The following is a 65,114-nucleotide window of genomic DNA, read 5'->3' on the forward strand; positions in this document are numbered from 1 at the left end:
TCCCTTGGTTAATCCTCTGCCTGTAGTGCCAGCATCCCATATGGGCGCCAGGTTCTAGTCCCGGTTGCTCCTCTTCCAGTCCAGCTCTCTGCTGTGGCCCGGGAGTGCAGTGGAGGATGGCCCAAGTGCTTGGGCCCCTGCACCCGCATGGGAGACCAGGAGGAAGCACCTGGCTCCTGGCCTCGGATCGGCTCAGCGCCGGCCGTGGTGGCCATTTGGGGAGTGAACCAATGGAAGGAAGACCTTTCTCTCTGTCTCTCTCTCTCACTGTCTATAACTCTTCCTGTCAAAAAAAAGAAAAATTTAAAAAGTTGTCTCCTTGGAAGCACCTTTTGATGCTGCCTATACTTTAGCTGTGCCTGTATGCTTTTTACATTTTAAAAAAAAATTATTGATTTGAGAGGTAGAGTTACAGACAGAGAGAGGGAGAGATAGAGAGAAAAATCATCCATCTGCTGGTTCACTCTCCAAATGGCCACAATGGCGAGTTGCGCTGATCCAAAGCCAGGAGCCAGGAGCCAGGAGCCAGGAGCTTCTTCCAGGTTCTCCCATGGGGGTATAAGAACCCAAGCACTTGGGCCATCTTCTGCTGCTTTCACAGGCCACAGCAGAGAGCTGGATTAGAAGAGGAACGGCTGGGACATGAACTGGCACCCATACAGGATGCTGGCACCACAGGCAGAGGCTTGGCCCACTGTGTCACTGTGCTGGCCTCAGCTGTGCCTATTTGTAACAAAGCTGCCCAGGAGAGAAGAATGGAGACAGAGCAGGGACAAGCTGGTCTTCCAAACTATAAACAGGGGCTGTGAGGGTCACCCACTGTGGCTTTCGAATTGCTTTTCTCCAGGTGGGCTTTTGGCCTATTGGATGCATGCCACATTGAAGTGCCAGAGTTCAAGTCTCAGCTTTGCTCCAAATTCCTGCTTCCTGCTGATGCACACCCTAGGTGACAGCAGTTAATACCTCAAATTGGGTCCCTGCCACGCATGTGGGAGACCCTGACAGAGTTCCTGGCTCCTGACTTTGGCCTGGCCCAGTCTCAGCTGTTGCAGGCAACTGGAAAAAGAACCAACAGATAGCAGTTATCTCTTTCTCCCTTTTCAAATACATAGAAATAAATACATATTTAAAAAAAAGATTGCGTTTTCTGCCCCCCTGGATTTTATCGTAAGGGTCTGGAACCCTTTGGTTTTCACTAGAGCAGCTCCATTGTTAGCTGCTTCATGCTCTGGCTATCTGGGTAGGACTTGGATTGAACATAGTTTCACGGCTCTAAAAGGTCTGGAAATCCCTGAGGATGGAACAATCCCCTGGTATCTGGTTCCTTAATTACTAAGTCCTCCTCGTGACTGATTTACACAGGTCTGACATCTCTGGAGGGAAAGGTAGACAGGTGGATATGTAGTGCCTGTCCATGGCCATCTCTGAGACTGGCAGCTGTCCTCGCCTACAGCAGGAGCGACTCCTAAGGGAGGCAGACACATTAGGGAGGGTTGGGACATTCTCTCCAGCCAGATAGGCCAACCGAAAAAATGTTTAAGGGTAAATGGAAATAAGATAAATCTGTGAGAGCCCTTCCAGCAAGTATAAAGTATTTGGGTATCCATTTCTTCCCTTGTCTTCAACATTCCTTAATTTAGTCACACAGCATTCCCCTGTGGTTCTCATGCTACTTTTCATCTGCCTGCCTAAGCCCTGTGAAAATGCTTAAGACTCAAGGCCAGGGGCGCGTATGTGTGTGTGTGTCTCAGACTCAGGACCAGGTATGTATGTGTGTGTGTATGTGTGTGTGTGTGTGTGTCTCAGACTCAGGACCAGGTATGTATGTGTGTGTGTGTCTCAGACTCAGGACCAGGTGTCAGGACCAGGTATGTGTGTGTGTGTGTGTGTGTGTGTGTCTAAGACTCAGGACCAGGTGTGTATATGTGTGTATGTGTGTGTGTGTCTCTAAGACTCAGGACCAGGTGTGTATAAGTGTGTGTGTGTGTGTGTGTGTCTCAGACTCAGGACCAGGTGTGTATAAGTGTGTGTATGTGTGTGTGTGTCTAAGACTCAGAACCAGGTGTGTATATGTGTATGTGTATGTGTGTGTGTGTGTGTATCTCTGATTCAACCAGGCCAGTTGGCTGCTACTCTGGATACATTTCTCAGCAGGGCTTCTGAGGATCACAGAACCAATGATCTGCTCCCAACGTGCACTCTGACTCATAACATAAATCACACTCAGGCCACCCTCAGATTTACCAGCTCCCAGGAGGCAGGGGAGTGCAGTGGTCAGCGGTGAGCTGAGTGGGGGGGTGGGGGGGAAGAGGCAAGGACAGGCCGGTGGAGCCAGATGGACAGGGCTGGGCTCCCTTCCCGGTTCCATCACTTCCAAGCGCTGGGACTTCAGAGGACTTCCTAGGTGGACTTGTCCGTCCCAGGCCTGTGAAGCCATCTGTGAAATGGGAATAAGAGTAGCTAAGAACAGGGCCTATTGGTGAAGCTGTTGTTCCGAGCATGAAGTGCTGGCTTGTGGCGAGTTCCATCAACTTCAGCTATATTTAGCTACAGAAGCGCCTACCAGCCCCTGCGGGCCCTGCTGCCTCAGCCCAGTCCTAATTCCACTCTTGCTCCAGTGAGAGCGCCTGGCTGCTGTCGCTGCAAGTGCAGATGCCCACAGTTAAACAGGAGGATTAGCAGCCAGCCTTGCTGGAGACAATCAGAAGTTACAAGGTTCCTGGGGGAGAGTGGCACTTCATTTAGACTTTATTCCTGGCGTAACTTAAAATTGAAAAGGCTGCCTGAAGCATCTTGTGATCAGAACAAATATTCTTCATTCATTCACAACATATTTACTGGGCACATCTTAAAAATAATAGGCAGCACCGCGTAAAGGCTCTATGCATGCACGCTATGCCGAGTACTTTGCATCCGCTCATCACAGTGCTGCAAGGGAGGTACTGTTTTACTTTGCCTCTTGCAGCGAGGCTCAGAAAGGTAAGGGGATGTGCCTCAGATCACACACTGAGTGAAATTCCACTTGTCTACCAGCCCAGCTTCCCACACATCTCTCTTGTCCAGTGGACTTAGCCCCCAGACGCACCCAAAGAGGGTACCTATGCTCTCCCCCTCTTCTTCACCACCTCCGCTTTCACTGGCCGAGTCTCACCTTTCTCCCTCGTTCACAGACCACTCCTCCGGCTTCTGTTGACACACTGGAGGCAGCCGGGAAACAATGCTGGGGTGAGCATTGCTATTTAGCCACATCAAATCCAGGCTTCAGTTCAAACTTTGCACAGCAAACGCCTTTAATCTCTGCCGCAACATTCAGACAGAAGGTGTAAAGAGAGCCGTCCTTGTTGTCAAGCGATACAGATGTAATTGTGATAAAAATGGTGTGCACCTGCCCTAGGTATTTCTTTTTATTTTGGTAGCTATTTGGGACTGTTTCAAGAAGATATACCTTTTCTTACAGAGAGAGAGAGAGAGAAGTCCTTTGTTTATTATAATTAGCAGTATTTTGTCAACTGAATAATAACACAAGCCCAAAGTACAGATGGTGTGATTATACTGTATTCAAGAGGTCTCTAAAAATATTCGCAGTGATAACAAGTTAAATCTGCACCCCTCTTCACCCCACCATCACATACACAGCAAGAACACAGGATGCCTTGTTTGGTGATTCAGCGACACGACCCCCATTCAAACTCACTGAGTCACATAACCAGCACCACATGCCATGCTTGGAAATTTATCTCAGTAAAAAAAAAAAAAAAAAAAATCCAGAGAACAAATCTTGTGGTTTAAAAGCATTTTTTAGCACAGAGGGCCAGACAGGAAGCCCAGAGGGGTCCCTTGAACACATGTCATCCAGGCTGTTAGTCTCCCGAGGGCTCAGCAATCCAGCAGGAGCTGTGAGTACCTTGATTCCCAGTGACCCCACGCAGCGGCAGATGCTGCCCTCTTCCTTGGTTCAAAGAGCTCAAGTTCATCCCAGCCCTCCCCCAAGAGGCCCAGCTGTCTCGGCCAGGAAACCCTGTGCCTCTGCCCGGGGTTTAACCATTGCAGATCAGAAGCCCCATCCCTGAGAGGCTCCATCCAGACCACAGACCAGACCTGCTCCAGCAGGCATTGAGGTCAACGGACAGCAGGCACAGTGGGAGCTGCCCCTCAGGGGCTGAGGTGTGGCTCCATCCTTGACTGGATTTCACACTTCCAGTCTGTTCTGGAACCTCCCCCAAACCTAAGTTTCATCATCGATAAGAAGGTGGCAGTAGTACTTACTTAGAAGGACAATTATTATATAAAATATACAAACGTAGTTGCTCATTTAATTCTTGGTTTGGATCTACTTTTGTGAATTTTCTCTTTTTTGTCCACTGGAATTAAAAATTGAAGTGGCTGGTTAGCCACTTTGGCAACAGGCACAATTCTGAAAACTGTAAAGTCAAAAAAAAAGAAAAAGAAAAAGAAAGAAATGCTACATATAAGGACTTAGGATTCAGCTTGCCTATGAGTAGTGAAGGGAACCCCACTGATGAGAAGAGGATGTTGGGCCTGTGGTTCACCTTCTCCTTGGGGCCTTGGCTGCCAGCATCACTGTTCTCAAAGGCCTGTGCTTCCCCCTTGTAGCAGCCCACACATGTTCCATTGTGACAAAGCAGACATCTGACCACAACACTTTTATATGAATTTTTGGAAGACTTTTGACCCCTTGAGATTAAGAGATTAAAAAAACCAGTCCCAAAGGGACAAATAACCTAGCATCTAAAAGGAAACCTGTTGAAGTGAAATGTACACTATGAGAAACAGTGACTTGATCAGCCCTTGCCCTGAGTGTTGATGAACAACTTAATATGTTATCCCTTTTAGTACTTTTTTTTTTGTTCTACTTAATACTATTGGTTGAATTCTGTAATTAATACATAATTATTCTTAAGTGTTGAAACAACTGAAAAGTGATCCCTGTTAAATATAAGAGTGGGAATAAGAGAAGGAAGAGATGTACAATTTGGGACATGCTCAAGCTGACTTACCTCAAACAGTAGAGTTAGAAACATACCAGGGGATTCCAATTCAATCCCATCAAGGTGGCATGTACCAATGCCATCTCACTAGTCCAAGTGATCAATTTCTGTTCACAATTGATCATAATGATATGACTAAGAGTCAAAAGGATCACATAAACAAGACTAGTGTCTGCAAATACTAACTGATAGAATAGAAAAGGGAGAGAATGATCCAACATGGGAAGCAGGATACACAGCAGACTCATAGAATGGCAGATGTCCTAAACAGCACTCTGACCTCAGAATCAGCCCTTAAGGCATTTGGATCCAGCTGAAAAGCCCATGAGAGTATTTCAGGCATGGAAAGCCAAGACACTCTGGCAAAAAAAAAAAAAAAAGACCTAAATGAAAGATCTCTGCGAGTGAGGTAGATCCCAGTGGAAAAAACAGGCCATCAAAGAAGGAGGTACCTTTCTCTGAAGGGAGGAGAGAACTTCCACTTTGACTATGACCTTATCTAAATATGATCAGAGTTGGCAAACTCAAAAGGCCTCCATAGCCTTGACAACTCATGACAAGAGCCTAGGGTGATTACTGACGCCATAAACAAGAATATCAATTTGTTAAGTCAACAACAGGAGTCACTGTGCACTTACTCCCTATGTAGGATCTCTGTCCTTAATGTGCTGTACATTGTGATTTAATGCTATAACTAGTACTCAAACAGTAGTTTACACTTTGTATTTCTGTGTGGGTGCAAACTGTTGAAATATTTACTTAATATGTACTAAACTGATCTTCTGTATATAAAGATAATTGAAAATGAATCTTGATGTGAATGGAAGGGGAGAGGGAGCAGGAGAGGGGAAAGTTGCAGATGGGAGGGAAGTTATGGGGGGGGGAACCATTGTAATCCATAAGCTGTACTTTGGAAATTTATATTCATTAAATAAAAGTTAAATAAAAGATATTTAAAAATATAAATATGCAGAAAATAAGTAAATAGACCTTCTGATTTGCACAATGTAGTTTCTCTGTTTTTTTTTTTTTTTAATTTGACAGGTAGAGTTATAGACAGAGAGACAGAGAGAAAGGTCTTCCTTCTGTTGGTTCACCCCCCAAATGGCTGCTATGGCCGGCACTGCACTAATCCGAAGCCAGGAGCCAGGTGCTTCCTCCTGGCCTCCCATGCGGGTGCAGGGCCCAAGCACTTGGGCCATCCTCCACTGCCTTCCCAGGCCACAGCAGAGAGCTGGACTGGAAGAGGAGCAACCAGGACTAGAACCCGGCGCCCATATGGGATGCTGGCACTGCAGGCAGAGGATTAACCAAGTGAGCCACGGCGCCAGCCCCAGTTTCTCTGTTTTTAATAAATGCCTCCCTGTAGGGAGGCCTCCCCACATATGGTGGAGATCATGTTGCAGTATTGCCTTCCTAGAGGGCTCTCCTGAATCTCTACACAGGACACAGGACATGGCCAATCTATAGCCATGCTGCAGTCTCCTACTTGGGCTCATGGCAGGCATCACTAATCAACCATCACTAATCAACACACTTTTTTCTTACTGAGTGAGGACTCAGTTTCAGCACTCAGGTATCAACTACCAGTCAGAGGTAAAGAGCTTGTCATTCACTTTAGAATTCTCAGTCATTATTTTAAAAGCTGAATGTCAGAACTCACCTTTGCATGCCTAAGGCACATCCTCTGAGTTCTTGGTGTCATAGCTTAAGACCACTTAATTGCCAAGTGAGTGATCTGCCAGGAACAAATTTTGTCAGTGGAGCCAACCTGCCCAAGAGGTGCCCTTCTTCACTCACCAACTCAAAACCACACACTTATGTGAGAATCAGTAAGAAAAGGGTTCTTGCAGGATCCTCCTCTTGCACTTTCCACATAACCTCCAGATCCAAAATCAGCACCAGGGGCTGCCCAGTATGAGCTAAAGATGGACATCATCATGTTGTCACAACCATATCCTATTATCACCTTCACTGGGACAAAGGCAAGTGCAAGCTACAAGCTGCTTAAAAGCATTGTTTGTACTCCATCCTATATCTCTTCAAAGTTCCATAAACAAGGAGGAAAAAAATGTCTCCCCTATAACTAGGTAAGCACCCATCTAAGAAAACGAAAATTCAGGTTGTTGGAGAGCAGTCACGCCAGAGCCCAGACTGAAAGCAGGAAATGTGAAAACGTTCTTTTCTTATTTGTCCCCTTACTGCTTCCAGGGAGGAGAGTGCCTGATATTCATGTCACTAATTTCCACAACTCCATGAGGTATATACTCTTGATGCGCATTTTACAGATGATTGACTTTTTAAAGATTTTCCCAAAGTCACAGGGCTAGTGTGTTGCTGAGGAAGGACTTGAAATAGAGACTAGACCTTTGAGTTCCAGGCTCTTCCTACACCATGCCAGCTCTGGTGTCAAACCCTACCAAGCCACAAGCAAGCCCAGTAGTGGCCAGGACCAGTTCCTCTTGCTATTGTCCTTGGCCTTAGGAGGTACAGAGGAAAGTCTGAGCACCCAAGAAGAACTTCAGTAATGTTGTTCACACAATAAAGTGTTATGCAGTAGTTCACAGAAATAGTGATGACTGAAAGCTGGAATCTCCCAGTAGCTCAAGACTTTGACTTACTGCCTCAGCAGTCATTAGCTTAATGCAGGGAGACGGGCAAATGAGAGCAATGGCTTAAGACTGCTCCTCCAGACCAAAGATCTTAACCACAACCGATCCATCAGCAAGTACTGGCAGGTGGCCTGTGAAACAAATCTCGAATTGGCCCATTTTCTTCTACTCCCACTGCCATCACCCTCATCCCAGCCACCATCTATCTTTTCAGAAACCTGCACTAACTCATGTACTGTCATCTACTCTATTCCAAACTCTTGTCCACACAACCATCAAGCATCCTCCTTGACAGCCACTGATGACTTCTAATTGTTCTGGCTTACAGGTTTCTGCCTGATTTGGTCCCCACCTGCTATTCTCATGACTCATTTATTTACTCCTCTATCTGTCTTGTGTCTGTCCAAGAAGAAAGTTCATTGCTGGAAGGGATGTTTTGCACACTTCTCGCATACCCTAAACACTCAAAAATATTGGTTGATTATACAAATGAATGTTTTCTGTGACATGTAGACTAATATATATTCTTGCCTAAAGCAGGGTTCTAGATTTCTTGGTTTGAGGGACTAAAGACATGGAATGATCTAGAAACCAGACCTGGGCTTTAGTCCTTACATTGGTACTTCATTCACAGCATGAGTTTAGAAAACCCTGAGCCTCCATCTGCCTGTCTGTCAGTGTTGCACATCTGGTAGACCAATTTGATGACCCTACCCAAATCTGAATTGAATGACTACACAATTTGCTAGGCACTGTCCCGGGTACCAGAGAGGCCAAAATGAGTAAGACACAACGCTTATCAAGAAGAAAGGCACAGACTCTCTGGGAATAGGGTGAAGCATGTAAACAAGTAATAAGTATAATTATCTTGCTGTGTGCTCTAACAGAAAACCAATCAAATATAATGTAACAAAAAATGGAGCAAGCAGTCAACTCCATCTGATGATTAGGGGTAAATTTTATTCTCGAGCTGAGTTTTTTGTTTTATTTTAATATTATTTGAAAGGCAGAGAGACCATTCATCCTGAGGCTCACTCCCAAATGTGGGCAGCAGCCAGGGCTGGACCAGGAGAGGAGGACTTCCCTTGAAAGGATGGTCAGGCTAGCAGTGGGACACATGCAAAAGCAGGGTGCATCCTGTCTTGGGAAGAGAAAGTGGTTCAACATGGTTTGGTAGAATACCAAGGGGTCACAGATGGACAATGAGGTTGGACAGGTTGACCCAGGCTAAGGAGCTTGCACCTTATCCTGTAGAAAGGTTTTAGTGGAGGCATGATCTAAACACGTTTGTGTTTTAGGAAGATTATTCTGACAGCAGCCAGGAGATGGATTAGGAGAAAAACACAAGAGAAATGGGGACTGTGGAGAGCACGCTGTGGTAGTAATCTAGGCGAGTGGAGTACCCTGAAGTGTCACAGACAGGCAAGAAGCAGGTAGAATAGGCATGGCCACGTCTCTACCTGCTAGGGAGAGGTGGAAGTCCCAGGCTCGGGTGACTGATAGGTTGGCACACGCCACTTTTATATAGGAGGAGCAGCCAGTTTAATAAGAAATAGACAAAGATCTTTCTGAACCTGTGAGTCCATGCCAATGAAATGTACAATGGCAGGATACTGCTGCTAGTGCTCTTATTGTTTTAGGACGGCTGCAGTAGCTGGGACTTCCTAACCAAGTCACTTCCCACTCCCGCATCCTCTCAGACATGGGAAAAGCCAGTTATGATGGCTTCTTTCCTCAAGGGGGTGTAGTGAGGCTTGGTTTAGCTATTTAAAGTGCTGTGCCACCGTCAGATGAAAGGAGCTCTGTTAGGTAGAAACATAAGGAGATCATGCACAAAGCAATGTTGAAAAGGCCGCCTGAAGGGTAGCAGACAGGCTTGCAGGGGCTTCGTTCTGGCTTCATAATTAGATTTAAAGATCCAGAGATGAAAAACAAAAGATACAGGCAACAGAAGATATGGATTAGTTCTCTCTCCAGATGGATTAACATTTGGATTGTTTTTCCCAGATGTGACCAGCCAGGATTAAAAACCTACCATATTCCTCCCACAGGGGGACACTCACATGGAGGCCGCGGAGACTCATGGGGACCCTAAAGAGACAGCTGTCACCTTATGAGTTCCCCATGGGGATCTCACTCTGCAGAGGTGCAGAGCTGGAACCAGGCAGGCTCCGGGCGGGAGATGTAGTCCCTCTCCAGCCAAGGCAGCCACCTCTGTCCCTCCACCCACACAGGGCCCTCAGGGACTATACGTCACACACCCAAGCCCAGAAGCCTAGAAAAAAATAGAAAGACGTTGGCTTGGTCCTAAAGCACCAGATGGCTCCCTTCCAGATAAGACTTTCTAAGTGTCCACAGAATCCTTTCTTTCTTCCTGGCTAACCTTTGAGGCAGCCTTTCCTCCAACTGCACCTGGCTCCTACCAGCTGCTCTTCCCCAGGGGCTCTGTGAAAATGAGTCAGACTTTGTAGATTCTGGAAAAACAATTTCTGCCCCAGGATACAAGTCTCTGGAAGAAACAGCAGCATCCTCTGCCTATATGACGTGGCTCCTTCACACTCACTATCCCCCCCCTCTCCCCTCCAGCATCCTCCCTAGCACTCAAATCTTACCTATCCTTCAAGGAAAAGTAGCTGACAAACCATACTGCTCCCCCTCCAATAAAGCCTTCTCATATTTCCCAGAGTTTTCACTCTATTTCCTTGTTCTCCTGTTGCCTTGTATTTGTTATAACCTTGAGTTAAGTCTACTTGCATTATAGTTGCTGTGGGTCTGCTTCTCTCCCACTCTTGATTTTCAGCCCTTGGAGAGTAGAGCTCTGTTGGACTCAGCCAGTAGCCTCCAGGGCCTGCCACATGGAAGCTGTTCAGTCAATGTTTGTTGAATTCATTAGAATAGGTGAGTAAAGGAACAGGTTGCACTGCTGCCGTGAGAACACACAGGTGTACCAAATGCAAGTCTGTTTCTATGAGCTGCCTGGATTTCATAACCCACTGTTATTGCAGGGGGACTTAGGGATGTCTGCCAGGAGCCATGGTTATAGGTTAGAGCATCCACTGGCCAAACCTACCAGGAGTTCACAGGGGAAACTTTGTGCCTCCAGGAAGAGTCCTGGCTCAAACATGGTTTAGTTGATCCTGGCTTTGGAGCCCTGTAATAACAGGCAAATCTCTTACCCTATCTAATTCTCAATTTCTTCATCTGTATAGGGATGATATGACTATCATTTCAACTCTTTAAAAAACTTGTAATGATAGGAATGACAGATGATGGTGCTTCACAAGATTTGCAGGAAAATAGAATTAAAAGATAAATTTATTTTGGTGCAAATAATTTTGCAAGTGATGCATAATACATGGTTTCCGTGAACTTTCTGAAGTACCCTTTTTGTGAAATCTGCAGTATGAGTAGGCACTTTACACAGTGCCTGGCACTAATTAGGTATGTGATCAATTCTTTGAATTGAAGGAGAATATTAACTAAGAGAAGGCACAGCATGGAGATGGGGAATGCTAAGCCTTTGAACAAGATTGGGCTTTTTATAAGATATATTTATTTATTTACTTGAAAGGCAGAGTTACAGAGAAGTAGAGGAACAGAAAGAGAGGGAGAGAGAGAGACAGAGAGAGAGGGGTCTTCCATCTGCTGGTTTACTCCCCAGATGGCCACAATGGCCAGAGCTGCACTGATCCAAAGCAAGGAGCCAGGAGCTTCTTCCATGTGGGTACAGGGGCCTAAGGACTTGGGCTATCTTCTACTGCTTTCCCATGCCACAGCAGAGAGCCAGATGAGAAGCGGGGCAGCCAGGACTCCAACCGGTGCCCATATGGGATGCCAGCACTGCAGGCAGTGGCTTTACCTGCTACGACACAGTGCCGGCCCCAAGATTGTTTCCTGTGACTCAGATTAGTGAAACTGTTTGGGTGTCAGTGCATTTGTCATCTGGGATAGTGAGCCCGAATTCTGACCCTAACTCCACCAGCACCAGAGAATACGCTGAATGAGTTTTCTGAGCCTTGATTACACTGGGTCAAAATCATTGTTTCCCCTATCTCTACAAGGTTACTCTGAATACCAAACCACACAAAGTGGTGATTCTCTTACGAAACGAGACATGCAGCTCAGCCCTGCACCCAGTCCCTAGAAAGCAAGCCATTAGAAGAATGTGGTCACTTGTGCTATTATCCTCCTTCCCCTCTAGACTCTAAGCTCCTGGGAGACAGGAACTGTGTCAGTTTGGCTTCTAACTCTGTACTCACATAGTTAACAAAGAACCCCTGACAGGTAGAGGGCCTTAAATAAAAAAGAAGGAAATCTGTTTGTAAACTATGAAGCAGGGAAGCTGTAATGATCAGTAATGTTTATTTCATTCTAAAATCATTCTAGTCTGATGTCCAGTCAGATGCTGTGACCAGTTCAAATCAGGAAGAATTTCAGCAGTTCTATTTGTGGTGTATTGAATCATGAATAAAAACCAATCACGATTTTTGTTTTCTTTCTCAATCCTGTTTTCACTATGAAATAACTAGGAGCTGAGAAAAATTCTTTGCTCCTGTTTTTAATGTTAACCAACACACTTATGATCTTGAAGGTATATTAATAATTAGGATTCTTGTTTGATATTTAACTTGGACACATAGTTTTCCACTTGGGATTTTGCAGATTTTCTTGGCCATAGCACTGATAGAGAACAATCTGAATCCATGACCACTCGGAGTTCTGTCTGAACCAGGGCCACACCTCTGATCCTGCCCAAACCTGTGGTTCTAGAAATAGGAAAGAAGAGGGACATGACCATTTTTAATGTGCCAGTCCCTGTACAGGAATTCTTTTGCATTTGTGTAGCAGTAATTCACTCTGCCCACCAAGTGAATGGTTCAGGTTCTTCTCCTGGGAACACTTCCCTTCCCTCGTGAAGCTTGGTTCAGCCTTCTGACTTGCTTAGGCAACAAAATGGGAACAGGTGCACCTCACTTTGGGGGTAAAGTTGACAGAACTAGTGTGCTATTTTACACCCTCACCTTTCTTCCTTCCTTCCTTCCTTCCTTCCTTCCTTCCTTCCTTCCTTTCTTTCTTTCTTCTTTCTTCTTTCTTCTTTCTTTCTCTCTCCTTCCTTCCTTCCTTCCTTCTTTCCTTCCTTTATTTTTAAAGACCTATTTATTTATTTGAAAGCCAGAGTTACACACAGAGAGAGAAGGAGAGTCAGAGAGACAGAGAGAGAGGTCTTCCATCTGATGGTTCACTCCCCAGTTGGCTGCAATGGCCAGAGCTGTGCCAATTCGAAGCCAGGAGCCAGGAGCTTCCTCCAGGTCTCCCATGTGGGTGCAGGAGTCCAAGAACCCAGGTCATCCTCCACTGCTTTCCCAGGCCATAGCAGAGAATCAGATTGGAAATGGAGCAGCTGGGACCTGAACCGGTGCCCATATGGGATGCCAGCACTGCAGGCGGTGGCCCCACCCACTATGCCACAGCACCGGCCCCTACACCCTCATTTTCATCCTGTATGGCAGTGTGCCACATGGTGTGGTCTCCTTCAACCTGGGACCCAGAATTAGGAGGATCTGGAACTGAATCTCCCCGCTGGTTCCCCATAAATGTGTGGCATCAGCAAGACATAAACCTCGGGTTTATGGCACTGAAACTTGATTTCATGTGATACCACAACATAGCCTGGCCTGACCTGCCTGATGCCATTTATTAGTTCATTTAATTCTCATTTTTAAAAAATCCACAAGCGAGTGTTGGGAGGCCGTTCTTCAAGGGTCTCATGCATTCTGTGCGGTGTTCAAGTGAGGCACTAGCTGCCTTTTTTTCTGAATATCTTCTCAAGGACACTTGCACAGTCAAGGGCCTGCAAAAGAAGAGGCATTGTCTCCCTCCAGAGGAAGGGGGAGGCAGGCTTACTGCCCACGTTAAAGCAGGATACCTGAGCTTGCTTCAACACGACTCAATGTGTGAGCAAGCATCCATCTGAGCCGTTTGCAAGGGAAACATATATAAAGATGGTGATGCGCTTGTTTTTCTGTGCCCTAGGTCATGAAGGCCATGTATCTGAGCCCAAACATCCAATGCCTCCTGCCGGATTTTGAAACTGCAGCAGACTGGCCTGTTATCTCTCAAGCGGGTAGCATTTCGGACTTCTCATGGTTCCTGACAGTGGGTGTTAGCATCACTGCTTTACAGTGGATGAAACTGAGCCTCAGAGAGAAGGAGTTGCCCAAGGGTGCACCACTAGTAACTGGTAGAACCCATTTTTCCCAATCTTTCTCATTGCTTGCCATGGAAAAAAAATTAAAATGCCATTTATTCATTCTGATATTCCTGAATTCATTCATTCATTTACTCAATTAATGTCTACTAAAGACCTTTTTACTGTAAGCACCATGTGAGGGTGCAGTTTTCCAGCATGCTTTAAAAATTAGCATTGAATTCTCCCAACATCACCAATTTTGACATCTAAAATAAGCCACTTGTGATTATCATAATCTTATCAAATACAATACCTATTTTCAATCACCTTTGCCCAAGAAGCAGATGACCCGGATAGAGTAGGAGGAGTCAGGTATCATACAATGTAACATTGAGAGTACATTTTGCCTGTTGTTGGAGAGAGAGGTTTGGGGTCTCTGGAGGAAGCATAGAAGATAAAGAGTGTTTGGATCCCATAAATTACTTACTGCACATCAAGTGCACTCATATCTACACAGAGCTTCTCCCAGGTCTGCAATAGATGAGGAGGAACCAGGCGCTTAGCACAACTAAGCTGTAATACATGGACTCACCTCCTCTTAGTGTAGAAGCATTTGGTTCCAGGAAAACTGAGCCAGGGTGTCACATCCACTACAAGAGACTCTAACAGAAGACACAAAGAAATTAATTGTCCTGGCAATTTTAGCCATCAGGACCTCTTTATAGGAAGGTCAGTATTTATGTAAACAAGATATGACCCAAAAGAAAAACCAACCGTGCTTGAGACAGTGCTCCAGACAATAACTGAACATGAACACAGTGATGAGAATTACAAAGGCAGCTTCTCTTGGGGACAGCATTGTGGTGTGGTTAAGTTAAGCTCCATAACAGAGCTCCAGCTCCAGTCCCAGCTACTCAGCTTCCAATACAGCTTCTTACTACTGTGCCTGGGAAAGCAGCAGAAGACAGCCCAAGTGCTTGGGGCCCTCCCACCTATGTGGAAGACCAGGATGGAGTTCCTGGCTCCTGGATCAGCCTGGCCCAGACCCAACTATTACAGCCATTTGAGAGGTAAACAAAAGGAAAGAAGATCTCCTTCCCTCCCTCTTTCTCTCTCTGTCACTCTGCCTTTCAAATAAATAAACAATCTGTTTTCTAAAGCCAGATTCTCTTATTTCCTTTCCTCTGTTAGATATGTATTGCACAAGGGCATGAGGCTTATTTTGGTGAAAAATGCTTTTATATAGAGAACTTTTGAATGCTTCCACACCCTCCCACAACCCAAAAAAAAAAGTCTCAGGCCCTGACCATGATAAAGAAATCAAATAAAGGGGACACTACGTTGACATGAACACTAAGACAATAATCCAACTGAACTTTCTTTACTATCAATTTTGACATCCATTTGTCTATACCAAATCAATAGATTAAATTTTCTCCCTTAGTTTTCAACCAAATTGGAGTCAAATTAACCTCACTTTAAAGTGCAAGCAAACAAGATAGACAGGACTAGTGTTTGCTCTGCAACATAAAAGCATCATCCACCCAGCTGCACTGACTCAAGAGGCAACACCTGATGATAAATAGGCCGCAGGACACAGTGGCCAATTAGCTCTCCCACAAAAGCCTTACACAGAGAGGCTCCTGCCAAGTCTGACTTTTAACTGTACCCAACTCTCAAATCGACCTTAGGTCCCCTTAACTGGCCAGACTAGAGCACACACCAGCAGTCAAGGGGGCCAAGTTGTCCAAATCCATCAGTGAGTGTCTCTATGCCCTGATTTGCCAATGCTCATGCTGACAGTGGTCAGAGAACACAGAAGCCTGGGTTTTGGAACAGCACAAACCTTATTTACTGAGTAAGCAAAGATCGGATCCTTGTGTAGAATAAATGATACAAAAAATAGGTAATGAGGTCTCCCATGCATCACTGCTGAGATTATTTAGTCTAACTCTAAAGCAAGATGGTTTCTTCCAAATGATGAGGTCGGGTTTAGCATTGATGTGTCTCAAAAACCAATTATGCCTCCAGCTCTATCCTCAATTTAAGAGGATTTGTTAAAATAAGGCTTTCTTTCATCAGAGCTGAGGTTAAGGGGAGTGAGTGCAAGGGCCCTGTAACCAGACACCCTGGAACAGAAAGAGCTCTAGAACCTAGTGGGTGTGAGTACATTCAAGTCACAGGGTCTGAGTTGATGGGCCCACGGTGGTTATTTCTTCCCTTCTATCCCTGGGAAGCCCATCATGCACAGCTTGAAGTTTGCTGAATCTTCAGCCATTCGAGTGACCCAAGTGTGGGGAGCAATCCGGACTAGACTGAGTTACTGGAATTAAGACTTATTCTATGCATCTGCTCTCCCACAGTATGGCGCTGGGAGAGAAGTAAACAGCTTTTACACAGCTGCCTCCAGTTCAACCAATAAACTGTAGGACTTGCTCCTGATTGGAGAGCAGCGTACTCGGCGTGTGGGCAGCCGAGTTAGGATTGGCGGAGGAGGACTATAAAGGAGGAGAGAGACGGCATGCACCAGGAACATCTAAGGGGAACATCTGAGGGAACACCTGTGCAGCCCCCGAGACGAGCCGGCCGGCGGTGTGCCGCTCCCCTGCGGAAGTGAGGAATGTGGCCAGGGGGAACTGCCCTTCCACGGAGGTGGAAGGGATAGTAGCCAACCCGGGAAGAACCAGCAGCAAACCCGGGGAGGGCCGAGCAGACGAAAGAACAGCGCAGGGTCCTGTGTCGTTCCTCCACGAAGAGGGGGAGCGACATAATGGTGCCGTGACTCGGATAGGAAACCTAGCTCGGATAGGAAACCTAGGACGGATAGGAAATCTAGGTCGGATAGGAAACTTAGGAGGGAAGAAACGGGAAGAACTGGGAAAATACCGGAGAGAGAGACTAGCAAACAGCCTAGGGAAAAACCGGAAGAAAAGGGTGCCGGAAGAAGCTATTGAAAGCCTAGGCATAGACTCAGATACGGACTACGGACTACGGGGGGAAGCTGGGAGAAATCTCTAAGGTCGAAAGCGAAAGTGAAAGCTAGAACAAGCAGACTCGGACGCGGACTGTGGGGAGAGGCCAGGAGAAATGAGGGAGGAGTATTGTTGGAAGAAAGCTTGGGGAAACATACCGGGTAGAGAAAAATGTTAGGAAAATTGAAGCCGCCGAGAAGCAAGCCTCGGGGCGGGCGCCGGAAAGCCGCAGGGATAAGAGAAACAGAAGTTTAGAAGTAAAAGAGAAATAGGAATGCTGGAAGATAGAAGTAAAATGGGAGAAATAGGAATGCCCGGAGATAGAGAAATAGAGAAATAGAAAGGCCTCCCCTCAACATGGCAATGAGAAAGCTTGGATTCGGTCTGCCTGATTAAGTGAGGCGATGAGCACCTGTGGGCGGCTAGCAGCTTATGCACCGCAGGTCACCGAAGACAGGCACGAATTAACATCAGTAAGGCCTCCCCACAACACAGCAATTAGGAGGCTTGGATTCAGTCTGCCTGATTAAGGCGGTAAGCACCAGCAAGCAGCTCGACCAGAGTATGAGCTGCAGGTCACCGAAGATAGGCACGAACCAACACTAAAAAGTCTCCCCCACAATATGGCAATGAGAAGGCTTGGATTCGGTTTGCCTGATTGTTAGGGCTTGTAAGCCCCTGCAGGCAGAGCAGAGCATGCGCTGCGGGGCACCGAACACAGGCACGCATCAGCGCCTAAAAACCTCCTCACAACATGGCGAAGAGAGGACCCAGATTCGGTTTGCCTGATTGATAGGACTTGTAAGAACCTGTGGCAACTCTAGCAAGTAGAGCAGAGTGTGTGCTACGGGGCACCGAAGACAGGCGCGTATCAACGCCAAAAATAAAAAGAAAGGGGGATCTGTGGGGAGCAATCCGGACTAGACTGAGTTACTGGAATTAAGACTTATTCTATGCATCTGCTCTCCCACAGTATGGCGCTGGGAGAGAAGTAAACAGCTTTTACACAGCTGCCTCCAGTTCAACCAATAAACTGTAGGACTTGCTCCTGATTGGAGAGCAGCGTACTCGGCGTGTGGGCAGCCAAGTTAGGATTGGCGGAGGAGGACTATAAAGGAGGAGAGAGACGGCATGCACCAGGAACATCTAAGGGGAACATCTGAGGGAACACCTGTGCAGCCCCCAAGACGAGCCGGCCGGCGGTGTGCCGCTCCCCTGCGGAAGTGAGGAATGTGGCCAGGGGGAACTGCCCTTCCACGGAGGTGGAAGGGATAGTAGCCAACCCGGGAAGAACCAGCAGCAAACCCGGGGAGGGCCGAGCAGACGAAAGAACAGCGCAGGGTCCTGTGTCGTTCCTCCACGAAGAGGGGGAGCGACACCCAAGCACAGATCAATTCCATTGGAGAGGGCCCCTGGGTTCTTCTGTAGGCCTGGATGACAAAACTCCCAGGATCAGACTTCTGATCCTGATGAGTTCTTGCCCTTATGTCCATTTCCAGGATCCACAGTACTAGGATTTGGACCAGGTAAGGCTTTGGAGGAACTAAAAGTGAACCAGCCTCTGGGCTCCTGCTTTAGGAGAACAGTAGAGGCTGCTACTGGGGAGAACTGGCCTGACACAGGCTGCTTCTCTTCTTTGTTCTCTTCTCCATTCTGCAGCTTTAGTTCGTAGAGTGGTTCTGTCACTCAAAGGTACTTGGTCTGCTCAGTGGTAAGGCTCCGGTGGGGTGTGTAGCCAGCATCTCTCAATTCTGCCTGTTGCTCAAAATGCTGAATGCTTCTGTAGGTCTGTTTTGTGATCAGAGAATTTGTGATGACATGAGTAGCTTTAGCCTTCACCACCAGCGCCTTGTCCATATTGTCAGTGAATGTTGACAGGGTCATGACAGGGTAAGGACACACTGGCATCTCCTTTGTCCACCTTGACAGAGCATTGATACTGGCAGTCTGGAATCACTGGTTTCTAGGAGATGCTGCCCACATCCAGCGTAGTCAAGGATGCAGGTCCCTGAGAGCATCATCATAGCTGAATGCCTGGCAGCACATTCCAATGGGCAGGGACATCTTGTCTGCAAGCCCACTAGGTTCAAGAGCAGGCACTCCTGGATGTCCTGAAGCCATTCAAAGCCTGGGATCCAGGTGCTTTCTCTATATAAAATTCCAAGCTGGGTCTCTGCCACCATGGTGAGATGATGTGACCGCTATCCTGACAGATAGATGTCAGTGAGGACCATTGTCCCACTGCTGCCAATTAGCAAATCTTTCCAGGAAACTCACACAGAGGTTCTTTTCTCCCACTACTGTGAGGACACTGGCAGCCCAAATTCAAGCACTAAAGAGGTTTCAAGGATCCTGGTCTCCTAAGAGATCCAAGCTATGGTGAGATCTGTAGCAACACCATAAGTCCCCAGCACTGGTCAGGGTAGACTGGCTCCACTCTGCTCTCAATTCATCCTTTTCTAATGGGACACAGTGGAAAGGACTTGTGTCAACAGTTTTGGGTTCAACTCTTTACTGCAATGCTAATGCACTACTTCAGGGATTTTGGTGCAGTTTTTTTTAACCTCTCTGAGTTGTGTTTTCTCATTCATAAAGTAGGATAATAATAGCTAATTTATAAATTTTGTCAAGATGAATAAATGAGAGCCCTCTGTAAAGCACAGAGTCTGGCACACAGTAGGCTTTCAATAAACAGCAGCAACTCACATGATTACCATCGTCATTTTGCTTTGGCCAGGTAGACAGGACATCCCTTTAAACAAAAAGAAAATTAGACATTAGGTACAGAGTCACTGGCAGGAAGCCAAAGGGGGAAGATAAAGCGTTATAATTGCCTCTCCAGGGAAAAGCAATAAATCTGGGCAGCCGTGCCGCTCCCACTCTTTGGCAGCAGGAGAGAAGGGCTGCATCAGAGGACACTGTCTTGGAACATGTGAGCGTCCACCATGTACAAAGCCCTCAGTGGGCAATGCAATGATACAGAGATGGGACAGGCATGGTCCTGCCCCCCAAGAATTTAGTATCTACTGAGACTGGGACAAAGGGAGAACTAGATCACTAAAGCAATCATTCTAACATGAAGCGAACTGATCAAAGGGAAGGATATGCACGTGGGTGAGTTTTCATTCTCATAACAGGTGCTAAGACAGGCTTCATATAGGATACTCAGGATGGGTACTGATAGATGACATTTCAGTAGAGAGCTATTGGGAGAGGTGGCGAAATTAAGGCAAAGGACAAGTAATATGAGTCTGACAAGGACTGGGTCCATTCAGAGAACAGTGAGCAATGCTTGGCTGGAAAGTGTGATAGGGTAACCAGGAAACCAAGTCTACCCGATGGGTGGCCTTGAGAGTGCTTAATCTGCTCATCATTGAAGAATGGCAGCCTCAGGACTGTATGTAAGGAAGATTAATTTAGCATCTGTGTGTAGTACAGGTTGAAGGAAGAAGAGACTGGCAGCAGGGAGACCAATTAGGTAAGTGTGCAACACTGGAAACATGAAGAATGGATGCCTAAACTCAGGGGAGTTGTCATGAGAACAGAAAGGATCATTTCAGGAAAGGAAAAGATTCTAGATCCAAGCAAGAGAAGCTTGAGGAGAAGCTTAGCAACGTTAAAGCCATGTAGCAAGCATTCCCTGGACTGGGACCACACAGGGTATCATAAGCATCCTTGGGATGTGAGTACTGCCCCTACATTGTGGAGGGAGACATAATGCTAACTGTCCAGGATCAAACCAGTCAAGAATTGAGGGTGAACTTAATCAGCATTCTAGCACAGAAGAGCTAAAATCCATATAACAATAGCCAAGCAAAGGCCTCATGGGCTGGACGGTACTGAGAGGTTTTATAAAGAAGCCTGATAGGGAATGCCATTCTACTTGGCAGAAGATGCTGGACTGGATCAGCTGAGATCTAGAGGTCATGTTCGAGTTCAGGAAGTCTCCGGTCTAGGGCTTCCTTGGGAGGAGGTTCCATAGGATCCCTGAATCAGGATCATTTTCAACTGTTCTGGATGCAGCCCAGAAGGAGGAGGAGGAAATTGGCTTTGTATTGATTAAGGGTGTTAATTAGCAATTTGATGGCCCCTTTCACTAAAACAGTCCAGTGGGAAACCTTGGCTGGTGTAGCTTCGGAGAATGAGCTGTGCAAAGTAAAGCGTTGTTCTTTTGCAAAGCAGCTTGGTAGTATGGATCAAGATTTTGACAAATGTTTATGTTTCGACTCAATAATTTATTTCCAAGAGCCTCTCTCAAGAAAATGACCAAAAGTGCAGACCAATATTTTTATGCCATGAAGTTTTTATAAAGGCAGAAACAAAAAAGAAAAATGGGGGAAACAAATCAAATTACAGCAATAGGAAGATGGTTAAATAAACTATGCTATCTAGACATTAATAATCACCATTGTTCAAAGAGGTAAAACTTAGATTTGATGGCACTGGATTTTTCAGCTTTTGCCAGTGGCACAACTCCTACTCCCCAAACTGTGTTCTTGACAAATAAGATAATTTGTTCACAAAAGGCTGTTAAATGAAAAAATTAACCAATTAAATTGTGCATATACTAGGATAATGTGATATAATATGTGTATACAATTCTATCTTCTCTTGGTGTGTCCACAACACAAAGGGTAGCAGTGTCCAAAGGAAGGAACTGAGGCAAATTTCATTTCTTTTGTATTTTTATGAAGTTGAAACTTTTCTATGATAAGTATGCATTAACAATAGTCATAACAACAGACATTTATTAAAGACTTACCATGTGTGAGGCTAGGTACTAATATGTAAATACACACACACACACACAAACACACACGAAAAATAGAAACAAAAGATAAGTTTATTTAGGTGCAAAATAAGTGTGAAACCTGTGCATAGGTTTTTATACTATGCATTTTCCATGCACTTTTTGGAGACCTTTCATATATCACCACACTTCATATATCACCACACAACTACAAAATAGGCACATTTATCATACCCACTTTACAGCTGAGGAAGCCGAGGCTCAGAGGGGTGGTTTGTTCAAAGGCACATGGTTAGGAAAGGATGGAAGCCAAACTTGGAGTCAAACCAACATGACCTAGCCTCTGCTTGGTCACTGCCCTAACTCTACCCTATGACCAGTGAATACCCACAAAGGGGCTTCAGAAAGTTGGGGGTGGGGGGAATGCCCATCTTTTAATTCTATTGCCAACAAACTTTTTGAAGCCCCTCATGTGTGTAATGCTTTTAATTTTAAAATGTCCTTCTTTTCCTTTCGCATCTCACTTTATAAGGGAGTATAGGGTGTTTAACAGAAGTCTGACCTTTGGGAATCAGACTCTGGTTTTCTGCCAAGTCATTCACCTTTTATGCCAATGTCACCACTATACCGATGGTGGGAACTTCTTTGCAGTGGGAGGTACACAGATTATAAAAGGTCAAAGAAAACCACTTTCCATTATTAGCAATTAGCTAACTAAGTAAATTAAATTATGTTAATTAGTTAACTCTAGACTCATCATTAGAGTTAATATGTAGATTAAGAACAAATAAGAATGGGCTTTTTTTACTTAGGAATAAAAGGAAATGAGAAAGATCTGCCCATTGTTCCCCGAGGGGAGTTTGCTCCTTTCATAGACAATGAAGGGGAAGCACCAGGATGCTCACTTGGGCTCTGGATCCAGCCCAGGCCTGAGTCAGCTGTGTGGGGACCTTGAATGAACCACCTACCATCTCAGGGTCTCCATTCCCTTATCCAAGAACAAACAGGTCAGGCTAAATGATATTTCTAGTGCTGAGGATCCCTACTTCTACAGGTCTATGACAAAACCGGTGTCGAAGATAAACTTGCATCAGACACAGTACACTACCGGGCACAGGAATTCAGCCATGTGGCCTTTCTTTGTCTATTTTTTTCTCCTCTAGAAAGCAGAACCCTTGACCTTCTCTCCAGCTGGAAGCCCCGCCTTTACCAAAGCAGCCAAAATGGGAGTGGTGCTTCAAAGAAAATGCCGGATGAGGGAGGGAAGAGAATAGGGTGCTTTAGGGGTTGCCAGATCAATTCCTACCCATGCTTCCCCTCTGGAACTTCGAAATGCACCACCTCCTGATCCCTTTTTTATTTTATTTATTTATTTTTTACTTTTCCTTCTTAATCAGTACATGAGACTAAGAGTTTATAAGCCTAAGGGTCACTAAGCTCATTTATAAATGAGAAAAGAAGCTAATCTCTGTGCCTGTAGCATGATCCTCCCACCCCCCCCCCACTCCCAACAATGCACACACAGGGCTGGCAGCACCTGGCTTGCTTCTCCTCCACACCAATTGATATTCTGCTCACGGCACAGCACACAGGAGAGTCAAGGCCAAACAGAGACGATGCACAATCAGAACAGGCCAAAAGCTGACCATTTTCTGGGGGAACAGATCCTGTTACCATCTTATTGTTTGGAGATCACAAGACACAAGAAGAACAGGCCCTCAACAATGTCTTTGAAAGACACTCATGCTAACTTACTCCAGGATCTCCCTGCAGGAACCTGAAAGAACCAAAATATAACTCCAAGCTGTATTGGCCCCTAGTAAACAAACACCCACTCTGCTCCTTACCCTACTGTATTCCTTCTTTCAGCAGCGATAATAAGCACACATCTAGCGAGCCAGGGACCAGGCACATGCTGGATCCTGTAGTATATCTGAGGTTGGAAGAGCTGTGTCAGACCCAGAGGCTGCCCAGACCATCAGGAACATGAAAACTGAAACTAAATAAAAGACTGTCTGGGCATGCGCCGTTGGCCAGAAAGAGCTCATTTTTCTCTCCTGCAAGCCTCCTTCTGCTCCACTTAAAGGTTCTTAAACACTGGAGCTGGAAGACAGGATGAAGAGACCAGCATCTAGTGACCAACCCTAGGGGTCAGATATGGTGCTTAAAATGGGGACATATTTAATTAACAAATCCACACAACTACCACACTTTACCAATAAGGGACCCAAGACAGAGAGTTGAAGGAACCTAAGGTAATACAGTAAACTGTGGAGTTGAGAGGATTTGAACTCAAGTTTAATTACCCCCAAACCAGATCTGTTTCCAATAGGCTGTACCGTCACTTCACACCCATATGCTTTGTGCCTTGTGGTGTGTGTGTGTGTGTGTATCCAAACTCCCTGGGATGTGAGAGGTCAATCCAGCACAACAAACTGCCCAGGCTCATGTGTCACCCACCTTTTCCTACTTCAAGGGTCCTTCTGGCGACCAGCATTGTGGCACAGTGGGTTAAGCCACCACTTGTAAGGCTGACATCCCATATTAGAGTACCTGTGCAAGTTCTGGCTGCTCCACTTCTAATCCAGCTTCCTGCTAAGGCACCTGGGAAGACAGTAGAGGATGACTCAAATACTTGGATCCCTGACATCCACGTAGGAGGCCCAGATGAAGTTTGTGGCTCATGGCTTCAGCCTGGTACAGCCCTGGTCATTGCAGTCATTTGGAGAGTGAACAAGCAGATAGAAGATTCTCTCTCTCTCTCTCTCTCTGTAATTCTGGCTTTCAAATAACTAAAATAAATATTTTTTTTTAATTAGTCCTTCTCTAGGGAGGGAGCCAGGACAGGTTATCAACCTTTGCTGTTGAAGCTGGAAGCAGGTGCAACTATGTCCTCCCCTACTTCAAGCATTTCCACCGAGGCTGCCCCAACCACATAGCCACATCTTCAGCATATTGTGCTCAGGGCAGTTCTATCAGGGCCACTAGGCCATCAACAGACTAGCCCACCATGCCACCTTACCTACCCTTCTCCCTGTTGCCACGACTGTAGCTCTAGTGCTAAGCAGTGATCACAACCAGCGTCAAGGCCCAAGGAAGCACCAGGTATCCAGGAACCATGTGCTCCGCGTCCATCTGCATTTCGGGGTGCCGTTTGCTTTCTTTTAGGCTTGCTTTGGCTTTTTTCCAGTTGACTCATGCTTCTGCTTGGCGCTAAATTGCTATGTGAAGGTGGAAGCATGTGTGTCCTCACAGCTTCCCCAAAACAAGATCATAAAGAGAGAAATAGACACAGGAGAGAGAAGCAAGAGGCCAAAACATGACCTTTCCTACAAGGTGCCTTCCAAGAGAGTGACTAAGTGATTTATTCATCAAACTGAAGCTCTTCTAAAAGTGAGAGGGAGCCCACTATTAAGAACCACACCAGGACAACAAGCATCAGCTGAGCCAGGCAGGCATGATCTCTTCTCACCAGACAGAATGCAGGTCTCAGCAAGTAGGGTCCATACCACTGCTCTTTCCTGGGTAGCTCTTTGCTGGTAGTAGGAGGTAGTGCTGATTGTTCTTATGGTTTTAAAAAATACCTCTGAAAAACAAGAAGGGAAAAAAGGAAGAGTTTTTCGCAGGAGAGGGAATAGAGGGTGGGAGCCCAGCAGAAGCAGGAACCTGTATCTCTCCAGCCTGGGTCTCTCCCTCTCCTATCCCTTGTACTGTCTAGATGTCTCTCATCTCTGACTAGCTCCCCACATTCCTGAAAGTCTTCCTCCTTCCCATTATTCAAACTATTCAGGCACTATTGAAAAACAAATAGTTCAAATTCTCTTTGTCAAAGACATTTGCATGTTAACTGTGAACAAATCCCTAAGGCAAAGGCGTGGCTCTCTGCAGCTTGGAAATAGGGTACCAGGTAGGCTGCAGCCTGCTCCGTGCTCTAAGGAGGCCCCTGCCTAATGAAAAGCCCCACCCCCATTCCTTGCTTTGTCAGAGGGTTTGCAGGGCATAACCTGGCCCTCATGCATATTGAATCCCTAGGATTAACTGGCACTAAGCTTTGTCGTCGAGACCAGGTTAATGAGAGACAGAGACCCAAGCTAGGGACATGTGCTGTGCCACATCGGCCTCCTCACCTGCATAGGAGGGCACCCAGGGGTGCTCTCCTCCTCTGTGGGGCTTGTGGATGCAGATGTCCACTCCAGATCCCCAATCTCCTGTTCACAGAATTGCAGTTTCTCTCTCTACAGGCGTTGATGATAGTCACGTGGAACCCGAGGTCGCAGCCACACAAGAGCTGAGTAGCGCCGAGAAAGCTAGCAGGGTACTTCTTAATTGGGTGCACTGAATCCAGAGCCTACTAATGGCCATTTAAATATCAACCCCATTAGCTGTCTCGCTGTAGAACTAGCTACCAGATGTGTAACAAACATATTTACTGGTCGGTATGCAGGCAGTTGTACCTTCTCTGGGCTCATGCCCCATTCATTCAAACAGCTGTGTCTCCATCTGCTTCAATGAGAAAACCACAAAGCAGCCTCAGGTCACGCAGTCTGTTTGTGTGTGATGTGTGTGTGTACACGCAGGTGCACACACACACAACACACACACAGGATGCCTAGGACAGGCTCAGGAGGGACTGCAATGTTGAGGTCAGAGGGCTGCAGCCATCCGATTGTTATTAAACACAACATTTAGAAATAACAACCATCTTATTGCTACCAGAGTACTGTACTGTATTTTTCTGCTGGGAGAAGCAAAGCTCTCTGAATGTTTTATTCAGCAGGAACTAGAACACTGTTGTTATAAACTTTCTTTCCCAAACTAATTCCCTGAGCTTATGCTGCCAGAATCTCTCCTCTCCAGGGCAGTTCTGCCTTCGTTCACTGACTTCTCGGATCCTGCTAGGAAATCCGCCACCCGCATGCCAGCAAGCGGCAGATCAGCTCAGTGGGGCTGGAACTCACTGCGGTGCAGCCCCGCCTGGGACAGCTCTGAGAAAACAGTTGTACTGTGTGGTTTTGTGGGAAAGGAACACACACTTACCAGGACTTATCAGGATTCTCCCTGGGTGGAGACTGGCAGTGGGATGGGCCCCACCTGCCCTGACATCTCAGGATTCCAGATAAAGCGTCACGTCCTCAAAGCAGCAGTCTGTAAGTCTATGGGAAAAGTTATCTGCCAGAATTTCAGAGATGATGAACAGGAGAGAAACAAAGGACATGGGTTACCCCCAATTCTGGATGCTTCTGTGTGGCTCCACAACTAGAAGGGATTCTTACCCAGAGGCAAAAAAAGAGCAAGGGTATCCAAGCCTGTCCTAGGACACTGCTGATGCCCCTGGGAGTGACTCACTAGGTAGCAGCTTTGTCCCCACTGGCGACTAATGGAGGGGTTGTCGAGAAGCAAGAGGCAGCTCCCCTTCAAAGCCCTTCAGAGAAATCACGGGGGCAGGAGGAATTTGCCGTTACATTGGCATGAGGCAAGGCCACTGCTGGGTGCAAAGGCACAGACACTCCTCAATTCACAATGGTTCAATTTAAGGTTCTTTTCACCTTTACCATGGTGTGAAAAAGAGATGCATTCAGTAGAAACTGTACTTTGAATCTTGATCTTTTCCCAGGCTGATGACATGCAATAAGATCCTCTCAAAAAGCCAGGCAGCCCCACCAGCAGAAGGGGAAAAAAATCCAGAACTATACAGTATCCATTACTCAATAAACTACACGGAATAGCCAACACTTTATTATAAAACAGACTTTGTGTTTGCATTAGATGATTTTGCCCACGTGTAGGCTAAGTATTCTAAGGACTTATTCTGATTAGGGTAGACTAGATTAAGCAACGCTGTTTGGTGGGTTAGGTATATATTAGATACATTTCTGACTTTACCATATTTCCAATTGATGATGAGTTTGTTGGCATGTAGTCTCACCATAAGGTGAAGAGATTGCAGTGATAGGTGATCAGAGGGCAAGGAGGTGCCAAAAGAAGCAGTCACCAAAGAAGAAAGGAATTGTTGTGCCACGTTTCAGACAAACTTTGTCCGCTGGCGCTAGCACCGATTCCCAACCTCTTCTGTCATCTTCCCTATATTACCAGAAAGAAAAACTAAGATGCCATTTCCCAAGATTTCTTTATAGATACAGTGTTGGGTGCATTTTAGATTCCACCCACAAGATTCATTTACGTGAGATTTGCAAAGTGGAAGGCTACAGGGACATAAGTGGGCATCCACACAGCTGAGTGGTTTTGGCAGACGGTCTCCATGTTCCATCATCTCGTACCAGTTTGGGGGATGTGGGATGACACCAATGGCAGTGGCAGAATGCAGTTCCTCAATTTCTGGACTGTAGGTGATGGTGTGGCTTCAAAGTCAAGCATTCACCAGTGGCCTCTGCTTGCTGCACTTCTAGCCTTTCTGATGATTAAGCACCTAACTCTGTCTTCAATACTCTTCTTGTAATACCTAGAGTAGTGAGATGGACTGGCCATTTTCTTTTCCCCTGCATACCCGCTAGACCATGTTTCAGGCCTCCCTTGCAGCTAGGCATGGCCCTGTGCTAATGGATTGTGAGCAATAATGTTGTACACCACTCTCAGACTGATGCTCATCAACCAGCAACCTAATTTCCTTCATGTTCTCTCCTCCTTACAGTTGCTTTGCTAGAAAGGTGTACAGTGAGCTGGGAAGCTGTATGTGGACATGGTGAAGACACAAGATGGAAGCAGCCTGGATTCCTGAACCACTACTCTAGAAGCTGTTCCTGAATTGCTGTTCCTGAAGTTCTCCTCCATCATGGTGGAGGAAAAAAAAAAAAAAACACAACTAGAGTGTGAGATGGGAAAAAAAAAAAAAGAGGATGCTGGAAATGGGAAAGGGGTTAAAAAGAAACAATGACAAGGACAGAATTGTGAAAGCCTGCTGTTGTGCTCAACCACTTGACAGCAATCTTTGCCTGCTACAGCAGGTAGCAGCACCCCAGTAAAAAGAAGCTATCTCTGCTCTTACACTGAACTCTGACTTACAGCAGGCAGCAGGTGAAAACCAGAGTAAGTCACCAGTCACGCTGATGGACAGCATGATTGATCCCAACCAAAAAGAACACATCGGTTGGTAGAATCCAAGTGAGAAGAGAGGAGATTTGGTAGCTATATCAGACAATGTGCCAGTTAATTAGTTAATTAGCTTAATTGTGACAATCATTTCACAGTGTATATATGTGGCAATGCATCGTGTTTTATACCTTGAATGTTTACCATTTTTATCAATTATACCTCAATACAGCTGCAAAAAGAGATTTGATTTGGAGTCACTGTAAATGTCCTGGGTGGAGGCGCGGGAATCAAAGCCCTTTGATGGCACAGAAACCCTGGCTCTGTGCATCATTCCGTCCTAACACTCTGTCACCCTCCATTTGCACTGAGCTCTACCCAAATCACGCAGAAGTCCTCAAACACACCTTAGGTCTGTCTTTGGTAGTCCTTGAGGGGCTGAGGTCTGAGAAACTGTCTTCACAGTGGAACTCCTGGCTCCCAGGAGTCCAGGGGTGGCACCCAAGAAGCTGCTCCCCCTTGGAGAGATGATGGGCCTCTTTCTCCACCATGAACCTTGATTCTCTGCATTGTTCCCCCTGATGAAATCCAGGAACAGATGCGGATCTCAGAGACGAGTGGGCACAAGCCAGTTACAGATGTGGGGCCTGGCAGCTGAACTGAAACTCAAACAGCATCTCTCATCCATGAGCAATGCCAGCTGGTCTGTTCCACTGGTTGGGAGTGTGCCTTAGAAATGTGTCTGCCTTTTATTTTCTGATGTGTCACAATTCACTCTTTTGTTGTTCCAGAACATTCTGGAGCACAGGAGGCTAATCACCCTTCATGACATGACATCTGTTTGAAATGACAGAAGGCCTGGGCTCAGAACCTCTCTATGCCATCCTGAAGGTGGCCACACAGTCACCTTCTATCCCTCCTTTGACAAGCTTTCCCATTCAGTGGTTCATGAATCAAGAGAGAAGAAAAACATACTCTCAAGGTTAGGGATGTAAACAAACTCTTAAAGGCTTGTGTTACTAAAAGGGAGTACAAAATGACCTTTTTCTAAAGGTTATTTTACTAAAAGTAGAGTACAAAATAAGGACCTATCTCTGTTCTGAAAAACTGACATTCTTCTTGACTATGGCAAAACAAGTAGGAAATTGTATGCATCTATTTTAGTCTTATCCACAGGGCTTGATGAAAGCCAGCCTTCATCTAGGTGTCAGTGCCCCCAAAGAGAGGGGAAACAGGGTCAGTTTCTACTGCTCACGTTGTTCTCTCTTTTGCAGCCAACACATAGCAGACATTAGTGCTCAGGATCAATCTTGGAGTTGAAGACAAAGAGATGTCCCAACCTGCATAACTCTTTCAGGCCAAAATGGCATCTGCTTCAAAGAGTCACTGATAGCAACAACGATTATAGAGGAGAAATGTAAACTCCAATTAGCTTTATATCTTATCAACATAATGACCATTCTGCAGATGAAATTTGACATGGGAAACAGGGATAATAACTCTTCATTAGGGCAATGCATGTGCCAAAGACTTTACTAAACACTTGATATACATAATATCATTTATTACACCCAACAGGATTGTGAAGTAGGTGGCATTATCCAAATCCCTTCTTGTTGAAAAAACAAAACACTGTTTCCAAGAAGTTAAGGATACATACCCTTGTAAGAAGAACTAAGAGTCAAATCTCATTTGCATGACTCTGCATCCTTTGCTTTTAACTACTTGATTCTTCACTGGTAAATGTCAGAACTCACCTGGGTATAGATGGTCGAGGCATAGGGGTAGAGACTGAAGAATTAACCGTGAACAAGGCTGGTAGTAAGGAAACTTTTCAGCTTTGGGCATGCTACCAGAAAAGACTGATTGATGCCCAGAGTTGGGTCTCTCTACTTTGTGGCAACTTCCGGCCACTAAGGAACACTTAGAAGGGCAGTTGATCACCATCACCACAGCTCTCCACAATTTCCTATTCAGACATAAGAAAAATAATTTTACAATGCAGAGAACCCCAAGAGTCACTGATAAACCCAGTTACCTACCTTATTCTGGTGTAATTTGAACTCACTAGTTTTATTTTTTCTTTCTTTTTTAAAATGTTTTTATTTATAAAAAGGGAACAAACTCCATGTATTTCCTATACATTGTTATAAAAGCATAATGAGGGGCTGGCATTGTGATGTAGTAGGTTAAGCCTCTGCCTGCGATGTCAGCACCCCTTATGGGCACTGATTTGAGACCTGGCTGCTCCACTTCCAGTCCAGCTTCTTTCCAATGTGCCTGGGAAAGCAGTGGAAGATGGTCCAAGTTCTTGGGCTCCTGAATCCACATGGGAGACCCAGAAGAAGCTTCAGGCTCTGGGCTCCTGGTTAAGCCCAGCCCAGCTCCAGCCATTGCAGCCACTTGGGGAGTGAACCAGCAGATGAAAGATATCTCTCTCTCTCTCTCCCCCTCTCCCTCTCCCTCTCCTCCTCTCTCTGTATCTCCACCTTTCAGATAAATAAAAAATAAATCTTAAAAAAGAAAGAGCATAATGAAGCTTCCTACTCCCCTCCTTCCCTCACTCCCACCTTCCCCCTTTCTTGTAATTTTTACAATGATGTACCTTCAATTTTCTTTATATAGTCACAAGCTTCACTAGTTTTACTTTAGAAGAAGTCAGATTCAAAAGGCTACCCAGAGTATGTTTTCATGGCCAGGTCGTTCTAGAGAAAGCAAAACTACAGTTTTGGAAAACAGGTCAGCATGTCAGGAGCTAGAGAATGGAGTTAGGAGCTGACAACAAAAGGGTACAATAGAACTAATTTTGGGGGGGGGGGTTAATGGAAATGTTTTATTTCCTAATTGTGGTAGTCTTTATATGACTATTCACTTCTAAAAACTCATTGAACTGGCAAATGTTATCACATATGAATTGTACTTGAATAAAGCTTATTTAAATACACACACACACACACACATGCACACACACGCACAACTTCCACTGTGTTAAATGCATTGCAGTAAACCTTTGAGCCTAAATCCCTCAGTCACTCAATTTTTCCAGCAGGGAGGCTTCCTGCAGGCAATCAGTGCAGGCTCGTACTCCACGTGCAGTGGGAAGGAGGTTCGGAAATGAATTTGCAGACTAACGCCTCTGTAGCCGTTCAAACAAGAAGTTGATTGTGAGAGTTACCTCGGCTTCCTGCCTCCTCTCCGAATCTTCAGAGGTCATACTGTGTACTTGGTAGAAACATTCATCTGGAAAATTGCCTTCAGCCAGATTAAATATAACATCACTGTTTTTAACCTACACCTCACATGACATACGTGTCTTTATCTTTTATATCTCATTGCATTTTGAAGGCCATACCTGTCTCTATGTTCAGCTCTGAAAAAGATAGGGGAAAACATTGTCAAAAATACTAGATAGTTTAGCTGCCATCTGCCTTACAAAGCTTGGCATGGGTAAAAAGGTGAGCATTTCAGTAAGACTAATATATTAGCAGAGTCCATCTGTCCTTCCAGCTCTAGTATCAATTGTCCCCTGCACATTCTCGTGGGTAGAGGTACTTTCTTCCGGATAAGGCCAGTTAGTCCTTTGCTTTCTGTCCAAGACACTCTGTGTGGGAAGGATCTGGAGGCTTCTGACCCATGCTAATGGTTCACTTGGAAAAGGAACATAACCACACAAATATAGTCTAGCATTGGAAATAATCAGATCATTCATGCAAATTAATAAGAACATAAGGTCATATCCCAAAAGATAAGAGGGCAATCCTGTACAATAAAAAGCTTCCAGAAAGAACAGATTTTAAAGGGAAATGAAAACCAAAGAGCCAGCCTGATTTTGAATCCTTATATAAAAGTTACTGATATGATCTGCCCTTAGGTGACCACTCATGTTTGGGAGGTAGCCATTCTATGTACCTCACAGCAGGAAGTGGACTATCTTAAGATGTTGGATTATTTATTTATTTATTTATTTATTATTTTTCTTTTTTTAAAATTTTTTTTAACTTTTATTAAATGAATATAAATTTCCAAAGTACAGCTTATGGATTACAATGGCTTCCCCCCCCCATAACTTCCCTCCCACATGCAACCCTCCCCTCTCCCACCCCCTCTCCCCTTCCATTCACATCAAGATTCATTTTCAATTATCTTTATATACAGAAGCTCAATTTAGCATATATTAAGTAAAGCTTTCAACAGTTTGCACTCACACAGAAACACAAAGTGAAAAATACTGTTTGAGTACTAGTTATAGCATTGGAATTTTTATTTAAAAAGTAAATAACAACAGACAACTTTTAATTTTAATCATTTATTAAAAGGGGGACAGTATAGCATATAAGAAACCAATCCTATAGACTAGCACTTGAGCATCAATGTAAAACAGACCAAGATCAGATGATAAAGCCATCTTTTGACACAGAGACCTGCAAGGGTTTCAACCTGCACCAATTTACTAGAGGGTTTCAACAGCTTTCCAACATCTCTTCCATACAAAATAAAATTAAAATTTCATTTTCTCACAAGTTCCAGACTTAAAGAAAGACAAAAATTACATGAAACAACTGATGTGACTTAATGCAAGTGTCACATATGCTCCAGGGTCTTTATTATATAATCACAGATGCTAACATTTTATCACTGCCATTTGGTTTTCTTTCAGTTGTTAGAGCCCTCTAAATAGAAGTACATGATGAGACAAAAGAAAGCTTTCTTATATTTTTCTGTAGAAAAATGGTGAAATTTTTATAACAAACAGTAGAGAGGAGGTGGGGGAAATTGGTTGGCAATTCTGATTCTAACCTTCTGAGCTGCCTTTGGAATCAAGTGATGAGGTAGAGGGTTCTACTGACTCTTATGCTGGTACACAATGAGAAAGGAAAGTTAAGTTCCTCATCTGCAGATCCTTCTGGGATTTATGTGCGATACACAATTTAGTGCATCAAAAGCCCTTTCTCCAGAAAACTCAGAGCACTTCACAGATTTACCTACGTTCTAAATACAAAGCATCATTCTAGGTGCTACTGGAAAAAAAAAAGTTAGAAATTTGGTCCTTCAGGGAGCTTTGAAATTAGTCTGCCTTATTAAGCCCCAGGGTCCTTTCTGGCTTGGAAGAATTACTGGGGCTGTCTAGATGAAGTGCAGCCCTTGAGCACTCCCTCCTGCACAGAGGACCCCAGAACCTTACTAAGTGCTCTTTGTGTTGCTTCTTTCTCAAACATCACTGCTCCATAGGCTTCACTGAACCCATAATGCTCCCTGAAACTCTGAGATTCCATCCTGGAAAAACCTTATTTTAGCTGGAAAATAGATCCCAATAGACAGATGCTCCCAAAAGAACTCACCAAGTTAGAGCAAACGTCATAGGTCCCTAGTATTGCAGAACCATGCACCCAATTACCACTAACCAATCACATTTCTAGATCTCCCTGCAAATAGCTAACTAGGTAAAGACTACTTTTAACAAATATTTTGATCTCCTTCACTCTAACACCTAAACAGTTTTCTGGGGTTCTTGTAAGAAAATAAGATCATAAGTCAGGAGGTAACCATCATTATAAACGAAAAGTTTTTGCTCAAAAGGGTGATAGTTAATGCTCTGCACTCTTTCCTGTACCTTATGCATTGGGATCTGAAGCTGGCCCTCTTTTTCTGTGTTTGTGTCATAGTAGTAAAAAATCTCTTCGGCTCTGGTGTTCAGAGTACGGGTGGCATATAGAACCCCACAAACCATGAAGGCATTAGAAACAGATGGTTTATACTGCTTGGTAGACCAAGTATTTAGCACCTGAAGTGTGGTGTCATTGAGTTTGCTAATCACCATGTTACCAGTACTGGCTTCAGTTGAATAAATCACCCACAATCCATGCTCATCCACAGCAAAGTCAATATCTTGCCAAGCAACATTTGCGTATGAAAAACGGTTATTATAAGCAGCACCAGGGAGATTTTGAGTCACAGCAACTGTATTGGTGGTCAGGTTAACTCTGGCAATGTTTCCGGTGTTGTACCAGTTGACATACATGTTGTTGTTGTAAACAGCTGTACCACTGCCTTGGCCATAAGCAATCCGAGACTGTCGTGCATGATTATACAGTAGCAAATCATCCAGTGTGTTATAGATTCTGTAGTATTCCAACACTCTCGCATCTGTATTTAAAGGTGCCACCCAATACAGTCCTTGGTCTGGGTGCTGGGGAGAATAATCCCGACCCCAGGCACCAAACTTATAGGAAAACCCTTGCCAGTTGAGCTGAACTACAGATGGTTTGCTGATGTTCAATACACCACCGTGACCACAGCTCCCTATACAAATGAGAAAATAAAAAGGCATTCTTAGAGAAAAATGAATGACAGGATATAGACAGTTTAATAACCTAACAACCAAAAGAATCCATATCCTGTCAACGTTCAATGACAGCAGTGGTTCTGATGGAGAAGAGCCAAGCCTCCTCCTATTGGCTTCCGTCTCAACGTGAACCTGCCGCCGGCTCTGCAGAGAGCCACCTTCTGTTTCTGTGGAAGGGCTTTCAATCTGGGAAATGGGAATAATGAAACTGCCAATAACCACATTCAAGAAGTCTGAGGGTCCAGGGAGAGACAAGCAAGAGACTTGATGTTTTTAACATATTTTTCTTTAGCAGAAACCATTTGGAAAATGTTATCTTATTTCACTTTACTTACAGAGAAATCAAGACAGAAAGAGCATCCCAGAATTCTACCTTACTTCCATTAAGCCAGAAGGTGCTGTTCCCCAGGGTCAGCCCCAGGGAGGATCGTGACAAAGCTGAAGATTATCCTGGGCAGTCTTCATGTTCTGATTCACTCTGCCTTTCCCTGGGACCCCAAGTGCCTACCCACACAGACATCAATCCCACTCCAAGCTAATCTCAGGAATGGATGTTTAAAATAAAGTATTTTATGGATCTATAAAGAGGGTTCTAAGATGCTGGGAATTCAGGCTTGAGAAGCCATGAAGTTATTTGAGGGCAATGTTGTCTGTGTGTACCTAATGCATAGCACATCCCATAAGTCAGTTGGTGAGCCTCCTGCTGCAGAGTTGCAAGGTAAGACTTGCTGTTCATGAAGCATATGCTACTGTGCCAGGGAATGACAGGCAAGTATTTCATCCTTCCCATTTGGACACAGTCATTGTCTCAATGTGTACAATCAAGTGCGACCAGATGCACTGATCCATTGACTCTATCTTCCCTGTAACTCTTGGGGAAATTACTCAGGCTGGGCAACTGGCCCTTGCACTGTCACAGAAATGCTTGCCAATTTGAAGGTTTTATGAGCTATAAAAAACATAAATAGAATTCCCTTGGGATTTTTACAATAACTATCCTAGAGTTGAATATACATTTTCTGGAATCTTCATAAATACCCTTGAAAAAGACTGATGAGGGAGTTTATTGGCCAAGAAGAAAATTCAACTTTAAGTACATTTGAGTTCATTTTCTCCTGTACTGCTGTCCAGAGTGGAGCAGGTGAAGGAAGGAAGGAGCAGAGCCTGAAATGCTTGGAGGGAATCAGGGAGCCCCTGAGGACATATGAAGTGACCTGGAGCCAAAAGCAGAGATCTGTGGAATTGCCTGAGACTGGCACTCTGGGAGACAAAGGAGTGAGTAGAGCTTCTGTCTCTGAGTCTCTGCTTCTGTCCAACATGGAAAGCCTCAGTCCCTGCCTTGCTAAATGTTTCTCCCCTCTTTCCTCCTCATTCAAGAACTGCTCAGAGGTGAAATCATTACTAGAAATCTTGCTTTTATTTTTCCAATCTGCAGAGGCGTTTTTGGTCCTGGAATTAATACGTGCTCCTTAAATGCTCTCATAAATCCACAGTTGGTAGGAAAGCCAGCCAACCATACAACAGGTAGAGAAATGAAACCACTCTGTACCCAACCTCAAATAATTTTGCATATCATTAAGCACAACACAGTCGCGGGTTTATTTTAATAATGCATGCGCCATTTCATAAATAAAAAAGCAACGTGTGTTCAGCCAAGAGACTGCTCTCCACTAAAGAAATAATAAATAGAATTATAAATTATTATTTCTTCTCCTAAAAGTGATCTCTCAGATGAATGCTTGTTTGCTTTTGTTTATGAAACAATGCATGAATTATTAAAATAAAGTTACCAGTATGCTCAGTTTAATGATAACAAAAACTGTTCCAGTTTCCATATGCTACAAACTGGATTTTCTAGTTGAAATATCTTCCTGAGAACTTATTTATTCAACTACATTTCACTCTGAGGAAATGAAAGAAAGTCACCTTTTTTTTTTTCCTTTCAGATTGGAAGACTTAGGAATTATTTGCTTCATTGAATCTTGCCTTCCCAGAAAGGAAATGTCCCAAACCAACAGAGACAAAATATTTGGGGAAAATCTGTGGTGCATATAGCTTATTTAAGTATTATCATGGGGTTTAAGATAATAAACTATTTTGTCCCCAGATGCAGAAATCTAAAGATACAAAGGAACCGAAATCAACTTTTCAAAAATTACTATTACTATTGTCCTAAGAGTACCTTTATTAAGAATATTAATACTGGGGCTGGCATTGAGGAGCTCAGTGGGTTAGGCTGCTGCCTGTGATGAGCACTGGATCAAGTCTTGGCTGTCCCACTTCTGATCTAGCTCCCTGCTAATGCACCTGGGAAAGCAGTAGCAGATGGCCCAAGTGCTTAGGGCCCTCCCATCCATGTGGGAGACCTGGATGGAATTCTAGGCTCCTGGTTTCAGCCTGGCCCAGCCCTGGTCTTTGTGGCCATTTGGGGAGTGAATGCTACTTATGCAACTACTACTACTACTAATAAAAATGGTTCATCATTTTATAATTTAATATTTATTGTTTAGTCTTAATATTTAAATCAGGTACAATTTTAATTTTATGATCAACTTATAAAATGATGAGCCACTAGTATTAGCAGCAGTAGTAATAATGTTATACTAATAAAAATATTATTAGTATAATTAGTAGTAGTAGTAATGGTAATCTTGAGAAGTTTATTTTTGTTCCTTCATGCCTAAATATTTCCTCATCTGGGGATATAGTAGATTACTTTCTTTAATGCCATGATAATGCCTGACTAAGTTATATGCACTATCAATTTTTCCAAAGTTCCCAGCATGGTAAGGTGTTCACAATAGCCTATTATATATTTTCTGAGCAAACAAGAGAGTTTGAAGTCTCCAATTATAAAGCAATGGCAAAGAGAGGGAAATGTTAATCACCCTCTTTTGGTCACTATACATTGTATACATGTATTAAAATGTCAGACTGTATCTAATAATCTGTACAATTATAGTTGGTCAAAAATTTTTTTAAATGAAGAGATGGAAAGGCTAACTAACCATATTTGATCTTCACATGTTAAATACCTGTGTTTAATTATCACAATGTATCCCATGAATATGTAGAAATTAAAATAATAATAAAAAGAAAACAGGAGCAGGCAGTTAGCCTAGCAGCTTAGACCCTGATTAGGAGGCCCCCCGTTTTGCTTCTGAGTTCCTGGGTTTGATTCCCAGCTCTGATTCCTGATTTTAGCTTTCTGCTAATGCAGACCTGAGGAGGCAGCAATTATCACTCAAGTGATTGAAATCTCTGTCACCCCTGTGCAAGATCTGGATTGAGCTCCTGGCCCAAGCCTGGTCATCGCAGCCCTTTGGGGAGTATGCTAGTGAATGGGAATTCTCTCTGTGTGTCTGTTTCTGTCTGTCTGTCTCTCTCTCTCCCCCTCTCTTCCTCTCTCCATATGTATATGTGTCCACACATATATACAGGTGCACATGCACACATATCTGCTTCTCAAATAACTAAATTAAACAAAAAAATGAGATAAATTTCTTTACTTAGCCCCTCAACTATTCCTAAATACCCTCCTGTCCATTTTATTAATCCCCCCTTTTCTCCATCCCCTCTGGGCCATTTTTAGGGTCTTGGTTATGGTTAAATAGAAGTGGAAATAGGTACAAGAACCAAGTATGATAGCCAATACTATAGATGTGGCCGCACCAGTGACAGAGCAATGAAAAACTAGCAGCTTCCTCAACTCCTGGCCGCAAACCTCCATGGAAATAATAGTGGGTCCCCATTGCCCTCACCCCATCGACTCTGAGCTTCTTCCCACACTTCCTCTTCTCACACTGCTCCCCAGACCCTTCCTTTACTTCAAGCTCTTAGTTACACTCTAGTTCCCCTCCCAACTTAACCCTGGTGCTTAGGCATTGCCCAGTCATGACTCAAGTATGGGAAAGAACCAATGAATCACGTTACATTTTCTGGTGGAAGAGAACACAGCTCAGAACCATCGGGGCAAAAGTACCCTTTTAGCTCCTCCCTATGTGAGTCTCCACGGTACAGTGAAAATACTACCAGGCAGGTTCCAATTCAAATCCTGATTCCTCCAACACGTAGTAGTTGTATATCTTTGAGCAAGTTACTTAACTTTATGAGCCTCAGTTTCCCCACATTGAGTGAAAAATCCCTCCCCTGCAGGACCATTAGGAAGGAGAAAAGAAGGCATCAAATTTAACTCGATAGCAGGTAACTATCACCATCTGAATCACATCGAGTTACAACCGGAGATCTGGATGACTGTCTCCCTTCCTGGACCATGGCTTCAAGGGATTTCTATACCCATCCTGGTAACCCTAAACCTAGAACACAGCCAGCTACACAGCAGGACTAAATTACATTTGTGCGAAACAGGAACTAAAGACTGAACAAAAGACCTAAACCCATCTTACCTGTATGTGTAAAACACTAGCCCTCCAACCTGCAACACATCTGAGTTTTCCAGAAGCCTGGTACTGACTCCACAGAACATAGTGGAAGGAACCCACTATGCAACTGAAGCCTTCCTCATCTAATTCATCAGTTACTACCATGGCATTCTAAAGAAGCCAGAATTGTGAGATTTTAAAAATTCTAAAAAGCTTTTCAAAGCTATGATTAACAGTGTGTTGTTTTTTTTTAAGCTGAAACTTAATCTTGGATCTATTGACGTACACTCTTACCTGGGCAACTGAACTTTGAGACAAGAGGCAGATATGATTGGTTTGTAAGAATTAGGCAAGCAAGGGCAGGTCTTTAGGCTAGCAGTTAAGCCACCCACATTCCACATGAGAGTGCTCTGGCTCTGGCTCCTGGCCCCAGCTTCCCAAAATGCAGACCTTGGGAGGCAGTGATAATGGTTCAAGGAATTCAGTCCCTGCCACCCAAGTGGGAGACCTCAGTTGTGTTCCTAGTTCCTGGCTTCTGCCCCAGCTGTTGAAGGAGTGAAGTGAACTAGCAGATAAGAGCTTGTTCTATATCTGCCTCTCTCTCTCTCTCTTTCTGTACATATATGTATGTGTGTGTGTACACAAACACATATCAAACATATATATATATGTATATACACACATATGTATGCCTTTCAAATACAAGTTTTTAATTTTTTATAGAATTAGGCAATTAAGGCCGGCGCCGCGGCTCACTAGGCTAATCCTCCACCTAGCGGTGCCGGCACACCGGGTTCTAGTCCCGGTTGGGGCACCGGATTCTGTCCCGGTTGCCCCTCTTCCAGGCCAGCCCTCTGCTGTGGCCCGGGAGTGCAGTGGAGGATGGCCCAGGTGCTTGGGCCCTGCACCCCATGGGAGACCAGGAAAAGCACCTGGCTCCTGGCTCCTGCCATCGGATCAGCGCGGTGCGCCGGCCGCAGTGCGCCGGCCGCGGCGGCCATTAGAGGGTGAACCAACGGCAAAAGGAAGACCTTTCTCTCTGTCTCTCTCTCTCTCACTGTCCACTCTGCCTGTCAAAAAATAAAAAATAAAAAATAAAAAAAAGAATTAGGCAATTAAAATCATCATCATCACAAATGATTAAGACTAAATTGACTGAATTATTTGATATATGCTACTCAACCATGCTCTTTTCTAAGCTTGGGGTTTTAGCAGACCAATCCATGTCTTTCATGCACTATTCAACTGCCAGCCCTTCACTGAGCACCTACTATGTACGAGCACATAACTCAGCATCCCAAGCAAAATGGTGAGAAACCTCAGAATTCCCATCACATCTTGCCTTTATGTGGTCATTTAGATTCAGAGGAAAAACAGAGAGAGACTGAAATCAATTGTTTCAGGGAGAAAAGTTAATGAGTAGAAGGCCAATTATTTTAGATTAGAAAGTTCTACGAAATGAAGCAGAAAAGGATGTGATTTGCAGCAAGAATCAAATATCAAGTGCATTTTATTGAATCCCAAGTACTGGTTCTAAGTTCAAGCTGACCACAGGGTTAGCAAACTGTAGCCACAAGGGAGAGGCCCAGAAAGTGCAGAGTTACTTTACAGCTGAGACCTGCATGCAGTCATTTTTGTTCTGTGCAACTCTGCAGTGAAAAAAAGCAGACAGGCCAGATTTTCAAGTCCCATAATAGTGAGGAACTTTAATTAAAGTCTCCACAGGCTCACAACTCGGCAGTGCCTGGGGATTTTCCAATTCTGCATTATCAACCAATCCAAACAGAAAGAGAGCAAGTGAAAGAAATTGATTTAAAAACACGACAAAAAGTCAGTTTAATATAAACATCATAAATATAATATGAACAAAGCTGGAGAAGGGCCAAGTGGCTTGGCAGGGATCCAGGTACAGCCAAGGTTGTGGGAAAGTGAGTGGAAATCTGGGTCCTGTTTGCTAAAACAACACAGCTGAGCTGGGAGTGTTCATTCACAGAAGCCGAAGTGTGAAGACCGAGGGGAAAGTTCTTGGAAAACTTTCTAACAAAAACAATCCAACGGATTCACTCGTTTCCCTCCCAGGATACTAAGTGATGCGTTTTCTCCCTCACCACCACGCTTGCACTACTGACACCTGACACTGCATGTCCTGCGATGACCAGTGAGTGAGGATTCTTATACATCAGCTGCAGCTCTGTCCCTAACCACCTGTGTGGACTCAGGAAAAGCAACATCCTTGCCACCCAAGACCCCTCTCTGAGACAAGGCGGGGCCAAAATAGATGCCTTGCATGCTCCTTCCTGCTCTAAAATGTCCTCATTCTAAGGGAAGCATCGAAAATGGAGCCACTTATAAGGTCTACTCCGTGAGGATGATTTGCTGGCAGGGCGGCAGGGGGACATTTGGCTCAGTTATGTTCAGGCGTTGTCATCACATTGACCCCTGCCCCACTGAGCCTTCTGTGGTCCTGCAGAAGCAGCTGTCATTTCCAATGCATGTTTACACCACTGATCCCAGACCCCACTCCGACTGAGTTTGTTACCGAAGACAGACATGGCCTCTGCCCTAAGTCTCCCATGTATGTCATAGGAAGGCAGATTCCCAACCACAGAGGGAAAAGAGTCCCTTGGATAAGACCAAGAGGCTTCTGACCATGGCCACCTCTGATTAAAGCTTTGAAGAAGCCATCCACATTGACAGGAGCCCCAAAACTCGTGGTATAAAAGAAACTAGCTTGTGAGGATTACAATCAAGGAAAGTAACAATGGCTGCACATGAAGATACAGACGGCATTCAGGCTGAAAGGTTCATGTCCTGCAGAGAGAAGTTTCCTGAGGCATGGCTGTCACTAATGGACGGGCTGAGCAGCTGTCTTGAGCTGCCCCGGGGGAACTTCAATGCACTTCACTGCACAGGGACTTCATCCTGCTTTTGTTCACAATGAGGTTCCCACCTCAGTGACCCGCATCACTACTAATATCCGCTGCCTGCGTGTGAGTGCCTGCTGCAGAGCCCGAGCTTCCCAAGTCTTGCCTCCAATGCCCACAGCAACCCTGAAAGGCGGGTGCTATTCATCTCCACCTTACTAATGAGGGGAGTGAGGACCTTTTTTTGCCATGACCACATTTCTGGGAAGCCCAGGTCCATGGGATTCCAAAGTTTTGCTCTTGAAACCATCACTCTGCTGTTTCCACTCATGGATGTATTTACAGCACCCAGCTCTGGGCTGAATTTAACCCTGAGAGAGTGAGATGTCAACCCTGCCTCCAGGAATTCACAGTCCAGGAGGGGTGGCAACACACATCTGCAAGTGTCCCCAGCAGGCAGGGCCAGCCCTTCCATCCTCACTGAATTCCAGGACACACGATATAGCAGGTGCCTGGCAAGTATCTAAGGCATGAATACAGGAAAAATCAAGGAGGAGGACGGAGAGAGAGAGGCTGAAAGGATTCGTGGCCAAAACCCAGTTCATCTTACTCATAAGCCAATCAGCCCTCACGATCCACGGGGAAGTGGATTCTGGGATTCCAGAGGCTTTCCTTGGACCCCCCCACAGCTCCTCTGTCATCACAGAGATGCTGTCTCTGAGAGTAAAGGTAAAGGGAGGATGTGTAACCTGTGGGTTTTGCTTTCAATCGACTCATTGTTTGTGCTCTGCCTCTGTGAACCCCAGAAGATGCTGGTATGTAGAAGTCCTTGGTGGAATTTAAAACATGAAAGATTAAACTCAGAACAGCAAAAAATCCCATCTTCCCATCAACATTGCAATTCTGCATCCTTTCCCCTACCCCACTCACAGCTCCTTCGGGGATCCAGCTCAAGAGATAAAAAGGTGGCCTGCTTACCTGGAGCAGGGGGAGGGACAGTGGCGTGAAGGTGTTCATCTCTCGAGGCCTCACATTCCTTCAGCTTCTTCTTCAGAGCCAGGATTTCTCGGCGAATGGCAAGGACATTGTTTGCATCTAGCGTCTCGAGCTTCTCCACCAGGAGAGTCATATTCCTTATCTAAGGAAATAAAAATTCAGAGTGACTTTATATTATTGGGCAATTTCTTTCATAAACATTCCAGGGCTGAATTTGTCACTTAGTGAAACATTGCTGGAGAATACACCCGAGATTCTTCTGAATGGTTTCATTTGGAAGAATACATTTTAGGGTTGAGCGTGAAGGCCTGTCAGATCTCAGGCAGATACATGTGACAAGAAGAAAATGGCAAAGATTTTAGCAGCTTTAATAACAGAGCAGAGACTCATCCCAGGCATTCACAAATGTCCATTAAAGTTCATTTCTAATAACCTTCCCCTATAAACTCGTGTTTACTCATGTTGTATTATAATTAAGTTTCTAATGAATAGTGAGGGCCAGAGAAAACTCAAATTCTAAAATACGTAACTAGAATTCTCAATTATAGCCCATGTCATGACTGTGCTAGTAAATTCTCCTTGATACAAATTACCCAACCATAACATTAACATGATAGTCTTTATCCACAGAATTAAAAAGGCTTCACTAAAACACACTCACAAGAAATTTCTGAAAGGAGGCCTCCAGTATGTGCAGAAGTTTTCCAAGAGGATTTGAGGGTTATCTCATCATTCAAAAGGAGAGAGAGATCCCACCAGTCCACAATCAGGTAAACTGTGGGTTTCTAGCCCCTTGAGGATAAATCCAAAGCAGACAGATGCATTAGCTTGGCCATAGGAAGTCATTCAGACTTATACCTTCTTTTTAAACAGAAATCAAAAGGCCATTTGGTTCTGGGCCAGGATTTTCACCATCAGATGATGTTTGCTCATCATGTTCTCAATGTGCTTAATCTACTACTCAAAGACAGGCATCCATCCAAAACAGAACATGGACTGTGCCATGTGATCATAAGAGAGTGCAGAATTAGAATTTGGAGGGGTGGGAGGGGGGAGAGGGGGAGAGAGAGAGAGAGAGAGCAGGAGAGAGAGAGACTGACTGACTCATATCCCAGCCTTAGCACTTGCTCATAGTCACTGGAAAGAATTTATGATTTACTGAGAAGTTAGCTCACTCCTTACCTCCACTTCCAGCTGGTCAACAATGTGTGTGCTTCCCACAAAACTCTCCTTCAGCTGTATGATCAGTTTCTCCATCTCCTTTATTTCCATCTTGATCAGCTCAAAGTCAAGTTCAGTGTAAGAAATAGTATCCTTTTCCATGATCTCAATCCGGACAGTTAGGTTGAAGAGTTTCTTTTCATATACACTGATTAATTGGACATATTCCTTCACCTGAAGGTGAATCAAAAGGCTCCAATCAATTCAGAGTAGCATTGTACAGTCTTCCTCCATGGCCAGTCCTTTGAAGACTATTTGATTCCTATCAATCACTTTTTTTGTATAAAGAAATAGATCAAAGTATGTTTAGCTATATTCCTTAAATCTCTCTAAATACAGACTAAAAAGAGCATATTGCTACAATGAGGCGGTGGAGTGGACTTTGTACTTACCTCAACTAATAATTTTGCTTCAGAACCATCATTTGAAAGTATATTTTAATCTCTAATATTTGAAGACATTAGTTTCCAAAACTAAACCGGTATGAATCAGAGACTCTTGATGCTCCTCCACCTCTCAACACACTTGCTCTGAATCAAGATTTCTCAGACTCAGCCCTAGTGACATAAGGGAAAATGGATGCTTCTTTCTTGTGGGGGAGAGGGAAGGAACCAGGGGGCTGTGTTTTGTGCTGTATGTGTTTGTAGTATTTTCAGCAGCTCTAGATGCCAGTATCTGTCCCCTACTCAAAGTTGTGACAAACAAAAAATGTCTCCAGATAGTACTGGATGTTCTCCGGAGACAAAGTCACCACCACCACCACCATGCTGTCTCATTGCATTCCTTCTCTGATGAGCATATGCAATGAGTTTTGAGCCCCTCTGCCTTTTAAAAAGTGGCATAGAAAACCAACTTACTACACAATATGTGAGTGTATGTGTAACTGTAAAAGTGCACATTTCATTAAGTATGCTCACATTTATTCCAAGAACTGATTATTGCAATCAGACCTTTAAATTACACATTTGTTGCATATATTTGAATGTCTGATCATTAAGTTAAAATACTTCCAAAAATTCCCTTGGTGGTTTGGTGTATAATTGGAATCTCCAAACGGATATTTGAATAAGCAGTTGGTGGTACTTTCTGTATCTGATCTCTGCAAGAAATGCCACGGCTTTTTTTAAGGACTTGCTCGTTAAAAGGTACTGGGTTTATGTTCCTTTTAAAAATATGAACCTACGTGATACTTTTCCCCAAACTGCAGCAATGTCAAGTAGCTGATCCACAGTGCCTGGATGAAATCAGAGCCAGATGCTGGCCTCTAATCCTTCTAATACCAAAGGCAGCCCTAACTTCTGTCATTTTAGCCCTTCCACTTAACCCCACTGTGCAAATTAGAGTAGACTCATAGGCCACAGACCTAAAGGGCTAGGGCTTCAGGCAAAGAGGATTTTAATGAAAGTTGAAAATGCAGCCCTTGGCACTGCTGGTGTATCTCCTCGGGCAACTGATGCTCACTGCCATCAAATGCACCATCACTCAGGGCAGATATGGCTGGTGACATTTTGGTGGATAGGGAAGTTAAGAAAATTATACACACATACATATAATCTGCTTAACAGATACTTTCACATATACACACACATATATATAAGCTGCTTAGCAAACTCTTTTACATATGTGTTTGTTACATCAAAAATGCATGAATATGTTTTTTTTCTGAGAAACCATGCACAGACTTCAAACACTTTTATGCCAACATAGACTTGTCTTTTAATTCTACTTTTGCTTGAATTTTCTGATGGACCCTCGTGTGTTTGTGTGTGTGTGTGTGAAACCTGACAAATCCCCCTAAAAAGTATACATACAGATATCAAGTATCCAGTTTAAATTTTTACAGAAATTGCACATAGAACCTTGCCTGTGTTGCTTTTTTTTTTTTTTTTTCAAAGTGTAATCCATTGCAGAAATGGAAGCCTGAGGAATGAATATGCTTGTTGGCATTTGGCCTTGCCAGCTCTTGGAACACATGAAACACCCTCAGCTTTCCTGGAACACTGTGGTGGCACATCGCAGCTGTTGCTCTACAAAAATGAGTGATGCAACTGTCATCTCTGCTCGTGCCGCACAGGAAGCCAAGGCACAGCCTGGAGGTCGCTGCCCAGTGCCGGGTGCCTGCACCAGCTCAGTCCTGGGACGAAGACAATCTGAAGATGTACGAGGGGAAGGCACTTGGAGGCCTTTCAGCTGACATTTAAAGAAAAGCTCAGTGGTGTTCAGGAAAACTGGAATCGTCCACAGACTTGTAGAAGGAGGAGAGAATTTGAAGATGGGCCAGAAGAGTGTGCAGTTTATTAGTTTAAGCAGATTATTTGTACAAACCTCTCACATGTGGGCATCTGCCCCGAGAAGGCGACACGGACAATTGTGAGAACCTGCCAGGTCTTCCCGGGAGCCACAGTCTCAGGAGAGCAGCCCAGCTTGCCCAGGGGCACTTAGTGCATTTCTTCCACTTCCAGAAAATATTTAGGTTTGCAGCCATTGTTCTCAGAGACAGGGAGGGAGGTGGTTTAGGCCCTAGGGAACATTCAGTGGTGTCTGGAGACATTCTTGGTTATCACAACTGGGACATCAAGGGGGTGCTATTGGCATCCAGTGGTCAGGGATGCTGCTCAGCATTCTAGCAGATGGGCCCAGCCCTGAGAGGACACAGTGCTGCAAGAACATTTTCGCCTCTAGCGACCTCATTACTACAAGTTTGAGCATTAGAAGACTCATCTGTGATTCTCCTCAGACCACCGGCCTAACGTTCAGAACTTCTGCTTTATTTCGTTGGTTATACACTTAGCTTGCTATTGTTTTGTTTGTTGTTCACTTAGTTCCTTATGTCATTGATGAAGAATTAGAGTTTGTTTTCGACCAGCTGCTATTGTCCCTGCTAATGAATAAAGGTGTATAATGGCTTCCCGTTGCATCTATATTCTTGCAAATAAAAGGATTTCATTTTATATTTTCACTGGTGCATAGCATTCGAAATAAGCCAGTCCCAAAAAGACAAATACCATATGTTCTCTCTGATCTGCGGTAACTAATAGAGTACATAAAAGGTAATCTATAGGAGTAAAATTGACACTTTGAGTTGCGATGCTTTTTAACAGCCCTTGTCTTGACAGTTGAGGAACAGTGGCTTTTTTTCTTCATACTATTTATTGAACTCTTTACTTTGTGTAGGGTTAATCTCATGGGTATAAAGCTAACTGAACGTAGATCTTTGTAAAAAAAAAAATAAGAATAGGAATAGGATGGGAGGGAGGAAGAAAGGTGGGAGTGAGAAGGGAGGGAGTCTAGGGTGGGAAGCACTACAGTGTTTCTGAATCTGTATATATGAAATACATGAAATTTGTATACCTTAAATAAAAATTTTAAAAATGAAGGTGTAGAACAGCCGGGTGTAATACAAATGACTTTGGTTTGTGTTTCTGCCAGAGCCTCAAGATCTATGATTTTAACCATGGCCAGATTACTTGAAATAAGGAAATGTACTTTGTAACATGCTGCTTTTTTTCAATACGTATTTTTAAAAAGTGATTGCAGTAAGGTTCATTGGGCCTGAAGGGAACATCAAGACATGAAGCACTTTGGCACTGGACCCTCCTGAGCTTAAATCTGACTTTAGTCCTTAATGGGTAAATCATTTAATTTCGCTAAACCTTCGTTTCCTCCTAAAAGTGGAGATAATGGTATCAAGCTTGCAAGATTATTTTGAAGACTAGAGTTAATGTGCATTAAGTGCCTAGCTAATGGATGACCTATAAATTACAGAAATTAATAGAGAACGAGTGATTTCAGTGTTTTTCAATCTGACCTTTTAATTTATTATATTTCACTGCACAAAACATTGCTCAATCAATGTTGTTTGTTTATGAGTTGCCGAAATGTCTCCCAGGCTCCCTCAACCTTCTCATGCATGAAGATCTATTAGCCAATGTGTCATATTAAATAACTTGCCCCAAAGACCATAAGCCTGCAGACAAAGGGAAAATCCTGAGCTGCCTCGTGTTCCACCCTGTCCTTAGTCACAAAAAGACATGTCATAAACAGAAAAGCATAAAATGCTTTCAGCTCCTTATGCAGAGGCAGCTTCCTGTCTTCTCTGTGTACTGACAGATCATGAATCAAGGCAAGGCAGTCAAAACCCTTTCCCACTGACCCGCCCAAAGCGGGCATTTCCCCAGGTCCCTGGATAAATGGTGATTTCCATGGCAGCCTAGGGACAGCTATAATAATTTTGCCTGAAATGCAAAAGCCCTCAGCTAAAGAGGTAACTTTGGACTTGAAGGCACTGCTGACCTACTGTATCTCTTCTCGGAACTGCACTGAGCACAGTATCAGCATGACCAGGATGAAAGAGAGCTGCAATGATTTCAAAGACCTGAATTCCTGAGCTGGCTTAGCCAGCCCAGAGGAGGGTGGCCATGGGCAAGTCCTTTTCCCCTTCATGAATCTCAGTTTTTCTGTCCCAAAATGGGAGGGTAAACCTGGTCCACCTGCCCTAAACACATTGCTTGAGAGAACAGAACTGGAAGCATTTGGAAAAACGCACACAAAAGCTGCTGTTATGGTTCGTATTAGCACCTGCCACACCAAAGCAACGCCATAAATGCCAGCTGGCAGGTAAACTCCTTCCTTAGGCCTCAATCACTAATTATTTCAGGACCAGTTACTGATACTTTCAGAACTAAATATTTCCCACCTATTCTGCACTTCTTTGCCAGTCATTAGCAAAGCAGATGCCACCTGCACCTCTCCACCCTCATCCTCCACTGCCACCTTACAGGACAGGAGTTAAACGCCCCATATTCATAAACGTGGCAGGCTACATGCTCTCCCTGGAGCAACATGGGGTTTCAAACTGCCCTTCACACTCCTGGCAGCAAAGACAACATGCAAATCAGTAGCTTCCACTATTTCAAAGCAAATGACTCTAACTGAAAAGATCTTTACCTAGGATTTTCCTCTACTTGTTATGTTTTTATGCATAACTTCTTATCTGTACTTGATTATGCTGGAATAAGGCTATGAATATTAATGGTTGGAATTTATAATTTAATGCTGTGCCTTTTCTGCTGATTAATTCAAGGACATTTTATTTCTTAAGAAGCTAGGTTACTGGAGTAGTCAAACACATTTTCCTGGACACTCATTTAAACTTGGAATGTTTATCTACCAATTCAGGTTGAAAGCAAGGTCTCAGCCTCACCATAATTTTTGTCTGCAAGGATAACTATGTTGGATATTGAGGTGGCTAAGCTTAAATTTCTCAGGAGAACTTATTTTGAATCTCACAATAAAGTCAGAGCTCCTTGTCAATTAATGGAGTTGCATTAAATAATATATAACGTGATTATAACGTAACGTGGGCTTCACCTGTACAGAAAATGGGAGCATTTCTAATTGATTTTTTAACTTGACTAAAAAGGTAGAAGGGGTCAAAACCAGAATGCTAAGTTCCATTGCTTTCCAGTTAGTTCACAGAAAGGTAAACTTTTAAGATAACTTCCTCAGCTGGCGCCGCGGCTCACTAGGCAAATCCTCCGCCTTGCGGCGCCGGCACACCGGGTTCTAGCCCCGGTCGGGGCGCCGGATTCTGTCCCGGTTGCCCCCTTCCAGGTCAGCTCTCTGCTGTGGCCAGGGAGTACAGTGGAGGATGGCCCAAGTACTTGGGCCCTGCACCCCATGGGAGACCAGGAGAAGTACCTGGCTCCTGCCTTCGGATCAGCGCAGTGCGCCAGCCGTGGCAGCCATTGGAGGGTGAACCAACAGCAAACGAAGAGCTTTCTCTCTGTCTCTCTCTCTCACTGTCCACTCTGCCTGTCAAAAAAGAAAAAAAAAAAAGGATAACTTCCTCCAGGTGGAGAAAAAGCAGGAGGCAGAGGGCTGGAGTCAGGGTGGGCTGACAGACTTATTAGTCTGGATTCAAATTCCCAGAGAAGCCTTCAATTTTGGTCTAAGGCTAAACAGGTCTAATAAAATGGTTTTGTGGAGACAGTAAAATATAACTACCAAGAGAGAAAGAGAAAGAGAAGGGGAGAACAAATTATTAACAAAAGAAGAGAACAGCAGAGAGAGGAGGACGAAGATGAAAGAGGAGGAGGATGAAGATGAAAGAGAGATGGTTTGGGCAAGTGCAGGAGCAGGAGGGAGAAAAGGAAAAGAAACAGAAGGAACCATCTAAAAATAAGAAAAAAAAAGTCCAAAAAGGAAATGGAATTCGAAAGGTTTGTGGTGAGAATAAGGAACCAAAGGAATGAGGGATGAAATAGAAAGAGAGGAAGAGGTGGAAAGGAAAGAAAACAGAACAGAACTAACGAGGATGGAGGAGAGGAAAGAAAAACAAAATCAAAGCTTGAGGAAAGAGCCAGCAGAAGACCAAAAGGAAATACAAATGGCGGGGTGGGGCTCGTAGGGAGAACCCGGGACCTGAGTGCCACACTGCAGTGAGCTGGTCCTCTGCGAGGGCAACCTTGACCCCATCTGCTCTCGTTTTCTGGGCTCTGAACAACTCCACAGGTGGGTGGTAAATTGACAGCTATAACTTCATAGGACACAAGTGCACTGTCTGTGATACATGATATGGTGAGGAACAGCTGCCTATAAAATGCTGAATTATAAAAAGTTTTGTTTTGTTGTTTGTTTATTCTTACCAACATACTAGTGGAAAAGAAAATGCTTACTTTAGAAAGCTCTTTCTCGAACTTCTCGGAAAGGATGTGAGCTGTGAATTCCAAGCGTTCCACTCTCTCCACGGGAAAGACGGTGTCTGGAAAGGACACGGAGCACTGGCAGGTGCCGCGGTCATCCACGGAGCCCGTGAAATTGGAAAACGACTGTAAATAATAATAAGGTGAGCATCAGTTATAAGCCGGAAAATGAACTCTTTGGCAACTGGAGTAGCAGAAATTGGCTTGTCAAAAGAGTGCTTAGAGGCGAGCAAGTGGAGTCCAACACATAAATGAATAGAATCATAGAAACAAGCTCCCGTGGCTGTGTTTCCACAGGCAGTAACCACACACAGCATCCAACGACATCTCCACCTGTTGGACTAACCCACTAGGTCTGCAGCCGTACCAGAAGGAAGGGTCTCCACTCTTGAGGAGCCTGAAAGGAAATCATTCCTGGAAATGAAAGGAAAGGGCAATAAAGAAGCCACGAGGAGCCTGGTGTGAACCTCAATCCCGCCACTCTCTGGATGTGAGGCCGTGATCCATCTCAGTTTTCTCATCTGTGAAGTAGAGAACCCACTTCAAGGGATTAACCAAGGAACACGAGCCAATTGCTGGCTCCTTCTGGTTGGTGGCCAGTAATTGCCATGTCTCTTTCCTTCATGACTCAATTCCTTTTCTTCACCTTCACCCCAACCCCAAACCAATTCTTCCCAAATGAAACAAGGAAACTATTAAGAATGTAGGCTACAACAAAAATAGTGCAATCTCATAGGCTCCCTTCATTTGGGAAAACGTGTCATTATCCTTCAAAATGACAACAGCCGCCATTTGTCAAAAACTCAACAGCATATGAGTTTGTGGGGTTTGTGGAAATTTTAAAAAATAAAAGTGTTCTAGCTTGCCACTTGCAGAAAAGTCACTTTAAAATATTTGATGTTTCTTTAAGATATTCAGGCTCACACCTCAGTGCTGCTGCATATTTTTAAATGACAGGTTTGAAAGATCCTGTTTTTCTTTTGTCCCCTTTGAACTACCCCAAGGGGACCCTGGCACAATTAACATTTTTTTTATTACTACTATTGCCTTCCAGAGTAACTCTTGGCAGCCGACTGGCCATGCCTTTTAATGATCTCATCTGAAGGCTAACCCAAAGCTCACCTGTGGAGCATCAGCCTGAAGGGGCTCTTTATGAAACTACTAAGGAGAGAGCAATGATTTTCAGAGTTTTAAAGAGACTCGGGTCATGTCGCTTAAAGCTCAGATCAGCTGGTGGCAGCTGAGGGTGTATGCTTTGTATATTTAATGTCCACCAACCTCCCAGCAGCTGTAGAGGCTTGGCCTATATGCTTCCATAATGAAGAACTTTCCCATCAGTGACCTCTGAGCCAATTAAGGTTTCTAGGATTAAGTTGTTTCAAAAATTTCATCTAAAGGGCCATCGTGGTGGAGCAGCAAGTTAAGCTGCAACTTGGGATGTCAGCGTCCCATATAAGCGCCTATTCAACTCCCAGCGGCTCTGCTTCTAGTCCAGCTGCCTTCTAATGCACCTGAGAAAGCAGCAGAGGATGGCCCAAGTGGTTAGACCCCTGCTACCCATGTGGGAAGCCCAGATGGAGCTCCTGGCTCTGGGTTTTGTCCTGTTCCCACCCCGGCCATTGCAGCCATTTGGGGAGTGAACCAGTGAATGGAAGATCTCTTTCTCTCTCTCCCTCCTTTTCTCTCCTTGGAACTCTGCATTTCAAATAAATAAAACTGAACCTTTAACAAAACAAAAAAATAAATAAAATTTGGTGTAAGCTTCTTTAAAATGAACAGAAGGAAAAATCTGTACAAGTGCACCTAAATATTTCAAGGCTAGGTAAGTTCTTGACATTGGCTTCAATTTTCTTTTTCTTTTTTAAAGATTTATTTTATTTATTTGAAAGACACAGTTACAGAGCAAGGTAGAGCCAGAGAGAGAGAGAAAGAGAGAGAGCAAGAGAGAAAGAGAGAGAGCAAGGTCTTCCATCTTCTGGTTCACTCCCCAGATGACCGCAATGACCAGAGCTGAGTTGATCCAAAGCCAGGAGCCAGGAGCTTCTTTCGGGTCTCCCATGTGGGTGCAGGGGCCCAAAGACTTGGGCCATCTTCTACTGCTTTCCCAGGCCATAGCAGAGAGCTGGATTGGAAGTCAAACAGCCAGCGCCCATATGGGATGCCGGTACTGCAGGCCACGGCTTTAACCCACTGTGCCACAGCGCCAGCCTCTCAATTTTCTTTTTCAATCACATCCCCATACCTGCAGGAATTGGGGAGCTGTACAGAGGGACAAGCAGGCATATGCTAAAAAGCTAGGGTGGGGTATGAAGAGGTAAAGGGATTTTGCCAGGGATGAACAAGGACAGGGTAAGAAACACCACAAGCCTGGCAGAAAGGCTGGCTTCTTCTGGGACCATCTCCATCTACCACTCTCTCTAAAGTTAGACTCCAGCTCAAGGTGGGCATCATGGCACAGCTGCTTGAGCCATTGCCTGGGACACCTGCATCCCCTATCAGAAGGCCAATTTGAGTCCCGGCTTCTCCATTTCTGATTCAACTTCCTGCTGATGCACCTAGAAAGACAGGGATGATGGTCCCTGCTTTCCACATGGGGGACCTAGATGAAGTTCTAGGCTCATGGCTTTGACCTGGTCCAGCTTGGCCATTGCAGCGATTTGGGGAGTAAACCAGAAGATGGAAGCATTCTTTCTCTCTCTCCCTAGTTCTCTGTCTCTCTCTATATATGTTTCTCCTCTCTGTCACTCTGCCTTTCAAATAAAAAATAAAAAGTAAAAAGAAAGGTTCCAGCTCAAGCATGCAGAAGCTTTCATAGAAAGGACCAACCTACAATGGGCTTTTGAAGAAATGGCTTATTATAAAAGCTGTCTAGCAAAAAATAAAAATCTTGTATTGCATTTTGACAAGGAGAGGTTAATTAGCTGCACAAGACATTCTTAGAGTTCTCTGAAAAGCTCTGTCAACTCAAGAAACCATGGATATCATAAGCAGTCTCTAGACAATCAACTAAGAATGAATAGCTAACAACTTTTAGTCCTGAAGTTCACCTGAAAGACAGGCAAATAATTATGAGCCCTGCTGACAGCCATTCTCCCAGCTCCTATTGAACATCTATGTCCTGACACTGTGGATGCCCCGGCTTCCATCCTGCTTATCATCAGCCCGGTGTGCTCAACTGACATCAAAATGGTCCATAAGTTTGATCAGTGTCTCCCATTAGAGATATTTCTGCTCCTTGCATTCAAAGACAATGAAGCAAATGGTGATGAGTCTCTCTCTGTGGTGAATGTTTAAACTATAAGTGAGAGTAACCTGGGGAATGGGAGACAAAGCCAACTGCTCGTCTCCTTGGTCTTTGGAAGGACATGTGATTGCTGAGGGCAAACAGGACCCTGTGAACCTCATAGGACCCCCTACGCTGATGGGCTCTCACTCTGCGCATGTTCAAAGAATGTTTGCTGATGTCTACTACACAGCAGGTTCTGGCTTTATGGAGATGATTGAGACCCAGTTTCTGTCCGGAAATCAGGCCATTGTCATTGCCTAGTAGCCTGATGACAAAAGCACCTGGCTCATTATGCCAGTTACCAAGGGAGAGGAGCATGGAGACTTTCCTTATCTGTGACACGAGGACCTGTGATGGTCCCTTCTTTAGAGGATGGCATCTGAAGTGTGTGCAGTGCTCCAAGCACTACAGCAGAAGGTGCTACTCACATCTCTGATTTATGGATGCAATTGGCTCTAATTAGCAGCCCAGTCTAAGTGCCCGCAAAGATTCAAGGCATAAAATAATGGTACTCAACATTTTCAAAGTACAGAAAATGATACGTTTGGAACTTGCTCAATGACAGTTATAAAAGGGTTTTCCACTGCTTTCCAAAGAGCTCATCAAAATGACAGCCAGCCCCAGAAAATTAGGCTTCGAGTGGAATTGATACCTAGTCCGCTGTAAAAGACATTGGAGTTGTAATACTGACCCACCAGAGGGAGATTAGTAAACTGGTAAGGAAATAAAAACCTCTAAGTACAACTTAACCACCTTTTCTTATCTACTTTTAAATATCTGTCTCCTTCCTAGACAATAGGCATTTTGAATTTCTCTGGTTCTTGATCCATATTTTGTTTGCTGATAATCTTACCTAACTTTTGGTTTCTGATCAGTGATGAACTTTCATAATAAATTATTATTGTTAAAATCATTCCAAAAAGAAACCATGCAAACCAATTCTAATCATCCCATCATTTAATATCATGGAAGAAAATTGTGCATCTGATTTCTGGTTACAAAGAATCCTTGTGCATATTCATGATTCCTAAAGCTTTCTCTTCTTAAAAATATGCAAGTTTCATCTCTCCTCTCTGGAAATATAGACAGCTGTACATTGAGAGATGGTAAAGAGAGTGAATAGACCAATTTTGACCCATGTAACTTGCTAGCGTCATGACTTCCAGCTAACAATTTCACCTTGCTAAGCCTTAGCTTGGACATCCGCAAATGGAACCAATAATCTTGCCTACCTCCTATGGCTAAATAACATAATACATATTACAGACTTAGCCTCAGGCCAGTGCCGCAGCTCAATAGGCTAATCCTCTGCCTTGCAGCGCCAGCACACCGGGTTCTAGTCCCGGTCGGGGTGCCGGAGTCTGTCTCGGTTGCCCCCTTCCAGGCCAGCTCTCTGCTGTGGCCAGGGAGTGCAGTGGAGGATGGCCCAAGTGCTTGGGCCCTGCACCCCATGGGAGACCAGGAGAAGTACCTGGCTCCTGCCATCGGATCAGCGTGGTGTGCAGGCCACAGCGCGCCGGCCGCGGCGGCCATTGGAGGGTGAACCAATGGCAAAGGAAGACGTTTCTCTCTCTCTCTCTCACTGTCCACTCTGCCTGTCCAAAAAAAAAAAAAAAAAAAAAGACTTAGCTTCATCTTGGCATGGATTAGGCACACAGTGAACATCATTGTTGCTATGTCCCTATCCAAACCATGTGTTAATTTCCCATGTTGTTGTTGTTATCTATTACTTCTGACAGCGAAAATGAAAACAATCAAAAGACTTTTCCTTTCCTTCTCTCATTCACCCTTCCATCCAGACTCGCACCTGTTAGCAGCTAGCTGACTTAAGAGTAAAGATCGAGTGCAGGGCCAGTGCTGTGGCATAGTGGGTAAAGCCATTGCCTGCAGTGCTGTCATTCCATATGGGCACCAGTTCAAGTCCCAGCTGCTCCACTTCCAATCCAGCTCTCTGCTATGGCCTGGGAAAGCAATGGAGGATGGCCCAAGTCCTTAGGCCCCTGCACCTGCGTGGGAGACCCAGGGGGAAGCTCCTGGCTCCTGGCTTCAGATTGGTGCAGCTCCAGCTGTTGCAGCCAATTGGAGAGTGAACCAATGGATGGAAGACCTCTCTCTCCCTCTCTCTCTCTCCCTCCGTCTGCCTCTCCTTCTCTCTCTGTGTAACTCTAACTTTCAAATAAATAAATAAATCTTTTTTTTTTTTTTTTAAAAAAAGATCAAGTGCAGAGGAGGAACTCAGGAGGAGTTAGGGCTCCTGTACCCTCTTAGAAGTTGGGCAGCTTCGAGCTCCTGTGGAAAGCCCCAGAAGTAAAGTGAGTCTCTGTTTCTGGCAACTTTAAAGAGATCCAGAGATAACCTGTCCCCTGAGGAGCTGAGCTCACTGTGCTTCCCGAGAGGTAGCCTGGCCCAACCAATACCTGTGTAGTGTGTGGTTTTTTTGTTTTGTCTGCTTGTTGCTGCTCTTGTTTGAAGCTAAAAATGACCCCCAAAGATTCCTTGTAAAGAACATTGAAAATACTTCATACTCCTCAGAAAGTGTCCCTATGGAATGGTACTTTTCTAAGACCAGTAACCCCTCCCCCTGACTTCTGTCATTCATCTCCTTTGCAAGTCAGGCACAAAGGAACTGCCAGCACTACAACAGGAGCATCCTGGCCCTCGCTCCCTCAGGGCCAGGATTCACAGTCTGCAGGGTCCCTCCTGGGCAGCAAATAAATGGGACAAGCTTTCCTGGAGCTGTAGTGTCCCCTCCCTAACAGTTCTCTTCTGGATCTGCATGCTAGAAACCAGTATGAGAGTTTTTTAATGATAATTGATTTGGGGGACAGCATGTAGCAGTTAAGTCATTGCTTAGGATGCCCACATCTCCTATCAGAGTCCTTGGGTTAGTCCTGCCTCCACTTCCAATCCCGCTTCCTGCTAGTGTGCACCCGGAGAGGCAGCAGGTATTCTTAACTCCAGTAGTTAGGTCTTTGCCATTATGTGGGAGACCTGGCTTTTGTTCCAGGCTCCTGACTTCAGCCTGGTCCAGCCCTGGCTGTTGTGAACATTTAGAGAGGGACCAGTGGATGGAAGATTTTTCTCTCATTCTCTTGCTCTCTCCCTCCTACTCCCCCCCCCCCATCTCTCTGTTTTCAAATAAATAAAATAAAGAGAAATCACTTTTCAAAAACCAATGGCAGAAACTCATACCATGGCTAATTCAGTGAAGTAGAATTGTTTAAAAACATCTACATGGAATAGAACCCAGGTATGTGTAATTTTAGAGCCCCCGGCTGCCTGTTCTAATGTGCAGCCCAGTTTCACAGCCTCTTCAAACCACAGATTCCTTCCCACAAGTCCTCAGCTGGAGAACAGAGATGTTGTCTCTCTTGCTAATGATTTAATTATTTCACCCAGGTTTTAATTCATGTCCTGGGTGCCTATAGTGAACAAAAGGAGTCATAAATCTTTTAGAGTGCCCAGGACTAGCCATCTGTGAAATTATATTCAGGTCCCCCAAAAGAGAGGAAAGGAATGAATGCAGCTCACGTGGGCTCTGAGGCCCCTCACCTGGGACACAGGACCGCCTTCTGCCCAAGAGGCTGTCAAGGGAGCTGGCCAAGGAGTCAAAGCTGGATCTGTAGTCACCGGTAAGTTTGGAGTTGAGGCCAAAGTCTGGGGTGGAGTAGAGGACAGTTGTCTCAAATTCCCCAAGCTCCCTGCAGCTGGACCGAGGAGGAACAGAAGGGCTAGCGGAAAGGCGAGACCCAACCTCATCTTGTCCTCTTAGCTGGAGCTGCTGGCTTCTACACAGAGCCCGCGGCCTTTTTATAGTGCCCTGTGGGGATTTTCCCCAGCCCCTCTATGGGGAAAGAGGAAGCAGCCAGGGAGCACACGACGCACCCCAGGAATACCGGGAACCTGACGGTTGTCCACAACCTGTCGCTGAGCCGCCCTCTGTGGGCTGCCCTTGGATCCAGATATCTCCTGCCAAATATTAACTCCCTGGTGCTTTTTTTGCAAGCCAAATATCTGGTTTCTAACGCGGTACTTCCTTGAGAGAGATTGGATCAAAGGCGTCTTTGTGGATGAGACACAGCTCAGAGGCCAAAAGGAGGAAAAACAGCCCTCAGTCACCCATCTGGTAGCTGCATCACTTTGTTCAACCCCTGTCTGCAGAATGTCACTTCCTGAGAAAGCTAAGGAACTCACTTTGGAGACTGACTCTCCCCTGGGGAAGCTTCTCTCTGCAGCTCCTCCAGCCTGTCTCTTGCAGGGTCTGCATCTATACAAAGTTCTCCAAATGACCTCACTCTGAAGGGGAGATCCCTGGAAAGCCAGACAGGGCTCTGCACTATGATGCACTGCCCACTGTCTGCTGGATGGAGGGTAGAGAGGGAACTCAAACCACCTTGAGGTCCCTAGAAGGCCCAGTGCCCACTCTCCCGGGCCAGGGTTCTGCTCCATATCCAGTCTAGGAAGACCCAGGGGAGCAACTTCCCTTTCCATCTGACTCAAGCTAACCTCCATTGCCTCTGAACTCCTGGGAGCTGGCCAGGCATTCCAGACCCAATGCACGTTCTCCATGAAACTGAGAACAGGCTATGCTCTCTCACCCAGCGGCCCCGACCCAAGCTTCAGCTCTGTTTGCCTTTCCCCTGTGTATTACACACCTTCATGACCTCTGCTTCCCTCTCTGCGGGTTGGAAAAGGTGTGTTGGTCTACAAAGTAAACCCAGCTCTGTCACGCATGGTCGGTGGCCTCAGACATGACACTTAGCCCCTGTAGGGTTGTAACAATTCTTAAATTGTTAGAATTAAGTGAAATATTAGTTGATGATAAGCTTTGTAGTACTATACAAATGTCAGATTTTTTGGTGCTGTGTTTAGTTTCTTAAGGCTGGATCGATATGTAAGGTTGTTAGGTTCAACACACAAAAAGAAGGTCCATGCCCCTACCACCCCAGAAGCCCTTGGGAAGACCTGGTTTGAAAGGTTTTCACAGCTTAACCTCATGGGCTCCACAAGCTCAGAATAAAGATGATGTTACTATGAAAGGAAGTGTCTTAAACTCTTGATGTACTATGCACATATGCTCAGTCAGGGGAGGCAGACAGGAAAGCTATATGGAAGAAAAGAGAGTGAAAGGAGAAGAGATGGGGGTAAGGGGGGTATGAAGGTAAGTCTGCCTCTTTTTTTGGGGGGCTTCCAAAATCCCCTGGTGTTACAACCTTGATTCAGAGGGCTGCATGCATACCCTACCCAGACCAGTCTCCCCATTCTAGGGTCCATACCACCCCAGACCTCCAGACTGACATTGCTGCTTCTACCAATCCTCCACATTGAAGTGCACCTGCTGAGCCACCTAAGGGTGTCTTCTCAGGCCAGCCTTACACCCATTTCATGTGGATGTGGTTAGAGACAGAGGACACCCAGGAATGACAGAAGTATTTCCCCAGAATCTTTCTGGAAACAACTGTGTCCATCTACAAGTATCCATCTGCTCCAAAGGAAATTTGTGGTGAAGATTAAGATCAGCAACAAGCGAATCACAACCAGTTGATAGGAGTAAGAAATGTATTTTTGAAGTCCTCAGCTCTCATACTCTTCCCTATATAGGTTGCCAGATTTAGCAAATAAAAATACAGGCACCCAGTTTCAATTTGAACTTCTACTAAGTAACAAATAATGTTTAGGATAAGTATGTTCCATGCAATCATTGGGATGTACTTATTCTAAAATACATTCATGCTGTCTATCTAACATTCAAGTTGAACTGGATATCCTGTATTTTATTTAGGAGTCCTACTATTAAAGCAGAATATGGGCTAAGAAGTTCATTGCTCTCTATGGAAAACAATTCATCTTTGGCTTCTTTGACCAAATATTCTAGCCTCTTGGATGTCCAGTCCAAGATAGGGAAGACATAAGCATATGTTGCCAGCGCCGCGGCTCACTAGGTTAATCCTTTGCCTGCGGCGCCAGCACACCAGGTTCTAGTCCCAGTCAGAGTGCTGGATTTTGTCCTGGTTGCTCCTCTTCCAGTCCAGCTCTCTACTGTGGCCCAGGAGTGCAGTGGAGGATGGCCCAAGTGCTTGGGCCCTGTACCCGCATGGGAGACCAGGAGGAAGCACCTGGCTCCTGGCTTCAGATCAGCGTGGTGCACCAGCCACAGTGCACCAGCCACAGCGGCCATTGGAGGGTGAACTAACGGAAAAGGAAGACCTTTCTCTCTGTCTCTCTCTCTCTCTCACTGTCCATTCTGCCTGTCAAAAAAAAAAAAAAAAGACATAAGCATATGTGAGAATGAAAATAAGTACATGCCAGTTCTATTATTCTGAGATAAAATGCTATGAATATGGATGTAGAGAAGAGAGCATAGCTCTTCCTCACATCATAGTTCCCCTCTTCCTCCTGATTCCCACCAAAGCAAAGGGCAAGATCTGTTCCCATTTGCTAGTAGCCTCTTCCTGGAGCCATAATGAACCTGCCTCATCCCTTTTTTTTCTAGGAGCACATTGATGTACTTGTTGGGGATGGGAGACTCATTAACAATGGTAGCCCATATACGTGACTCCTTAAGGGCTTCTATAGCTTGTCCTTTAGGAGGAGGGGCATGGCTATGAAATGAGACAGCACTTCTCCCAAACATCAGTGTGTCTTATCCAGAAGGAATCACCACCTCTCTGAGCCTGTAAGCTGCTCAGTTCTCATATGCTTCGATAGCTTTCAGAATAAAACTTTCATCTACTTAGCAGCTTCAAATGCACAAAAGCATGGGTGATGCTTCAGTAATGAGATTATTAATAAAAATAGTTTGATCAGTTCCTTTGCAAATACCTTTGTCTTAAGAAACAACAAACTTCCTGGTTATCTGACAGTCTCAAAGACAGGAGAAACTTATTAGTGCTGCAAAGCAAACAGTGTTTTATTTATAAAAATGTATTCCAACCACAGGCTCCCTTCAGCCTAAGGGGGTCACTGAAATTCACCTGCATAATACAGCATTCCTCACTGACAGCCTGAAAGAATGTGTGTGTTTATGCGCTTCATTAGGGGAACTCCACAAAGCTGAGCTTCTGTGACAGTTGCAACACACCGGGAAGACATCCAAACAGGTAGAGTCTTAATGTCATCTTCTTGTCATTAAAAACCGCCATCATTCTATCATGCTTTCAGAAGAGAGCATGTACAGGGTATTTGAGGTTGTGTTTAGTTTACAGATCAATGAAGGCTGTGTTGGGCTGACCATTTTCATGTCAGTTGACTAAGTCCCCTGTAACCTTCAGGTCTTTATTAGCAGTACCTATCATCACGTGTAAAATGAAAACCAACTGATGCCATTCATTCACCCTAGGAACTGGCCCCTCAGTTAGCAAAGAGAATTAGAGCCTACTCAATGCAAAGTCACAGGCCCTATGATGAGTTATACCGAAAGAATAAAGCATAATTTTTGCTAAAGAAGTGTCTAGTCATTTAGGGGAGACAGGCCACCTCTGGGAATATACTAGGAACAAATACAACAAATTGAATGCAAAACCAATGATGTTAATATTCAGGGAATGATTGTACAGACTATGAAGACCCAACCCAGGTGAGTCTACATGAAGAATTCACCAGGTGATGAGCTTCCTGATGATGGGGGCTGTGGTTTCCAATCTCCAGCACCTAGATAAGTGCTTGGCACTTGGTGCCCAAAAAACATTTGCACATTGAGGAATATGTTTAAAAAAATAAATAAATGCATGATCAAATAGGTTGATTTAATAAGAACTGTAAAGGACATTCTTAGGTAACTATTAGAAAAAGTACTAAAGTTAAATCAGAGAAGGGAGTGAGTGCCAAGCAAGAGATGTTACATGAGTAAAAGAATTCAGGAGGTGAATTCTCTCCAGGGTCATGAGTATGCCGATGGCCTGGCAAGCACATGTAGCCAATGCCAGCGAGGAATCCTCAGATCAGAGTTCCTCAAGTTGTTCCTCAGCTTGACTCAAACCATCACATCAATATTTTAACCCCCCTAAGCATTTCCTATATCAGGAACTGCCTAGATTTAGCTTTCCAATCATGGTTTAGATGATCCAGATCCAAATTACAGAACCTTCAACCAACCACTTAAGGTTCCAGTCTGTTGCAAATTTGTCTTTGTTAAAAAAAAATACAGAACAAAACTAATTAAAAGGGCAACTAGTGAAAATCAGCACAAACATCTGTGCAAACCCTAAAAGGCAACAAGAACAGCGAAGTGTTAAAAGATAGCATATACATATACTAACCTTTTAGGAAAAAGAGAAACCTTACAACCTCCACAGAGGAACTTTGGACGAATGAGCCAGAAGAGAAAAGTGCTCAGAAGTTATGTTCCGCAGGTAAGAAACACCTATCACCATCACTGTGGACAGGTGGACTTGAGAGACACCAATCCTCAACTCCTGAAGACAGTCTACTCAGAGACACAGAGTCACAGCCTGCTCCCTAAAAGCCTCTGCCGTTTGCCTGACTACTGCACTACCTTCACTTCATCCCAAACCCAAGTTTTCCACTCCTCTTTGGATGCCGTGAATTCCCAATCATTCCTCAAAGGCCAGGGAGCTGGCTTCTCCAACCAGAGAAAAAGTGCTTCCTTTGGTTATTTATCTGCCACATTTCAGAAACCCCTGCCAGCCTCACATCTAAACCACTTGAGTTATAATATCGAGGTTCTCAAGTGATCAATTTCAGTTCACAATTGATCATAATGAAAGGACTAAGAGTCAAAGGGAGCACATAAACAAGTCTAGTACCTGCTAATACTAACCAATAGAATAAATAAAGGGGAGAGTGATCCAACATGGGAAGCGAGATACTCAGCAGACTCATAGAATGGCAGATGTCCTAAATAGCACTCTGGCCTCAGAATCAGCCCTAAAGGCATTCGGATCTGGCTGAAAGCCCATGAGAGCATTTCAGGCATGGAAAGCCAAGACACTCTGACAAAAAAAAACAAAAACAAAAACAAAAACGACCTAAATGAAAGATCATGAAAGATCTCTGCGAGTGAGATCCCAGTGGAAAGAACAGGTCTTCAAAGAAGGAGGTACCTTTCTCTGAAGGGAGGAGAGAACCTCCACTTTGACTATGAGCTTGTCTAAACAAGATAAGAGTCAGAGAACTCAAAAGGCTTCCATAGCCTTGGAAACTCATGACTGGAGCATAGAGAGATTACTGATGCCATAGACAGGAGTGTCAATTGGTAAAGTCAACAACAGGAGTCACTGTGCACTTACTCCTCATGTAGGATCTCTGTCCTTAATGTGCTGTGCATTGAGATTTAATGCTATAACGAGTACTCAAACAATATATTTCACTTTGTGTTTCTATGTGGGTGCAAACTGTTGAAATCTTTACTTAATGCATACTAAACTGATCCTCTGTAAAATAAAAAAAAAAAAGAAATTATCAATTCCCAACTTGACTCTCACTGGGATTAAACATGACAATAGGTCTGATCTGATTTCATCATTTAAAAAAAATCATCTATTATTTTTCACTTTATGTTTCTGTGTGGGAGCAAACTGTTGAAATCCTTACTTAATGTATACTAAGCTGATCTTCTGTATATTAAGATAATCGAAAATGAATCTTGATGTGAATGGAAGGGAAGAGGGAGTGGGAAAGGGGAGGGTTGTGGGTGGGAGGGACGGTATTGGGGGGAAGCCATTGTAATCCATAAGTCGTACTTTGGAAATTTATATTCATTAAATAAAAATTAAAAAAAAAGAAATTATCAATTCCCAACTTGACTCTCACTGAGATTAAACATGACAATAGGTCTGATCTGATTTCATCATCATTTAAAAAATCATCTATTATTTTTCACTTTATGTTTCTGTGTGGGAGCAAACTGTTGAAATCTTTACTTAATGTATGCTAAACTGATCTTCTGTATATAAAGAGAATCGAAAATGAAAAAAAAATCTAGGTTCTCAACAAGACCTGTTTTCTTCATAATTGGTGTGCATGTCTAGCCCCGTTACACCTCTTGCTCTGAGAAAGAGCAAACTCTTTCTGCATCTATGAGACTTTGTTGCCAGGAAACCTTAAAGTGTGACCACTGCAACTAATGCAGCATTTTCAGATTTTATGTTTGCTTTCTGCTCCTCTGTTTCCTACTTCCTTTCTCAAATCTTCCCAAATCCTGTGTTGTTCCCCCCACAAAGAAAAATGTTGAAATCTTAATATGGTAGCATTTAGAGCTAGGGTCTTTGGAAAGTAACTAGGTCACAAGAGTAAAGCATGCATGATGAGATTAGTGCCCTTACAGAAGGGACATCAACAGTTCTCATGCCCTTTGCCTCATGTATAGGTACAAAGTGAAGTTGTCAGTCTGCAAACCAAAAGACAGCCATGAAGAATCCAACCATGGTGAAATCCACATATCAGACTTTCAGCCTCCATAACATTAGAAATCCATTTCTATTGTTAACAAATCATCTAGTTATGACATTTTATTACACAGCCCAAACTAGGACGTACTACAAATGGTAAGCCCAAGCTAGATGTCGGAATTCTACACTTAATACTTAGGAGCAAAGTAGTTCTCAATGTAGTGAGAAAAGCAAAGAGGTCAAAATAATGAGCGGATGTATTGCAACTTTGTGGCTTTGTGGCATAGCAGGTAAAGTTACCACCTACAATATCAACATACCATATGGGGGCCAGTTTGTGTTCTGGCTGCTCCACTTCCAACTCACTCCCTGCTGATAGCCTGCAAAAA

General features: G+C 44.3%; 1 protein-coding gene and 1 pseudogene across 1 annotated transcript; both read right to left on the reverse strand.

The window, feature by feature from the left end:
- Positions 1-6,813: 6,813 nt before the first annotated feature.
- On the reverse strand, positions 6,814-19,403 carry LOC100355042 (putative monooxygenase p33MONOX pseudogene; annotated as a pseudogene).
- Positions 19,404-32,870: 13,467 nt separating this feature from the next.
- Positions 32,871-58,184, reverse strand: OLFM4 (olfactomedin 4). Its single transcript, XM_070048735.1, has 5 exons — positions 57,929-58,184; positions 51,064-51,216; positions 44,348-44,560; positions 43,148-43,307; positions 32,871-34,880 (listed from the first exon to the last, which is right to left on the reverse strand). The coding sequence occupies exons 1-5, from the start codon at positions 58,133-58,135 to the stop codon at positions 34,069-34,071; spliced, it is 1,545 nt and encodes a 514-aa protein (XP_069904836.1). The 5' UTR covers positions 58,136-58,184; the 3' UTR covers positions 32,871-34,068.
- Positions 58,185-65,114: the final 6,930 nt, after the last annotated feature.

This window comes from Oryctolagus cuniculus, chromosome 9, assembly GCF_964237555.1.
Source record: "Oryctolagus cuniculus chromosome 9, mOryCun1.1, whole genome shotgun sequence".
Taxonomy (NCBI): domain Eukaryota; kingdom Metazoa; phylum Chordata; class Mammalia; order Lagomorpha; family Leporidae; genus Oryctolagus; species Oryctolagus cuniculus.

Coding starts and splice junctions, on each gene's coding strand:
- OLFM4 (XM_070048735.1), bottom strand. CDS start 58,135: ATGAGGTTGGGTCTCGCCTTTCCGCTAGCCCTTCTGTTCCTCCTCGGT. Junction 44,561..51,063: donor TCGAGAAAGAGCTTTCTAAA/GTAAGCATTTTC, acceptor ATTCACCTTCAG/GTGAAGGAATATGTCCAATT. Junction 43,308..44,347: donor TTGACCAGCTGGAAGTGGAG/GTAAGGAGTGAG, acceptor TTATTTCCTTAG/ATAAGGAATATGACTCTCCT.